General features: G+C 45.5%; 2 protein-coding genes across 5 annotated transcripts in view; both read left to right on the forward strand.

Annotated features, from left to right (window-relative positions):
* The first annotated feature begins 18,108 nt into the window (after window positions 1–18,108).
* Window positions 18,109–46,095, forward strand: LOC140289398 (double-stranded RNA-specific editase 1-like). The gene is made up of 9 exons (XM_072379262.1): window positions 18,109–18,179; window positions 31,358–32,295; window positions 33,865–33,979; window positions 35,701–35,869; window positions 36,034–36,188; window positions 36,269–36,437; window positions 39,318–39,499; window positions 39,671–39,849; window positions 42,717–46,095. Exons 1-9 carry the CDS (start codon window positions 18,176–18,178, stop codon window positions 42,891–42,893), a joined length of 2,088 nt encoding a protein of 695 aa, XP_072235363.1. The 5' UTR covers window positions 18,109–18,175; the 3' UTR covers window positions 42,894–46,095.
* Window positions 46,096–61,148: 15,053 nt separating this feature from the next.
* Window positions 61,149–71,713, forward strand: part of cep70 (centrosomal protein 70) — a 17,420-nt gene continuing 6,855 nt past the window's right edge. For 2 of the 4 annotated variants that reach the window (XR_011912295.1, XM_072379299.1), the window contains exons 1-9: window positions 61,149–61,202; window positions 61,664–62,125; window positions 62,247–62,370; window positions 63,578–63,758; window positions 63,928–64,103; window positions 64,216–64,266; window positions 68,684–68,804; window positions 68,877–68,965; window positions 69,036–69,113. Coding sequence is in view for 3 of the 4 variants with exons in the window: in XM_072379299.1 (XP_072235400.1) it covers window positions 61,876–62,125; window positions 62,247–62,370; window positions 63,578–63,758; window positions 63,928–64,103; window positions 64,216–64,266; window positions 68,684–68,804; window positions 68,877–68,965; window positions 69,036–69,113 (1,070 nt within the window). In the remaining variant the exon portion in view is untranslated. The remainder of the gene's footprint in view (window positions 61,203–61,663; window positions 62,126–62,246; window positions 62,371–63,577; window positions 63,759–63,927; window positions 64,104–64,215; window positions 64,267–68,683; window positions 68,805–68,876; window positions 68,966–69,035; window positions 69,114–71,713) is intronic. The other 2 variants (XM_072379300.1, XM_072379302.1) reach the window with 2 other exon arrangements.

The following is a 71,713-nucleotide window of genomic DNA, read 5'->3' on the forward strand; positions in this document are numbered from 1 at the left end:
GATCTTTAAAATCTATCATTTAAACACTAAAATCTGTTGCTTGTTTTTCAGATGTTGACTAGACCCTGAAATGTTGAGTTATTACAGAACAGCCGGTAGATTCCCGGATGGAGAAAAGGTTCCTCGCTCATCTCATGGCCCGCTGTCTCCCTCCTGCTGCCTCCAGCTTTGTGCTCTTCAGCTCCACATATCTGCTCAGCCTCTGTGGTTTTGGTCTGACGGCACAGTATCTGAGGCTGTTGTTTCACTCTGATTTAAGGCTCTTCTTGCCTCAGACACAAACAGAATGTTTCTGCTGTGGCTTCCTTTTGGTCTGCTGTGAGTGGCTTGTTGAACATGTGCTCAGCTCTTCAGACACAGTTACAGAGCGGCGCCACACTCTGCTTTCTGCTCTTTTTGCTTCATTGGGTCTGAGCGTGAATACAAACACATGCTAATATTTTCACTGGCTGTAATACTCAAGTGCACTTAATCCTTGCATTAATTCAAATATCAGCTCCTGTCACAGAGAGCCAAAGCAGCAGGTAAGCACTAACATTGGGTTTAGCCTGATATTATTCAGGCAGCGCGTGGTAAACAGTAACACTGTGATGTATATACTTTGTATTCAGGCGGAGTAAGAAGCCCATTATTTCCATGTCCCTGCTAAGCGAGGTGTTGTGAGATGAACTGAAGTGTGAGTTTAATCTACTGGGAGCAAAAGTGGATTTCAGACGAGGTATAAGCTGATGTGCTCTGTGAGGCGTGCACGCCTTGCTGCCGCGATGGGATGTGTCTGTCGGCCTAAAACCGTGGCTGCAGATCGCTGTCTGGCAAACAGCCGCCGTTCTGTGATGTGATGGAGTGCATACGGCCGCCCTGCCCTGCCCTGCCCCGCCCTGCCCTGCCCTGCCCTGCAGGTTTGTGAGCTCTGCTGAGGTTTCTGTCCATCAAACAGGTGGAGAGGAGGGCGGACTCATGTATGACTCTTTCAATCAAAGATTTGTATTTAACATCCACCAACCTCGTCAGCTTTAATCAGGCACGATCTGCCCCCCACAGATATAAATGTACCTGTCAGGGGTTTAACCTTCTGCATCAGCAGAAAATAGCTAATCTAAACTGAACAGTGGAATAGTAACGTTAAAAAAAACATAGTTTCTGCTGTTTTTGCTCCTGTGAGCAGCGGGACCTCTTAATGTGTCGTGTGTTATCTGAAAGTCTGCATCTCTGTAGGAATCCATTTCTAAAGGCTCAGAATTGAAGTGATTAAAACTGCAAACACTCTGCTGGCATAAACTTTGACGGCAGTGATTGTGCACAGTAACTGGTGAGTCTGAACAGACATATCCTGCTTGTTAGGCATCAGCAGACTGCACCAACCTTTCTTCCTCCACCTGCCTGTCCATCAGCTCCTGGGCTCGCTAATCCTGAGCCCGTGGAGTGTGAAATGCAACATCAGCTCCGAGCCTCCCGTCCTTCCCACCCTCTCTGGGAGATAGCAGAGGTCTCGGACTGGGGCGAGGAGAGCAGTGATAGCCATCTGTTGTGCATGGCGAGTGCAGCCATGCAGAGAGAAGAGGGTGGAAGAGGGTCAGCGAATGCCAGGTGAAACCTTTGATCTTTCTAAGTAAAGCCGTCTCCTGAGATCACCTGTTAGGCAGCTGTCATCGCTCTTCTGCTCATCAGCCAGCTTGTTCCTACAGTAAGGGATAACAGCTGAATTTATTGACTTGTTTTTATATTTGGAAGTGAATTGCGGACATGCTATCCTGGAGGAACATGCTTGGCCTGCTCCATTTGAAGCAAACACAGCTTTTGTTCCCGTGATAACTGCTTTGAAGTTGAGGCAGACCTACAGATGTGCTGTCAGGTTGGGCTAAATGAACAGTATGATTTGGGCATCCCGGAAATGCTGTTAACCCTCCAGCTAGAAACAGGAATCCTGATCATACAGGAAAATTTTACTCCACACCATTATTGTCCAGCACTATGTTCCTCATCAAATATACACAACATAGTGTGTTTTAAGCTCTGGAAATATTACAAAGCATGAGCTTATTGTTTGAGGAACCACAGCTATTTTCGATTTCCAGTTTTAGCTAATATTTCTTTTGATATTTCTGTTTCTATTACTCCTCAGCTTGCTAAACATTTCTGAGCTGAGTAGAAAAGAAGAGTTCCATTTGTCAAGTTATCAGGACACCTCTGTATGAGGATGTTGGTCCCATAGGAAACATCTGCTCTGGTTCCTGTGCACACTTCTGAGTTTCAGCTGACTGCCAAAAGTGGAGCTTTCAAAAGCATGGAGTCAGCAGTAATTTTCAGGCCTAGGAGCCCTGGGCTGCCTGTGATGGCGTTAAATGAAAATTAGTGTGTGGAGTGCAACAGAATGAAAAAGGAGAATAAACTGGCACAGAAAAGGCAGCCCGGCTGAGATACTGCAGCGTATAACCAGGGAGGCAGGGGGCCAGTAAGCGTCAGAGTGAAAATACAGGACAAAAACATCCAGAGATATATATCAGGATATGAATGCTTCACGAAGGTGAAACCCTGTGACTGAGAGGAGGAACCATCATGATGGGATAAGTCTCTGTACAGCATGTACCGCCGACAGACTGACCAGGTGGCTAAGTCCTGTCCTGTCAGTGGCCAGAAAAAGCTGGTCTGAAAAACAGTTCGGAGGCACTAATCCAGAACATGCTCTGAGCACAAGAACAACAAGCTGGGATCTACCACATCAGACAGGACCCCAGGGGCAAGCTGTGCAAAGACGGTCCAGCACATAGTAGCAGGCTGGAAGATGCAGGCAGGAGTGGCAGACATGGAAAGCCACAACCAAGAAGTGGGAACAGTGTACAGAAACATCTGGATCTGGAGTATGGATACCTCCAAAGAAGGCAGCAGTGATAAATGTAGCAATTCCACATGACAATAACATGAAGAAGGAACATAAAAAGCTTGAAAATACCAAGTGCAGAAGGAGGACGTTGAAAAGATGTGGGGAGTGAAGGCAGCAGTAGCAACAATGGTAATCAGAGCACTCAGAGCAGTGATGGGCACTGGAGCCTATCCCAGCTGTCATTGGATGAGAGGCAGGGTACATCCTGAGGTTTCCCCCTCTGTTGTTCAATCACAGCTACCACTCATTGGAAGGTTTGCCTTAGCTTATAGACTGCTCAATCTTTAGCATGAAGTCTGAAGTGGGACACAGACTGGTGGCATCCATTCCATATCCGATCTGATGTCAGTATCAGAGTCAATGTATACATTGAATTGAATTGATCCCAAGTGTTGGACACAACACCAAGTTTGATTGGACCTTGAATGTCAGCCCCACACAGCAGGACTGAGAGAGCACATCCAGCTCAGATGTGCACAACATAAAGCACATCTGTTCTTGCACTGTGCAACACATGGACATGAATGGGTGCAGAAGCAGGGTGCAGCGCCCACCATGTCTGCTGTGACGGTGGCTTATGCAGGTGTTTAAGTCGCTGCAGTCTTCTACCTGAAGACTGAAACATGAAACATAAATCAGCTGACAAACCTGTAGAAGGTTGAAGTGTAGCAGGGAAGAAGGCGCGGTAGAAACTTTCAGAGGTCTCGATCATTTGGTTGGGATGTTGTTTTTGTAGCTTAGCAACAACTCATCTGATGATGTCACACACAGTGTCAGCAGGTAACTCAGGTGAACTCTCAGCAGACAACATGGACAGAAACTCACAGCCAGCAGTTCAACATCTGGGCTGCAGAGACGTTCCTTCTCAGTGACACGTCCAGGATTCCACCATCTGTTGTTAACCAGCTCTGTAATCCTCCTCCTTTACTGTTAGCGCTCTGTCTGCAGTCTCTGTCTGCCCAGATAGTCTTAAAGCTGAGCAGAGAGCTGTTAGAGTTGTTCCTGCAGCCAGGTCCAGGATTCCACCATCTGTTGTTAACCAGCTCTGTAATCCTCCTCCTTTACTGTTAGCGCTCTGTCTGCAGTCTCTGTCTGCCCGGATAGTCTTAAAGCTGAGCAGAGAGCTGTTAGGGTTGTTCCTGCAGCCAGGTCCAGGATTCCACCATCTGTTGTTAACCAGCTCTGTAATCCTCATCCTTTACTGTTAGCGCTCTGTCTGCAGTCTCTGTCTGCCTGGATAGTCTTAAAGCTGAGCAGAGAGCTGTTAGAGTTGTTCCTGCAGCCAGGTCCAGGATTCCACCATCTGTTGTTAACCAGCTCTGTGATCCTCCTCCTTTACTGTTAGCGCTGTGTCTGCAGTCTCTGTCTGCCCGGATAGTCTTAAAGCTGAGCAGAGAGCTGTTAGAGTTGTTCCTGCAGCCAGGTCCAGGATTACACCATCTGTTGTTAACCAGCTCTGTGATCCTCCTCCTTTACTGTTACCGCTCTGTCTGCAGTCTCTGTCTGCCCGGATAGTCTTAAAGCTGAGCAGAGAGCTGTTAGAGTTGTTCCTGCAGCCAGGTCCAGGATTCCACCATGTGTTGTTAACCAGCGCTGTGATCCTCCTCCTTTACTGTTAGCGCTCTGTCTGCAGTCTCTGTCTGCCCGGATAGTCTTAAAGCTGAGCAGAGAGCTGTTAGAGTTGTTCCTGCAGCCAGGTCCAGGATTCCACCATCTGTTGTTAACTAGCTCTGTAATCCTCCTCCTTTACTGTTAGTGCTCTGTCTGCAGTCTCTGTCTGCCCGGATAGTCTTAAAGCTGACCTGAGAGCTGTTAGAGTTGTTCCTGCAGCCAGGTCCAGGATTCCACCATCTGTTGTTAACCAGCTCTGTGATCCTCCTCCTTTACTGTTAGCGCTCTGTCTGCAGTCTCTGTCTGCCCGGATAGTCTTAAAGCTGAGCAGAGAGCTGTTAGAGTTGTTCCTGCAGCCAGGTCCAGGATTCCACCATCTGTTGTTAACCAGCTCTGTGATCCTCCTCCTTTACTGTTAGCGCTCTGTCTGCAGTCTCTGTCTGCCCGGATAGTCTTAAAGCTGAGCAGAGAGCTGTTAGAGTTGTTCCTGCAGCCAGGTCCAGGATTCCACCATCTGTTGTTAACCAGCTCTGTAATCCTCCTCCTTTACTGTTAGCGCTCTGTCTGCAGTCTCTGTCTGCCCGGATAGTCTTAAAGCTTAGCAGAGAGCTGTTAGAGTTGTTCCTGCAGCCAGGTCCAGGATTCCACCATCTGTTGCTAACCAGCTCTGTGATCCTCCTCCTTTACTGTTAGCGCTCTGTCTGCAGTCTCTGTCTGCCTTGATAGTCTTAAAGCTGAGCAGAGAGCTGTTAGAGTTGTTCCTGCAGCCAGGTCCAGGATTCCACCATCTGTTGTTAACCAGCTCTGTAATCCTCCTCCTTTACTGTTAGCGCTCTGTCTGCAGTCTCTGTCTGCCCGGATAGTCTTAAAGCTGAGCTGAGAGCTGTTAGAGTTGTTCCTGCAGCCAGGTCCAGGATTCCACCATCTGTTGTTAACCTGCTCTGTGATCCTCCTCCTTTACTGTTAGCACTCTGTCTGCAGTCTCTGTCTGCCCGGATAGTCTTAAAGCTGAGCAGAGAGCTGTTAGAGCTGTCCTGCAGCCAGGTCCAGAATTCCACCATCTGTTGTTAGCCAGCTCTGTAATCCTCCTCCTTTACTGTTAGCGCTCTGTCTGCAGTCTCTGTCTGCCCGGATAGTCTTAAAGCTTAGCAGAGAGCTGTTAGAGTTGTTCCTGCAGCCAGGTCCAGGATTCCACCATCTGTTGCTAACCAGCTCTGTGATCCTCCTCCTTTGCTGTTAGCGCTCTGTCTGCAGTCTCTGTCTGCCTTGATAGTCTTAAAGCTGAGCAGAGAGCTGTTAGAGTTGTTCCTGCAGCCAGGTCCAGGATTCCACCATCTGTTGTTAACCAGCTCTGTAATCCTCCTCCTTTACTGTTAGCGCTCTGTCTGCAGTCTCTGTCTGCCCGGATAGTCTTAAAGCTGAGCTGAGAGCTGTTAGAGTTGTTCCTGCAGCCAGGTCCAGGATTCCACCATCTGTTGTTAACCAGCTCTGTGATCCTCCTCCTTTACTGTTAGCGCTCTGTCTGCAGTCTCTGTCTGCCCGGATAGTCTTAAAGCTGAGCAGAGAGCTGTTAGAGTTGTTCCTGCAGCCAGGTCCAGGATTCCACCATCTGTTGTTAACCTGCTCTGTGATCCTCCTCCTTTACTGTTAGCACTCTGTCTGCAGTCTCTGTCTGCCCGGATAGTCTTAAAGCTGAGCAGAGAGCTGTTACAGCTGTCCTGCAGCCAGGTCCAGGATTCCACCATCTGTTGTTAGCCAGCTCTGTAATCCTCCTCCTTTACTGTTAGCGCTCTGTCTGCAGTCTCTGTCTGCCTTGATAGTCTTAAAGCTGAGCAGAGAGCTGTTAGAGTTGTTCCTGCAGCCAGGTCCAGGATTCCACCATCTGTTGCTAACCAGCTCTGTGATCCTCCTCCTTTGCTGTTAGCGCTCTGTCTGCAGTCTCTGTCTGCCTTGATAGTCTTAAAGCTGAGCAGAGAGCTGTTAGAGTTGTTCCTTTAGCCAGGTCCAGGATTCCACCATCTGTTGTTAACTAGCTCTGTAATCCTCCTCCTTTACTGTTACTGCTCTGTCTGCAGTCTCTGTCTGCCCGGATAGTCTTAAAGCTGAGCAGAGAGCTGTTAGAGTTGTTCCTGCAGCCAGGTCCAGGATTCTACCATCTGTTGTTAACCAGCTCTGTAATCCTCCTCTTTTACTGTTAGCGCTCTGTCTGCAGTCTCTGTCTGCCCGGATAGTCTTAAAGCTGAGCAGAGAGCTGTTAGAGTTGTTCCTGCAGCCAGGTCCAGGATTCCACCATCTGTTGTTAACCAGCTCTGTGATCCTCCTCCTTTACTGTTAGCGCTCTGTCTGCAGTCTCTGTCTGCCCGGATAGTCTTAAAGCTGAGCAGAGAGCTGTTAGAGTTGTTCCTGCAGCCAGGTCCAGGATTCCACCATCTGTTGTTAACCAGCTCTGTGATCCTCCTCCTTTACTGTTAGCGCTCTGTCTGCAGTCTCTGTCTGCCCGGATAGTCTTAAAGCTGAGCAGAGAGCTGTTAGAGTTGTTCCTGCAGCCATGTCTCAGTAAAAATGATACTGCCTTCCTGATATTCCTGCTTTGTCCTCATCAGGGCTCCAAGCTCGTCCATTTTATGTGCCAGTAATCTCACATTTCCCCTGATGATAACGGGATGAAATTGTTCCTTCCTTCTGCCTTTTCCCCATTTTGTTCCTGCTCTGCACCCTAGATGCCTCCTCTTCAACTCATTTTGATTTGTGGTCTTAGTCCAGGCATTACTTGGGCTTTGGAAAGCTCAGTTAGCTGCTCCAATAGGTTAACACTTTCCTGTTGCCACGCATCATAACAGATGTAAAAAAAGATTGCCAGTTACCAGCAGAAATCTGTGTTTTCACAGAAAAAAGATCTGTAGAAAATGTAAAGAAGATGCAAAGAAAGACACGGTCTGTCCGGAGCTGCTGCAGCAGGCTGCTGCCTGTAGGGTGGCGCTGTTATGGAATAATTAGCTACATTTTAATTTCATCCTTTGAGTCTTTTTAATTATATATTTTTTTTAAAACTGAAACTGTGGTTATTGGTATTACTTCTCTTCTCTGCATAATAAAGTTTTTTAGCTCGGTGTTTCATTGTGGTTTGGTGGCAGTGAGGCGACCTGTGTGGAAACGCTGTTAGTTAAATAAGAGTTGCATTCATGTCTGAAATAGGTAAAGCATTGGCCCCGACCCTGCAGCCACAGCCAGAGCCACACAGCAAATTAAAGTCGTCATAAAGATTTCAGTGGCTTTAAAAATGTAGAATGGAGGCTCAGGACGCTGTGAGGAAGTTTAGAAATGCTGGTGTTATTACCACAAAGTCAGAGAGCAGCTGTTGAAGAATAAGACTGTCCTCAATGAGTGATTAGAATTATCATTGATGGGAGAAATAAGCGTTTTAGAAGAAATTCAGAAGCAACTTTGATGAACTGTTGGACAGCTGGACCAGCTCCAGCTGGCCTGGAGCTGGTCAGCGCAGTCTCTCTTGGTGTGTTCACACTCACCAACATGTTTTCTACCAGTGCTGTTTGTCGGTATCAGTCATGGCTGTTTGTGCTGCCTTATTCATATATTAACATGTGTGATTGGATCTTACATTGGGGGAAATCTCTTCTGGTTTCTTGTAATCTGCTGTAAATGTCACATTTCCATCCAAACACCAAAGCCTGTAAATATTTAAATGAGTTTGAAAGACAAGCTTCCATAGAGACGAAGGTTAATCAGCTTTCTGTTTGAAAAGGTCATGCACTGAATGAGCAGAATTAAAGTGACTTTACAGAAATATCTGTTCACAGTTGGGTTAGATTTACATTCACATAAAGTTCTATCTAATCTAAACTAAACTAATATCCAAACTGGATATCTTAGTATTTGATTAGGATCATCCTCATTATGAAATACAAGATATATCATTAGATGAAATCTGAAACTTTGCTCCAATATTTCCAGGCTTCTCTTCTGTTCCATCATGTCTTCCCCTCTGTTTGCCTCATTAGTGTCACCGAATCGCATGTGGGAGGGGAGGGGAGGGGGGTACTGAGAGTTAACTCACACAAACTGATCTGAAAGTTGAATTGAATAATACATTAATGTTTCATATGTAGTTCTATCCCCTGGCAGGAAGGAGCCGAAGTGTTCTTTGTTGCAGCAGAGCTGAAGAAGCCTCTGACTGATGCCCCTTTGCTGTTATGTAGAGGCTTCATGATGTTGGGCAGCTTTCTTCGCAGCCACCAGCACAGAGAACCACAGTCTTCTGTATGACAAAAGATTTAAAACCTGAAAATGTCAGGGACTGTGGTGAGTTAGACTGTGACAGAACAATACCTAAACATAAACTGATAGTGCAGACTGTGACAGAACAATACCTAAACATAAACTGATAGTGCAGACTGTGACAGAACAATACCTAAACATAAACTGATAGTGCAGACTGTGACAGAACAATACCTAAACATAAACTGATAGTGCAGACTGTGACAGAACAATACCTAAACATAAACTGATAGTGCAGACTGTGACAGAACAATACCTAAACATAAACTGATAGTGCAGACTGTGACAGAACAATACCTAAACATAAACTGATAGTGCAGACTGTGACAGAACAATACCTAAACATAAACTGATAGTGCAGACTGTGACAGAACAATACCTAAACATAAACTGATAGTGCAGACTGTGACAGAACAATACCTAAACATAAACTGATAGTGCAGACTGTGACAGAACAATACCTAAACATAAACTGATAGTGCAGACTGTGACAGAACAATACCTAAACATAAACTGATAGTGCAGACTGTGACAGAACAATACATAAACATAAACTGATAGTGCAGACTGTGACAGAACAATACATAAACATAAACTGATAGTGCAGACTGTGACAGAACAATACCTAAACATAAACTGATAGTGCAGACTGTGACAGAACAATACCTAAACATAAACTGATAGTGCAGACTGTGACAGAACAATACCTAAACATAAACTGATAGTGCAGACTGTGACAGAACAATACATAAACATAAACTGATAGTGCAGACTGTGACAGAACAATACATAAACATAAACTGATAGTGCAGACTGTGACAGAACAATACCTAAACATAAACTGATAGTGCAGACTGTGACAGAACAAGCGTTTGCTCAGAGATAACATGTTGGATGATTAGGATAAGAGACATGTGGAAAACATTTAGCTGTCTGTGTCCTCATTACTTGGCCAGAGCAACACCTAAACAACCCTGAAAATCACAAGTGTTTACTTCAACAGGAGCTCAGCCCAGAACTGGAGGAAATAGCATCATCACAGTGGTGAGCTGATGACACTGACGCTGTTTCATCTTTTCTAAGTTGAATTCAGACCAGTTTGAATCAACAGAACAGACTATAACATCCACCTGTATGGTCTGTTGACCCTGAAAAGTGTCTGTCCTGAGGCCCGCTGGGGAGTGGGTTTGAGCAGGAGCTGAAGGAATGAACAGATTCTCCGTATCCATCTCTAAGTGGTCATAATTTGATCATCCCAGTGGTTTCCTCTGCGTTTGCTCTGAGGAGTCTGCCTCCTCTGCTCGGCTTGTAAATATTTCAACTGATGAGGGTTAGTGTGAAAGTATTCATTTTGCTCTGCTTGTCCATTTTCCTGGTTTTTCATATGACGTTGATAATAATAACTGAGTTCCTGTAACAATCATGCCTCCTCAGTCTCATTTTCTGTCCTCTTTAGAGACGGTGCTTTGCATTTCTGTATGAAAATGAATTGAACTGACTCAGAATACACTGTGTGCTTCATTAAATCAGGAAGTGGCACGCATATATGATTCTGACAGTAAATAATGAGGTAAACACGCTTTCTGAATAAGCATAATATAATTTAAAGTTCTGTGACAGTCCTTGCACGTTTATTGACACTTTATTTTCACAGAGGTAATTTTCTTTTTCCATTATCTTGGAAAAGTCAACGTAAGCCCTGTTCCCCTTTCATCTGTCTCCCCCAGCAGAGCCAGAGAGCAGATAACACTGTTATTTCTCATGTTGGGAGCCACACAGCTGAGTGGCAGCAGGACAGGAGGACATATCTGCCCACAGAGGAGCGATTACACAAACCGAGTGGCAGGCTTCTCCTGTCACTCCCAGTGGTTTAGTCGGTTCAGCCTCCAGAGGAAAGCTGATGAGCTGTTTCACCGGGCCTGATGGAGGTCCTGTAAACAGTATAAACAGCTCCTGAAAATTAATTACATACTGAGACTAAACTGAACCTTGCATATGAAAAAAAATAGAATAAGATCAACTTTTGTCACAAGTTTTGGGATTAAAAAAGATTAGTTTTCGTCTTTAATATGAAAATAAAATCTGATTGAACAGGGCTCTCAGCCACGCTGCCATGGAAACCTTGGGTTATTCCTGCTTCCCTGTATTAGCAAAGAATAGAAGAAGAATAAGCCCTGTTCAAGGCTTTTGTATGTTTTATGATACCAGGAGAAGGGGGGCGTGGGGGATGCCATCCTCTATCTGCTACACAGGGCTTACTCTCATCTGGACAAGGAGAGCGGTGCTGTGAGAATCACGTTCTTTGATTTCTCATCCAGCCCCTCCTGCTGAGAGACAAGCTGACAGAGATGAGGGTGGACTCACACCTGGTGGGATGGATTACAGACCACCTCACAGAGAGACCACAGTGTGTCAGACTGAAGGACTGCAGGTGGTTAGCAGCACCGGAGCACCACAGGGGACCGTGCTCTCTCCCATCCTCTTCACCTTGTACACATCTGGCTCCCAGTACAACTCTGGGCTCTGCCACATGCAGAAATATTCAGATGACACTGCGATAGTTGGCTGTGTCAGTGGACAGGAGGGGGGGTACAGGAGCCTGGTTGAGGACTTTGTGGGGTGGTGCAGGTCCAACCTCCTACAGCTGAACACCTCCATGACTAAGGAGAAGGTGGTGGACTTCTGAGGAAGAAACCAAAGCTCCAATCTGTGTCCATCGAGAGGGTCGATGTGGAGGTGGTCAGGACATACAAACATCTGGGGCTGCAGCTGGATGACAGATTGGACTGGACAGCAAACATAGACTCTGTTCACAGGGAAGGAAAGAGCCGTCTGGGGTCCTTCAACATCTGCAAAAAACTGCTGCAGATGTTTCACCAGTCGGTGGTGGCCAGCGTCCTCTTCTACGCTGTGGTTAGCTGGGGAGGCAGCAGCAAGAGGGACTCTGTCCGACTGGACTGGGTGTTGATGGCAGAACAGCGACAGGTGGCGGAGGAGCAGCACATAGTTCCATTCCTTGAGAGAGGGAGGCGACACTAGAAGTCAAGGCCCCCAACGCCTCCATAATGTCCCTGAGGTCCTGGGCATGCTGTCCCAATAAAGAGCCCTGAGCTCCAGCGCCTGGTGCATCGACTCTGGAGTCAGGAGAAACAAAACTCTTAGTTCAAAGAAAAGTTTATTGGAGAACAGAAACACTCACACAGAGAAAAACCTGGCCTGGTGGGCAGGGAAGCCGGCCAGTAGGATCGGAACAAAAAACCAAGGTACTCCAAGAACTGAAAATAATCCACAAAACACTGAAGGTCAAGAATGGCAGAGAAGACCAGGTATTAAAACTAACGGGGCAATCTAGGGAAGATGGAACACAGGTGAGTTAAGAACCAGGCGTCACAGCTGTGACATATTTCTCTCTTTGTGTTTTTATTGATAGGGACTGATACAATTTACATCCAATTACAGGATCAGAAAAGTAAAAATCCAGCTAGTTCATTAAAATCCACTTAATGGATCTCATTGTTTGGCCTGGGACCAGACAGCTGAACCCTATAATATATATATAAGTGTGGCAGTATCATTGATTTTTGGTACATAAAGGCACAGTCAAATGTCAGCCAACATCTAATCATCCTAAACAGTTCAGATTAGCTTTGACCACTTTACACATCTTCATAACATGTTTTTAGGGTCTAACAGAGAATCAGCTGAACCCAAGATATCTGTCCTCTGTCACTTGTTGTTCACCTTTGATTCTAACATTCTGTTCTTCTTTGATAGAAGATCAGTCTCAGACAGCAGTTTTCAAGCCAGGTTTTTGGTTAACTTTTCACCCACAGTATCAAAGGTTTTAGCAGATATCAGCATACGTCTGAAGGCCTACATCTGGGCAGGTTTCTGGAAGGCCATTGTGGTCGAAAATGAGGCCAAGAATGAAGTATTCCTGGGACTTTCCTTTTGTTTTCATGCTTGATGAAATAATTGGATTTATTGGATTGTTCTAATCAGCTGTAAGTGCTACTCTGCCTCCTCGGTCAGTACTACAAGCTGTCAGAAAGTTCAAATGAGTTGGGTTTACCTTAGGTTAGGGTCCTTCATCAGATGATCGTCTGTTTCCCTGTATGTGATCACAGGGGCTCGTCTTTTGTGTGTGTTCTCGTACTGTGTGAACTCAGATAGAACTGAGTTGGTTTTGTATGCCATTATATGTGTGCCTCATTTCTGAGCCAACCTGAGCAGAACTAACAGAACTTATAGTTGAGCAAACAAGAATCCATTTTACACTCAACAAAGGTTTTGCGTGTTTGTTTTGATCATTCTGAATCTCTCTCTCAGTTTCCCAAACTCTTCCACCTTCCGCTGTTGGCAGGCTGCTGTAAAGAAGCAGCTGGTGGCTCTTATCGGGCTCCGTACTGCCGGACACTCTCTACCTCACTCTACTTCACCTGCGCTCTGCACATCATTACAGTTGTGCCACAAAGTCAAGCCAGTTAGAGTCATTCCATCCATTTTCAATACCCGCTTAATCCAACTGTTGGGTTGCGGGGGGGAGACAGTTTAGAAACACCAGTTAACCTGACATTTACGTTTTTGGATGGTGGGAGGAAACAGGAGGACGAGGGTGAGGGTGCTAACCACCACAACCAACAGATGCACTGAAACTTGTCTTTGATCCAGTCCCCCGTCCTGTGGCGAATGAGGACATTCCATCTGCCCCCACCCATCCTCAGCACCTTCTACAGGAGCACCATGGAGCATCCTGACCAGCTGCATCTCTGTGTGGTGTGGAGGCTGCAGGCCTCTGACTGGAGGAACATCATCCGGGACGCCCCACACCCCACCACATACCGTTTACCCTGCTGGCCTCTGGGAAAAGGTTTGGGAGCATTCGGTGCAGGACCACCAGGTTCTGGAATAGCCCCCCCTCCCCCATGCCACCAGACTGTTAAAAAGGAAATGACTAAACACTACCTCACTGCGATACTGCCACCGTCACTTTGGCCACCTCTGGTTTTTCTATTCTTCTTCTGTTTTGTACATATTTTTAAAATTCTCTTATTTTTACTCTGTCTATAGCCTAAATTATCCATCAACAACACTTTTCAACATTGCGTTCTGCTGTTATTTTATACTGTCGGAGCCATGCACTGAAATGTCATTCTGTGTACCTGAATGACAATAAAACCTGTCTGTCTTTGTCTTTTTCTCCCGGGTGCTGCTTCTACAGTTACTGCTGTGACTTGGAGACAAATCCACCCAAAAACAAACGTCTAGCAGCAGCATCTATTCAACAGCTGACCAGAGTTCTGTCTGCAAATCTCTGATAATTATCATGTCATTTCTGCAGGCTGCAGTTTGTTTATTTGTGTCCATGGATGGCACTCTGAGTGACAGCTTCCTGATTAGACTGGAGGAAAAAATGTCGGCTCGGTGTCTGTTATCAGCCTGAGCGACAAGTACTCCTGTCTGACAAGAGTACCGCAGGGCATGGTGGAGGGGGCTGGCTGAAGGAGGGAAAGAGCCTGATGATTAGTAGTGATGCAAGAGCAAGAGGAGGTGCTGAGAGAGTGAAGATGGATCAATTCCAACAAGGAAAACTCAGTGTTAGACACAAGAGCTCACAAGGATAATGAACCGATCAGTGCAGTTAACTTCTGTGCATTCAACTGAAGCTAGGCCTCAAAATGTAAGAGATTCTTTTCTTTTTTCCTCCGTTATAGGTTCTCCTCGATCTCACCAAAAGTTTGGATTCAATCATTTTATGAACACATTGATCTTTTACACTGACTTAGATAAATAGATCAGAAGAACCAGCTTTAATGAGCCTGAGCTGGGTGTGTAATGAATACTGTGTGGATGCTCATACTCTCCAACTCTCCAACTACATGATGGTTCTGTTGTTTCTTTAGGGAAAAACCTGCCTATAAACTGAGCCCATGGTGAAAGAAGTACATCACGTTTGCTTTAATCATTTTAGCTATAAATTATATATGTCTAGAAGTGGGGGCTCCAGCCCCCCCACAACCCAGATATAGAAAATGGATGGATAATAAAAAGATATATACAGAAATACTTGATACATTTGATTATGGCTACTTTAATGTATTATGTGTTACAGACTAATGAGGCTTTATTAAGAGATACCATTTCTGTTTAAGTTCTGTAGAGTCCTTTGCTCTGAACTTACCCAGCTGATGCTTTCATTCAGCGTTTTTTGTTACGGTCATCATTAGTTATCTCCAACCACACCCAGTATGTTTGAGTGGACAGAGCTGTGTTTGAGCCCGTGACCATCAGTCCCGGAGCTCTCCTGTGCCGTTCACACTATATACAAACAAATGCAGCAGCCATAATGAGCACCAGGGTGTCATTAACTGTCCAGTACATGCAGCCATGCAGGGCTTCTGCGGTGTAATGCTATCTTTTCTTGTCTAGGTTTCCAATCAAGGACATTGTACAGTGGTGTGACAAACACCATCTTATCCTTAACATATTATAACGGAGGAGATGGCGTTCGTCCCTAACTGTCACCAGTGGACCTTGGGCAACCGCATGGGTAAAATATGTCTGCTTTGTGGCGCAGACATTCTTCACACAGCTCAGAGCTTTGTGTGATCAGCTAGGTGCAGTTTCTTAGCTATCTGTGCTATCATGGTTCTTCAAATGACAATAAAATCAGGAGCTCAGATCCCCCAACTTCTGAGTCGTGCCCCTTCAGACCAGCAGTACAGGGTTGTGCTCTTGTCCATTAAAACTCCAAACAGCACCTGGGTTGAAGTATGTGTGCTTAATTCAAGATTCAAAGATTTATTTATGCATTGTACATGTACAGTACATCGGCAGTGAAATGAAGCTTAGATAACATTTGAAAATCCCATTAAAGGAAATAACGGCTCAAAGAATTAAAAACTATGATTTAAAGAAAGAATAGATAAAAATGTTAGAAGCAAAAACTGTATGATAAGGGAACGAGTTTGTACACATTTGACTGTTTACACAAAACTAGACAGTTTCTCTATGAAGCGCTCAGGTCCAAAGATAACAACATCAGTTTTGTCTGAATGTAGGAGCAGAAAGTTCTGAGTCATCCAGCTCTGTCTTTCTTTTGATCTGCTTTCATAGATAAGTACAGCTGAGTACAGATAGACATAGCAGTGAAAATGATCGGTCCAAGCACAGAACCCTGTGGAACTCCATGACGTTGTGCTAGAATACACTTGCTGCTAACTACGTGAACATGTGGTTATCATGGCTGTCTTGTGTATCCCACATTTGTGTGGTGTATGGTTGTGCACTTCCACAGAAATTAAAATCATGCATACACATGCTGCGATATGTAGGTGACTGGTAGGGGATGTGGAGGCTTAATTTTGATGGTGGAATGTTTTGTATAGTTAATTTCTAGCACCATGCTTGGTTTAGCGGCCTCACATACCATCTATGATACCACCGCTTTTGCAGTCATGATCTTTAGAGGGTTCCATTCCCGCCTAGGGCATTTCTGTGTGGAGTGTTTTCTCCAGGTGTTCTGGCTTCTTCCCACAGTCCAATTGTCCCGAGGAGTGAGTATGACCCTGTGATGGACTCTGCCTCTCTCGCTACATCCCTAAATTGGATAAAGCGGGTATAGAAAATGAATGGATGGATGATTAAGGGAAAAAACCTCCTTAAACAGTCTGGTTGGGTCTAGTCTTGTTGACTGGACAAAGATACTTCTAAAGCTGGTTTACTTGATGATACATTATCCATTATCTGCATGGTAAGATCTACATAATAAAATGGTTATCTACATTGTACCCTCAAACAGTGCTGTTGCAGAAATCAGTGGTTTTGGTTTACTGATGTTCAGTAGGCTGTATGGGCTATAAAAAGCATTTTGACTACAAGAACAGGTCAAATGTGTGAAGCTGCTCAGTTTTCTCTGAATGTTGGTGTTTCCTTTAACAGTTAGTGTGTATTCTCTGCTTAGCTGGATGGTACTGAGCCAGTCTGGCCTCACACTTTATGCTATAAAGGTGCTTTAGGCATCTCTGTGTTGTGTTGTTGGGTTTATTCTCCTCAAACTGTTTCAAGAAAAACTAATTCAGTACTGAAGTAGTATGTGTATACCTTTATAAGGAGAGAGAGAAGAACATCATGAGAAACTGCCTGCATGCTCCTGCAGCTGAGTTTAAGATTAGTATGTTACACTAAAGGGCTGTACTTGACAGAAAACATTCAACAACACTATAAGACAATGTCTATGCGTGTAACAAGTAGGATTTTAAGTGCTGGCGCCGACTCACCTTTCCCCAGCTCAGCCTCCAGCTGAGAAAAAGCAAAACTACAGGAAGTGACATCCATGGGTGTGGTGATTATGACCTTTTGTTGCCATTTAGTTATGTTTGGACCTGGGTGCTGGCTGGTTGTCTCCTGTTGTTTTTTCAGGCTGGGCTGGACGGCTGGGAGGAGAGCTCTCACATTCACACCTGTGCCCCATTACCAATCTGGCACCTGTTAAAGCCTGCTCCCTCCTGGCCTGCGGTGTCGGAGTATTGTCTCACTACGGCCGACTGTGCATGCCAGTTTGATGTCAAGCCAGAGAGCTCTACCCAGCCCAGTCTGCCACCGAGCCAGCCCGCAGCCCAGAACCGAGCCTGCCTTCAGGAACACATACACGGGAACTTCGGAACACGGGAATCACTCGTCCCCCGAGCCTTGCACGGAGTCACCCGGACGCAAGACCTCCTTCCACCTCACCCGGACTCTGGTCCCTCGCCTCCTGAGATCCTTAACTCCCCCCTCCCTTAATAAATCCCTTTTGATCTTCACCTTCTGTCTGCTGTTCGCTTTTGGGTCCAGTCCTCTCCAGAACCTAACAATGGGAAGTCAAAGGTCACACAAATGTAAAATGTAAAAATATGTGCATATGCATGAAAGATGATGAGAAATATAAAGCAATGACAGAGGATGGATTTTCAGTGAAATATGAATAAATCCCAGAATGTAGAGGGACCGGATGTCCCATGAATCTGGACTCAAAAGCAATCAAAGTTGGAAATCAAAGAAAGAATGATACAGAAAAATGATCAGTGAGCTCTTTGAAACAGGTGGATTTGGTGAGCAGTTGTCGGCAGAGGACTGTACTGGACTGCCAAAATACACTAAATATTAGAAAGAGCAGATATGAGGTGATATGAGGCTTGGTCTGACTGGCGGACAACAAAGATGAGTGTAAACTGGGGAAGGTATGCTGCACCGTGACGAACTGATGAATGGCAGCAGGAAACCAGTAGCCACGAGAGTAAGGTCTGACTGAACTTTGTGTGTCCTGCAGGTGGAGGTGGAGGTGGAGCCCGGCCAACTCGAAGCCAACAGAGGCTGATCATCACAGAGGGGGACCAAGCAGAGAGCATGAGTGAGTCCGCCTCTCATATTATATCAAAACAAAATGTTCTGTTTTAGTCAACTTTTTCTATGTTTGAGAGTAATAGCCAATCCAAGATGCGTTCAGGTATTACAGTATTACATTCTTCCCTTCATACTGTATATGAAGGGAAGAGGTGCACCAACATATTGTTTGTTTGGAGCAGGATCATAGGATGATCCCAGTGTCAGGGTGTCTGTAAAGTGAGATTTCAGTCTATTCTGGAGGCAGATTCTGAGTTTGTGCCCTTGCTCACTCCCAGAAGTCCCCATGGGGGCCCTTAACTGGATTGATTACACAGTTGTGTGTCCCAAAACCCACCTGACCCAGTCCTGGAGAAGATGCATTTAGCACTATTCTGAATTAAGACCTGGCAAATCCTACCGCTAACCTGCCTTTTAAAGCTCAGGTGTGCGGTTTGATGAGTTGGCAGGCGTTTGGCAGAAACAGGTGGGATGCAGCATCAGAGTGAGGTCGCACTCCACTGACAGCAGTGATTGTAACTGTAGACTGAGGAGAGTCAGAGTGTCGGAAGAACATTTCCAGTTCTCCATTGTGATTTAGCCCCAACACTAACCAATGAGGCCTCTTTCCACTCATCACTATTTGTGTTGGACAGCAGTAATCCTGTCCCTGCTGGGGGAACATGTGGATTATGCCTGACAGTGTGGGGAGGGCAGGCCTGTGATGGTGGGGCTCAAGGTTGTTGAAGGGCTTTCAGCTGTGATTATTTAGAGTCAGAAAAGATCAGACCCACTGGAGTTTGTGAGACTCATTCACACTTTGTCCTTTTAGTATATTGAAGGGAATCTTTCCTTCTGTTTCAAATCAAATATATCTGGTTTAACTGCACAACTGGCTGTTTGTGTGGAGTAACAACAGCAACGTGTTACATGAAATCTCTGCCCCCCTCTTACTGCTCAGAGCAACATCTACTGCTGTTTATCCTGTTCCAGTTCCCTCTCCTGCTTTCATGCTTGCTGTTTACTCTGCATGCAGTATTCCAGTGTGTGGTAACTGAGCACCAGACTCGGTTCTGTCCGGGCACTTTTTCTGGAAGAACTGATTTACAGTGCGTATTGGAAGGTAAATAGCTGAACTCATAATGACTGTTGGCTAGCTGTTAGCTGCGTTGCACTTTATCAGATCTTAATCATTTCATTGCCTTATCAAATATCTTTAGCAAGTTCAGTTGATTGATCATCAAGACGACACAAAAAAAGCTTGCTGGTGGTAAAGCACTGGAGGTGGATGAGATTCACCCTGAAATGCTAAAGGCTGTGGACATGGTGGGGCTGTCTTGGTTGATGCACCTCTTCAATGCAGCATGGAGGTCTGGGACATTGCCTGTGGAGTAGCAGACCAGGGTGGTGGTTCCCATTTTGAAGAAGGGGGACTGGAGAGTGTGTCCCAACCACTGGGGGATAACACTACTCAGCCTCCCCGGGAAAGTTTACTCCAGGGTGTTAGAGAGGCGGCTCAGAATGATTGTTGAAACTCATATTCAGGGTGGTTTTCTTCCAGGTTGTGGAACAGTGGACCAGATCTGTACCCTCATGGGAGTCTGACCATCCAGTCTGTGTTTTGTGGACTTGGAGAAGGCTTACAGCCGTGTTCCCCGAGGGATTCTGTGGGGGGTGCTGCAGGAGTACGGGGTACTGAAGTTGCTATCCGGTCCCTATAAAACCAAAGCAGGAGCTGTGTCTGCATTCCTGGCACAAAGCCTAGCTTGCTTACGGTGCATGTTGGACTCTGCCTCTGCTCTTGTTTGTGAGGGGGTGTGTGTGTGTGTGTGTGTGTGTGTGTGTGTGTGTGTGTGTGGGGGGGGGGGGGGGGGGGGGTATGTATATATGTGTGCATATATAAACAGGAGGAGAGAATGAAATTTATTAATCCTAATAGCGCTATGAAAGACATGGTTTCCATCTCAAGTAAATGCAGTGACTTTGTATTATGGGTCCATCCATCCATTTTCTATACCGACAGTCCGTTAATCGGGTAGCGGGGGGGCTGGAGCCTATCCCAGCAGTCATCGGGCGAATGCCGGGGTACACCCTGGACAGGTCGCCAGTCCATCACAGGGCCACACAGAGACAAACGAGACAAACAACCATGCACGCTCACACTCACTCCTGAGGACAATTCAAAGTCCCCAGTTAACCTGACATGCATGTTTTCGGACGGTGGGAGGAACCCGGAGAACCTGGAGAGAGTATTATGGGTCTATTTTTATTTATTTTTCTTTCTATTAAAGACAAACCAATAACTATCGTCATCGTCATCATCGTCATATGACATCATCATCTGAAAATAATATTTGAGTAACAGGCTATCATATATATAGCTAATAAATGTACTTAGATAATGACAACCCATTTGCGGATGCTCAGCATTGATTTCCGCAAAAAGTGGCAGCAGCTTAAAGGCTTTGACAGCTCCTCTGGCACCCTGTGGCACCCTGTGGCACCCTGTGGCAGCCTGTGGCACCCTGTGGCAGCCTGTGGCACCCTGTGGCAGCCTGTGGCAGCCTCTGGCAGCCTGTGGCAGCCTGTGGCAGCCTCTGGCACCCTGTGGCAGCCTGTGACAGCCTCTGGCAGCCTGTGACAGCCTGTGGCAGCCTCTGGCACCCTGTGGCAGCCTGTGGCACCCTGTGGCACCCTGTGGCAGCCTGTGACAGCAAGTGACACCCTGTGGCAGCCTGTGACACGCTGTGACACCCTGTGGCAGCCTGTGACAGCCTGTGGCAGCCTGTGGCACCCTGTGACAGCCTGTGGCAGCCTGTGACACGCTGTGACACCCTGTGGCAGCCTGTGACAGCCTGTGGCAGCCTGTGGCACCCTGTGACAGCCTGTGGCAGCCTGTGACAGCCTGTGACAGCCTGTGACGGCCTGTGACACCCCGTGACACCCTGTGGCAGCCTGTGACAGCCTGTGGCAGCCTGTGACACCCTGTGGCAGCCTGTGGCACCCTGTGGCAGCCTGTGACAGCCTGTGGCAGCCTGTGGCAGCCTGTGACAGCCTGTGACAGCCTGTGACGGCCTGTGACACCCCGTGACACCCTGTGGCAGCCTGTGACAGCCTGTGGCAGCCTGTGACACCCTGTGGCAGCCTGTGGCACCCTGTGGCAGCCTGTGGCACCCTGTGGCAGCCTGTGGCAGCTTGTGACAGCCTGTGGCACCCTGTGGCAGCCTGTGACAGCCTCTGGCAGCCTGTGACAGCCTGTGGCAGCCTGTGACACCCTGTGGCAGCCTGTGGCACCCTGTGGCAGCCTGTGGCAGCTTGTGACAGCCTGTGGCACCCTGTGGCAGCCTGTGACAGCCTGTGGCAGCCTGTGACACCCTGTGGCAGCCTGTGGCACCCTGTGGCAGCCTGTGGCACCTTGTGGCACCCTGTGACAGCCTGTGGCAGCCTGTGGCACCCTGTGACAGCCTGTGGCAGCCTGTGGCAGCCTGTGGCAGCCTGTGACACCCCGTGACACCCTGTGGCAGCCTGTGACAGCCTGTGGCAGCCTGTGACACCCTGTGGCAGCCTGTGACAGCCTGTGACGGCCTGTGACACCCCGTGACACCCTGTGGCAGCCTGTGACAGCCTGTGGCAGCCTGTGACACCCTGTGGCAGCCTGTGACACCCTGTGACACCCTGTGGCACCCTGTGGCAGCCTGTGACACCCTGTGGCAGCCTGTGACACGCTGTGACACCCTGTGGCAGCCTGTGACACCCTGTTGCACCCTGTGGCACCCTGTGAAACCCTGTGGCACCCTGTGGCACCCTGTGGCAGCCTGTGACAGCCTCTGGCAGCCTGTGACAGCCTGTGGCAGCCTGTGACACCCTGTGGCAGCCTGTGGCACCCTGTGACAGCCTGTGGCACCCTGTGGCACCCTGTGGCAGCCTGTGACAGCAAGTGACACCCTGTGGCAGCCTGTGACACGCTGTGACAGCCTGTGGCAGCCTGTGACAGCCTGTGACAGCCTGTGACGGCCTGTGACACCCCGTGACACCCTGTGGCAGCCTGTGACAGCCTGTGGCAGCCTGTGACACCCTGTGGCAGCCTGTGGCACCCTGTGGCAGCCTGTGACAGCCTGTGGCAGCCTGTGGCAGCCTGTGACAGCCTGTGACAGCCTGTGACGGCCTGTGACACCCCGTGACACCCTGTGGCAGCCTGTGACAGCCTGTGGCAGCCTGTGACACCCTGTGGCAGCCTGTGACACCCTGTGACACCCTGTGGCACCCTGTGGCAGCCTGTGACACCCTGTGGCAGCCTGTGACACGCTGTGACACCCTGTGGCAGCCTGTGACACCCTGTTGCACCCTGTGACACCCTGTGGCAGCCTGTGACAGCCTGTGACACCCTGTGGCACCTTGTGAGAGCCTATGGCAGCCTGTGACACCCTGTGGCAGCCTGTGGCAGCCTGTGGCAGCCTGTGGCACCCTGTGGCAGCCTGTGGCAGCCTGTGACAGCCAGTGACACCCTGTGGCACCTTGTGGAAGCCTGTGGCAGCCTGTGGCAGCCTGTGACACCCTGTGGCACCCTGTGGCAGCCTGTGACAGCCTGTGACACCCTGTGGCACCCTGTGAGAGCCTGTGGCAGCCTGTGGCAGCCTGTGACAGCCAGTGACACCCTGTGGCAGCCTGTGACACCCTGTGGCACCCTGTGGCAGCCTGTGGCAGCCAGTGACACCCTGTGGCACCCTGTGGCACCTTGTGGAAGCCTGTGGCAGCCTGTGGCACCCTGTGGCACCCTGTGGCAGCCTGTGACAGCCTGTGGCACCCTGTGGCACCCTGTGACAGCCTGTGGCAGCCTGTGGCAGCCTGTGACAGCCAGTGACACCCTGTGGCAGCCTGTGGCACCCTGTGGAAGCCTGTGGCACCCTGTGGCAGCCTGTGGCAGCCTGTGACAGCCAGTGACACCCTGTGGCAGCCTGTGACACCCTGTGGCACCCTGTTGCAGCCTGTGACAGCCAGTGACACCCTGTGGCACCCTGTGGCACCTTGTGGAAGCCTGTGACAGCCTGTGACACCCTGTGGCAGCCTGTGGCACCCTGTGGCAGCCTGTGGCAGCCTGTGACAGCCTGTGACACCCTGTGGCACCCTGTGACAGCCTGTGACACCCTGTGGCAGCCTGTGGCACCTTGTGGCAGCCTGTGGCACCCTGTGGCAGCCTGTGGCACCCTGTGGAAGCCAGTGGCACCCTGTGGCAGCCTGTGGCAGCCTGTGACAGCCAGTGACACCCTGTGGCAGCCTGTGACACCCTGTGGCACCCTGTTGCAGCCTGTGACAGCCAGTGACACCCTGTGGCACCCTGTGGCACCTTGTGGAAGCCTGTGACAGCCTGTGACACCCTGTGGCACCCTGTGGCACCCTGTGGCAGCCTGTGGCAGCCTGTGACAGCCTGTGACACCCTGTGGCACCCTGTGACAGCCTGTGGCAGCCTGTGGCAGCCTGTGGCAGCCTGTGACAGCCAGTGACACCCTGTGGCAGCCTGTGGCACCCTGTGGCAGTCTGTGACAGCCTGTGACACCCTGTGGCAGCCTGTGGCACCCTGTGGCAGCCTGTGGCAGCCTGTGACAGCCTGTGACACCCTGTGGCACCCTGTGACAGCCTGTGGCAGCCTGTGGCAGCCTGTGGCACCCTGTGGAAGCCTGTGACACCCTGTGGCAGCTTATGACACCCTGTGGCAGCCTGTGGCAGCCTGTGGCAGCCTGTGGCACCCTGTGGCAGCCTGTGGCAGCCTGTGACAGCCAGTGACACCCTGTGGCACCTTGTGGAAGCCTGTGGCAGCCTGTGGCAGCCTGTGACACCCTGTGGCACCCTGTGGCAGCCTGTGACAGCCTGTGACACCCTGTGGCACCCTGTGAGAGCCTGTGGCAGCCTGTGACAGCCAGTGACACCCTGTGGCAGCCTGTGACACCCTGTGGCACCCTGTGGCAGCCTGTGGCAGCCAGTGACACCCTGTGGCACCCTGTGGCACCTTGTGGAAGCCTGTGGCAGCCTGTGGCACCCTGTGGCACCCTGTGGCAGCCTGTGACAGCCTGTGGCACCCTGTGGCACCCTGTGACAGCCTGTGGCAGCCTGTGGCAGCCTGTGACAGCCAGTGACACCCTGTGGCAGCCTGTGGCACCCTGTGGAAGCCTGTGGCACCCTGTAGCAGCCTGTGGCAGCCTGTGACAGCCAGTGACACCCTGTGGCAGCCTGTGACACCCTGTGGCACCCTGTTGCAGCCTGTGACAGCCAGTGACACCCTGTGGCACCCTGTGGCACCTTGTGGAAGCCTGTGACAGCCTGTGACACCCTGTGGCAGCCTGTGGCACCCTGTGGCAGCCTGTGGCAGCCTGTGACAGCCTGTGACACCCTGTGGCACCCTGTGACAGCCTGTGGCAGCCTGTGGCAGCCTGTGACAGCCAGTGACACCCTGTGGCAGCCTGTGGCACCTTGTGGCAGCCTGTGGCACCCTGTGGCAGCCTGTGGCACCCTGTGGAAGCCAGTGGCACCCTGTGGCAGCCTGTGGCAGCCTGTGACAGCCAGTGACACCCTGTGGCAGCCTGTGACACCCTGTGGCACCCTGTTGCAGCCTGTGACAGCCAGTGACACCCTGTGGCACCCTGTGGCACCTTGTGGAAGCCTGTGACAGCCTGTGACACCCTGTGGCAGCCTGTGGCACCCTGTGGCAGCCTGTGGCAGCCTGTGACAGCCTGTGACACCCTGTGGCACCCTGTGACAGCCTGTGGCAGCCTGTGGCAGCCTGTGACAGCCAGTGACACCCTGTGGCAGCCTGTGGCACCCTGTGGCAGTCTGTGACAGCCTGTGACACCCTGTGGCAGCCTGTGGCACCCTGTGGCAGCCTGTGGCAGCCTGTGACAGCCTGTGACACCCTGTGGCACCCTGTGACAGCCTGTGGCAGCCTGTGGCAGCCTGTGGCACCCTGTGGAAGCCTGTGACACCCTGTGGCAGCTTATGACACCCTGTGGCACCCTGTGACAGCCTGTGGCAGCCAGTGACACCCTGTGGCACCCTGTGACAGCCTGTGACACCCTGTGACAGCCTGTGACACCCTGTGGCACCCTGTGACAGCCTGTGGCAGCCTGTGACAGCCTGTGGCACCCTGTGGCAGCCTGTGACAGCCTGTGACACCCTGTGACAGCCTGTGGCAGCCTGTGGCACCCTGTGGCACCCTGTGGCAGCCTGTGACAGCCTGTGGCAGCCTGTGACAGCCAGTGACACCCTGTGACAGCCTGTGGCAGCCTGTGGCACCCTGTGGCACCCTGTGAGAGCCAGTGACACCCTGTGGCAGCCTGTGACAGCCTGTGGCAGCCTGTGACAGCCTGTGGCACCCTGTGGCAGCCTGTGACACCCTGTGGCAGCCTGTGACAGCCTGTGGCAGCCTGTGACACCCTGTGACACCCTGTGGCAGCCTGTGGCACCCTGTGGCACCCTGTGACAGCCAGTGACACCCTGTGGCAGCCTGTGACACCCTGTGGCAGCCTGTGACAGCCTGTGGCAGCCTGTGACACCCTGTGACACCCTGTGGCACCCTGTGACACCCTGTGGCACCCTGTGGCAGCCTGTGACAGCCTGTGGCAGCCTGTGACACCCTGTGACACCCTGTGGCAGCCTGTGACACCCTGTGGCAGCCTGTGGCACCCTGTGGCAGCCTGTGGCAGCCTGTGGCACCCTGTGGCAGCCTGTGACAGCAAGTGACACCCTGTGGCAGCCTGTGACACGCTGTGACACCCTGTGGCAGCCTGTGACACCCTGTTGCACCCTGTGACACCCTGTGGCAGCCTGTGACACCCTGTGGCAGCCTGTGGCAGCCTATGGCAGCCTGTGACAGCCTGTGGCACCCTGTGGCAGCCTGTGGCACCCTGTGACAGCCTGTGGCAGCCTGTGGCACCCTGTGGCACCCTGTGGCACCCTGTGACACCCTGTGGCAGCCTGTGGTAGCCTGTGGCACCCTGTGGCAGCCTGTGACAGCCTCTGGCAGCCTGTGGTAGCCTGTGGCACCCTGTGGCAGCCTTTGGCACCCTGTGGCAGCCTGTGGCACCCTGTGACAGCCTGTGGCACCCTGTGACACCCTGTGACACCCTGTGGCACCCTGTGGCAGCCTGTGGCACCCTGTGGCACCCTGTGACACCCTGTGACACCCTGTGGCAGCCTGTGGCAGCCTGTGGCACCCTGTGGCAGCCTGTGACAGCCTGTGACACCCTGTGACAGCCTGTGGCACCCTGTGACACCCTGTGACACCCTGTGGCACCCTGTGGCAGCTTGTGGCAGCCTCTGGTAGCCTTTGGCACCCTGTGGCAGCCTCTGGTAGCCTTTGGCACCCTGTGGCAGCCTCTGGCATCCTGCGGCACCTCAGCCTGCTACTGGAAGTGCACCTACTAGTTGTCGCTGCCTCGATTTGAGCTTGCCCCTGCTGCTCGAGGTGTAGTCAGGGAGAGGACGGTGACTGGTTTGGGAATGCTCCCTGCTCCATCTTTGTTCCAACCCTCACCTATGGTCACAGATCTGGGTTCTGACCCAAAGAATGAGGTCGTGGATACAAGTGGCTGAAATTAGTTTCCTACATAGGGGGGCTGGGCTCAGCCTTAGAGATGGGGGGAGGAGCTCTACCATCCAGGGGGGGGGGAGCTCCACCATCCAGCGGGGGAGCTCCACCATCCGGAGGGAGCTTGCTTGGATGGATGGATGGATGGATGGATGGATGGATGGATGGATGGATTGATTGATTGATTGATTGATTGATTGATTGATTGATTGATTGATTTTTTTCCTCCATTCCCCCAAAAAACACATTCATACATCACTGCCAAAAATGCAATTTCCATTCATATAGAAATACAAAATACAACTATGGGGGTCGTATGAACTGGGCAGCAGGTAGAGGCCCAGGCTGGCTGATTCCTGATGTCTCAGATTGGTTGTTCCATGACCTGGACACAAACCACACATTTATTGGAATCCAAGGTTTGACAATCAGTTAGAGCCTCCAATGCCCTGAAGTAAACTGTCCCATAAAAGCTGAGTAGTGTGATCACCAATAGTTGGAGCACACTGTCTGTGTCCCCTTTCAAAACAGAGAAGACCACATGAATCTGCTACCCCATAGGCATTGTCCCAGACCTCCATGTGACGCAGTCACAACAGCCCCACAGTGTCCTACTGCCTGGAAGCTTTTTAAGATCCACATAAAAACATTTCAGTCTGCTTTCTGGAAGGTGTTTCCTGAAAGTTTGTGTGTATAGGCAGGGCCGGCTCTGGGTAATATGGTGCTCCAGGCGAGAGTTGTCACCATTAATTAATCTTAAATTATAAAATAGCACTAACATCACCAAATACAAAGGCAATAAAAAAACAGTAGAATTCAAACATTTTAAAATATCAGTGCCAAGAAATTTCTGCATTCCTGTTTTGATATATTACTTTGTAGCAAAACTCTTAAAAACAGTGAACATGGCTACAAGCTGATATCTATATTATATTTAGAAATAAAAACAGATCATGCAAAGTAATTGTACTTCCGCCATATTCAAAAATTGAATAAACTTCCATTCGTCTTCATGGAAAGGCTCAGCTGAAGACTGTGAGGCCTCTTGTGAGGCAGACTCCTCAGCTGCCTGTTGTGGTTTCAATTATTTTTTCATTGCACCTGGAAAAATCCAAATAGTAAACATTGATTTATTTGGAGTTCTCCCCGTGTATGCGTGGGTTCTCCGGCTTCCTCCCACCATCCAAAAAACAAAATGTCAGGTTAATTGGTGACTCTAAATTGTCCTTAGGAGTGAGTGTGAGTGTGCATGGTTGTTTGTCTCTATGTGGCCCTGTGATGGACTGGCAACCTGTCCAGGGTGTACCCCACCTTTAGCCCGATGACTGCTGGGATAGGCTCCAGCCCCCCCGCTACCCGATTAACAGATTGACGGTATAGAAGATGGATGGATGGATGGATTTATTTGGATAATATGTTACATTGCAGCCAACGGCCAATTATCTCAGGGTTCCTCTCATACATCGTGGTGTTTAGGCTTTATTCTGAAGCTTTTATCCTCTATTTACTGCACAAGTTCAGACAATGTCAGCTTGGCAGCCGTTTGCAAGACATTTACAATATACTATTGTAAATTGTAATAGTAATAGTACTATATTATAGTATAGTAAATGTATAGTAGAGTATAGTAGCTAAGGAACCTGTCTGTGAGTAGTTACTTTAGTAATAGTGATGACAGTATAGTACTACTATTTAACACAGCTAGCTTAGCTTTGCACTAGCTGTTAGCCCCAATAAAGAAATCAACACCTAATACTTTAAAAGTTAATTAATGTTACATACCTCTGCTTTGGGCCAGTTTTTCCTCCTCCTCCTACTTCCCTCGCTTTCTAAAGGCAGCACCTGACGGCTTGGGTGCCCTTTTCATTGTAAAAGATGAAAAAAAACCTTGCTAAAGCTAAAAGGACAACGTCCTTGTTTATTAATTGAAGAAGCTGGGACATGCTGCCCCTCCCCCACCTCACCTTCTACTAGCATCAGGTTCAGGGCGCATGTCAGCCGGTCAGCTGGATTGTTCATATTGAGCTTTTCTGTTCTTTTTGTTATTTATTTAAAAGAAAAAGTGTCAAGAAATTTGAAGGATATGTTGAAATTTATTATTCGTATCTAAGAGTATAATTTTTTATTTATTTATTTATTTTTCCACTTTGAGAATTCAAGTTTTGCACCCCTCCAGCAGATGGTGCCCCAGGCAACCGCCTGGTTCGCCTATGCCCAGAGCCGGCCCTGTGTATAGTGCCTGAGAGATGTTAGAAGTGAAACACATGCTGTCTGTGGGTCAGTGCATGTGACAGGTCACAACCTGCAGGGTAACACATACCTTTATGAAAAGGGCTTTAATGAAGGAAAACCCACTGAAAATGACTGTTCTCTGCTTTGTGATGAGGAATCAGCCCTCTCCACTGTCAGTCCTGTTAACAACAACAGTTATTGTGGCTCTTTACTTTGTAGACATCACCATTTTGTCTTGCAGATGACTGTCGTATCTGAGCAACAGCAGAAAATGACAAATTAAATAAGGCATTGTTTCTCTGGCTGTGGACCTTATCCAATCTAACACATGAGCTTGGAACCTGGGGAAATGTGACCTGGCTGTGAGAAAGCATAACTGTGAAGTTTCATCTTACAGATTTTATGTGCTGCAGTGCATAATCTGTACATCCTTTTTAAGTACACTTAATGTACTCTAACAGGTTTTGTGCTCCTTGTGACCGTGTTTAATTAGTCATATTCTTAAAGCTATATTTTCTCTGGTGTTGTCCTTCAGACCTGCTTGAAATATGAAACTGTTTTGGGAAAAGTTGACACCTCTTTTTCACCTCCATACTCGCCCTCTAAACCTGCCTTTTTATGAGATTGTTCTGTCCTGAAGGAGTAAACCTATCGGGCTTTTGTTGGAGGATGTTATAAATGGAAATTTCCATTAAGTTTCATCGGCTTTGCTAACAGGACCTGGTGATATGTGTTCTAAAAACTAAAGAACATTGAGAAACTGCTGAATACAGAACAGTGCAAATAGACTGGAATTAAAAGGCATATTTTCATAGGACTCATTGAGATGCATGAGACAGGCTTTGATTGAAAAACCTGTTTGTTTAAGCACAGTGGCCTTTCTCGCAGCTGTATTTTACCACTTCTCTGCTAACAGCATCTTTGGAGGGGTGAGGAGTGAGCAAATGCTCCATCCCACCATTTTGGTGAGGTCAGAAGCTACGAAGGAAATAGGTTAGAAGTGTAGCAGTGTAGTTGTAAATTAGCATCAGATGCTAGTAAACGATGCTTTCTCATCATGAGTAATGAACATAAGAGGAGATGTACACATTGTAATTCAGTGTACACACATGTAACCGTTCAACTAGAAAGCTTCAGCTAACAAAGTAATGTGGGAACAATAATGTTCATCTTTCAGAAAGGAACAGCAACAACTCCTTAGAAGTTGGTGTACGTCATCTTCATTAGCTAAGCTGTTAGCGTTAGCTGCTGCTAAAGGAAGAAATAAATCAATAAATAAACCATGAGGAGTTATTTCTCAGATGCTTCCATTTCCCTGCTCTGAAGTTCAGGCTCTGAGAGTTGGAACTGATCCTCTTTGTGGCTCAGTTCCTTCAGTCCAGCGTTGAACTGGACCAAGTTGTTAAAACAGTGGGATGAAAAGTGTCTGCTGCACATTCACAGTCTTTAGCTAACTCTGCTGGAACATTAGCCTCAGATATAGTTTATCCACTGGGCTCTTATATCCTCTGAGGCTGCTGCTGGATGGAAGATGCATGCTCCTCAGTGCAGCTGACAGCAGAACATTTCCACCAGAAGCTGGCTTCATCCGTCCAGCAGGGTGGAGGTGAGTGGGCGGGGCTTAGCAGAGGAGGCGGAGCCAACTTAAGGAGCGACGTACTTTAGAAATGAAAATCAGAACGGCTCCTTAAATGAGGAACTTTCAAACAAAAGGGAAGTAAATTAATACCAGGGTTGTGTTTTTGGGGAGTTTGAGACCTGCTGGTGACTTCAGACGCCCTGATATATGCTCCCAGGAACTGGAAGAAAGGATTTTTTACACAATATGTCTCCTTTATCATAAAGTTCTCATGCAGGATAAAACATACAAATTGTTTTCTAGTGTTACGTGTTTGAGCAGTAACTATCTGAATTAGTCAGAATTGTGTTACTTCATTTCTATGATTCACAAATTATTACAAAAAATAATTATTTTGAATAAACTTTTATCAATATTTTATACCTGAAAGCCCATTTCACACATGCACTGCTGTCTATTAATCAGGCGGCAACTGAATGTGTAATTTCTGAATGACTCTACTGGTCCTTCATCAATATACATCAATCTGCTGAGGCTGAACTAAGTAACATATGTGTCATTTTAAACACGCTGCATGTTTGAACTAATGGAAAAGTGACCAATGACTAACTGACTGAACACCATCACTTTAACAAATTGATGAAGATCTCATGTTTGAAAAGGGCTTTAATGTATCACTGGATTGCCACCTAACTGCTGGTTAAGGAACACATATCACTCAGTTCAGTTGCAAAGAGAGATGAAATAATCTCTAAATTTTACATTTACAAGACCCTGCAACAAAGGCATTGTAAGGTACTGTTTCTGGGCATCGCAGGTTCATGCAGCACAGATGTTAAGGAAAATCGGAACGTGGACAACCTCCTTTCCAAAGAGAGTACCATTGCAGCTGAGGCTGCTCAGCTCCCCAGTGGAAGTGCTGGGGGTGGGAGGAAACGTCCCTTAGAAGAGGGCAATAACGGCCACACACATTCCAAGTACAGACCCAAGAAGCGTAAAAAAGTCCCCGGGCCCAGTCTGCCGAAGAATGCACTTATGCAGCTGAATGAGATTAAGCCAGGGCTGCAGTACAAACTGCTATCTCAGACTGGACCAGTCCACGCGCCCATCTTTGTCATGACTGTGGAGGTCAATGGGCAGCTCTTTGAGGGCTCAGGTCCCACCAAGAAGAAAGCCAAGCTGAATGCAGCAGAAAAGGCTTTGCACTCATTCGTCCAGTTCCCCAATGCATCTGAAGCCCACATGGTCATGGGTCGGACTCTGTCTGTTCACACAGACTTTACTTCAGACCATGCTGACTTTCCAGATATGCTCTTTAATGCCTTTGAGACATCTACACCTATAAATAACCAATTTTACCTTGGCTCAAACAGTCACAGTTTCTTCACTTCTCTGGGAGTAGAATACCCACTGCTATCCTTCCCTGTCCCAAACCGAGCCCGGTCTGCCTTACCCCCGGCACCATCCAGCTTCATCTCCCCAACAAGTGGAAAGAATCCTGTTATGATCCTCAACGAGATGCGACCTGGCCTCAAATATGACTTTGTGTCAGAGACTGGGGAGAGCCACGCCAAGAACTTTGTCTTGTCAGTGACCATAGATGCTCAGAAGTTCCAGGGTTCTGGGCGGAATAAGAAGCTGGCCAAGGCCCGGGCTGCACAGGCTGCTTTGTCTGCCCTCTTTAACATGAAGCTTGACCAGACCCCATCACGACAGCCGATACCCAGAGAGGGACTGCAGCTTCACCTCCCACAGGTAAGCTTGGAAGAGGGTAAATGACCACTTAAAGCCTCGATTTTGGGGGTGACTTTATTTTCTTTGTCCCGTCCTTTTGAAATAGTTTAACTTCTGCAACATGATCATTATTTTTAGTTGTATTCTTTACTACTTTATTTCATTGTGTGTCAAAACCTATTTAGGCTGTTTTAGCCTAAGGGGTTTCCTGCAGTTAAGTACTGAGGCAAAGTAATGACTATGAATATCCGATCCCTCACATTTAAGAAAAAGGACAGGTCAATCTGCTTCTCAAATTGTTTCTAGAGTCTCGTGGTTTAACTGGTGCTTAGATTTATCTGCAAAGTCTCCAGAATAACTTTACACCTCATGTTATACCTATGCTCATTTACAAGAGATGTGTCTGACAGAGACGCAGCCTCAGGGCGTGTCAGAGTTCACATCACTGAACTGGGATGTTTGTAGAGCCAGATGTTTCCATCCAAGCCACTTTCAAGAAGCCCTGCAGACACAGACAGCTTCTTATGTTGTAACTCTGACAAATCTATGTGTGAAAGATATTTACACATCTGTAATAAAATTTGGTTTACAAGGGTTACATGTCACATTTATATACTTTTATGTAATAAACATATCCCAACTGCATGAAAAAAGAAGACTGACATATCCAAACCATACCGGAAAATTCAGTTCAATTCAGTTTAGCTTTATTCATATCGCACCAAATCACAACAAAATGTCACGTCATGGCACTTTAAAGATATAGTCCAATGAAAATCTATATTAACTCAATACTTAACCATTTCCCGAGTTAGGGAACAAGGACAGGACTGAAAATGAGTGAAAAATCAGCCAATGTCCAAAGAAAAGAAAGCCTTAGGACCGCTTTAAAAGATTACAGGAAAGCCTGGCTGCTTGGAAGGTTTTAGGGTTCAGCGTGACTGTGACTGCAGCGGTGTGACCGTTCATATACTCCCTGATTGGCTGAATGTTCCCTCTCACAGAGGAAAGGGGATTTTTAATCAAACGCCAGGTATAGAGGTAGGTTAAAACATTGTGCTGATAAACTGCTCTGTGCATACACAGACCTGGCTGCAACATTACAGAATAATCCTAAGAAGTTTAGATTTGTTTGTTAATAGGTTTTGATCATCGGCTGCATACGGCCCTACTGTCAGAGGAGGTTTTTCTCTCTACGTGTCACTGCTTGTGACCAGTGTACCAAAGTCTGATGGCTTCTGGAGAGACACGCTCAATACACTGGGAATCTATTTACACATAAACTAATCCTTGCCTGTAATCCCTACACACTGATAACAAAGCTGCTATCTTAATTACCATCACCCCCTGAGTGCTATTCAAACACTGCTATTCATTAAAGCAGCCTGCCCCACTCAGAGCAGCCAAGCAGAGGATTTTAAGCTGCTCAGATCTCTGCCTGTCATTCACACCGCTGCTGAATTCCTAATTGAAATATTCAGTAAGTTTGAGTGCAGACGAGAGGAACTCTCCCAGCTTTTTATTCTTTTGTTCTGTAATTCATATTTCTTTCTCTGGAACGCTTGTCCCTGATTTATTATGGTTCCTCAGGTCCTGGCGGACGCCGTCTCACATCTGGTTGTGGACAAGTTCAGCAAACTGACGGATAACTTCACATCTCCACAGGCCCGGCGGAAAGTCTTGGCTGGTGTCGTCATGACAACCGGTATTTGTCTTTTCTTTTGCAATTGTTTGTTTTATGCATGTTTAATATCATTTTAAAGCTTTTTTAACTAATTCAATACACCTCTACATGGGCACCATTAGTTGCACGAAGCACATCAAGATGGTACCGTCTAATGTCTAGGCTCATCAACGTTGGCAGTGGCATCAGTGATGTCCGTATCTTTGTCCAATACACGATATCTTTAATATAACCCTATAGAAAGAAGTCCAGACGAGTGATACCCGGTGAACGAGGTGATCAGGGAATCGGGCCATGCCTTTGTTGTTGGTTGTCCACTCCTCTCTTTATCCAACACTGTCCCTGTCTCCGTAAATGTCTTTGCTTTTGAGTCATTTTCTTGGGACACACCACACAGATCTATCTGTCATGTTAGATATGTTTTAAGTTCCTGGTTTAGTCTTTAGTTTTGTCATGTTTTCCTTAGTTTCTCCTGCCTGCCATCAGGTTCCCTCCCATCACCTGTACTTTTCCCCTCAGCTGCACTCACTCACCTATCACCTCCCCTCAGTATTTAGTTTCCAGGTTGTTTCATGTTCAGTGCCAGATCCTCGGCACTGAAATCTCAGCTTCATGTCACGGCAGGTTTGGTCTATGTCAAGTTTGTTCCCATGTGTTTTCACAGTCAGGTTTTTGCTTTGACAAGTTTTTCCATAGTTTAGGTTTCAACTTTTTGTTGTTTCTTTTAAATAAATCAAGTTTTTCTTTTGAAATATCTGCATCCGGGTCCTACCTTCATCACGCCACACACCCCCGCCACCACCCAACTTGACAATATCATTCCCACCTATCCAGCTCCCCCGCTGGAAGAAAGGATCGATACGTTATTTCACTCCGTCTTCTCTTTGAGTTTGAACTGTAGTATTTTTTTAAATTATTCTGTTTGTTCATTCAGTTCCTCCTCACCTGCCTCATGAACCATCACCACCCAGTTTCCTGTCATTCCTCTCTGCCTGGTACAAGCTCTGCAGCAGCTTTTACCTGTCGAAGCAGCTCCATTAGAGCTCAGCTCAGTCCCTTGAACTCTAATGGAGTACTTCGTACTTGACTGGCTAAAACACTCTAAGAATATATAAATAAATGAATGAATAATAAAAACTTTAATTATATAACACTTTTCTATAAAAGCACTGCTTAACATAGCAGCAGAATTAAAGAGAAAAGAGGGGACAGATATCCCTCTGGAAAAGGAAAGTTTTATGGAGGGATTTAAGGCAAAGAGTTCCTTAAGGTGGAATACAGTAATATGGATAATAAGAACCCAACAGTTATCATCAGTTTCAGTGGATGCTTTTACTCCAGCAGGATTTCATTGAAATACTTTGAAAGTAATTCATGGATGTAAGTGCTTCTTCTCTCAGTGGACAAAGGATGTCATTTATCCCTCCTCTGTCACTTGGTTATGGTAGCACCAATGCAAAGTAAACACCAAAGAAGACAATATCTTGTATTTAAACTGGCTTTTGTGTTTGAATTGTTTCAGTGTCTGTCCATGTCAACAGCACCACCTCTGACAGGTGGGTGTTGTTGATGAAGGGGCTCTCCTCTGTGAGGGCTAAGTCCAGCTGAGACTAAGCTCAGTCTTTCAGAGCTCCCTGATAAAAGATGGCATGAAGGAGATCTATTTGTGTGTTCCCAGGAGCACAGATGTCACTGATATGAAACAGGTGTGGAGCATCCATGTGCATTTTTCCTACATCCAGGTACAGATGTGAAGGAGGCTCAGGTCATCTGTGTGTCCACGGGGACAAAGTGCATCAACGGAGAATACATGAGTGACAGAGGTTTGGCCCTCAACGACTGCCATGCTGAGATCGTAGCTCGGCGCTCTCTCATCAGGTTCCTGTACTCCCAGCTGGAGCTCTTCCTCAGGTGATGGCTGCTTTGTGCCATTTCAGCTGCCCAACATATATCTATACTACACCTTCAATACACCTGCAAGGCCTATTTGGAAAGCAGGAACAGTTTCAACAATCCTGCTAAAAGCTTTGTTCTTGCTATTATCTGCTAACCTTTCTTTGCGCTTAAATCTTCAGTAACAATGAGGAGGAGCACCAGAAATCCATCTTTAGCAGGTGTGACAACAGACAAGGCTTCAGACTGAAAGAAAATGTGCAGTTCCACCTGTACATCAGCACCTCCCCCTGTGGAGACGCCCGCATCTTCTCACCCCACGAAGCTGGAGCGGAAGGTGAGCGAACACAGAGAGGAACAGAGTGATGTGTACAGTGTGCCGTTCATCCACACTCTGTCTGTCTGTGCTGCTCTCAGATCAGGGAGACAGACACCCGAACAGAAAGGCCCGTGGGCAGCTGCGGACCAAAATAGAGTCGGGTGAAGGAACCATCCCTGTGCGCACCATCAACACCATCCAGACATGGGACGGGGTTCTGCAGGGTGAGAGGCTGCTCACCATGTCCTGCAGTGACAAGATCGCCAGGTCTGGGTTCTGTTCATTACCCATGTTGACCAGAGTTAGCTCTGTCACATGCCGGGTTCTGCTCTGTCCATGAATACACAGTACATGTATAAAATAAAGACTGATAACATGACCAGCAGCCAATCGGTTCCAAAATGAGAAAATGTTTGGTACTTTTGCAACTTTATGTTCATCAGTTCTCCATTTGACCTTAGAATTTACTGAAATACAGTTGAAACCAGACGTTTCCAGGCACGTTGATCACTAAATGAGTGTAAACTTTTTCTGTTTGACGTCAGTTAGGATCACCAACATGTTTTACATTTGTTTAATGTCAGAATAAAGAGATAATTTTATAGTACAACATGTACACCCACTTCCTCAGTATGTGGCAGCGTTGCCTTAAAACAAACATTTTGGGTGTCCTTCCACAAGCTTCTCACAGTTTGCAGGAATGTTGGCCCACCCCTCCGGACAGAACCGGTGGAACTGAGTCAGGCCTGTAGGCCTTCTTGCTCCCACACGCCTCTTCAGTGCGGCCCACATCTTTTCCACAGGATTGAGGCCAGGGCTCTGTGATGGCCACTCCAGTACCTTGACTTTGTTGTCCTTAAGCCCCTGTGAAACTAACCTGGAGGTATGTTTGGGGTCATTGTCCATTTGGAAGACCCATTTGTTTCCCAAGCTGGCTGATGTCTTCAGGTGTTGCTTCAATACATCCACATCACCTTCCTTTCTCATGATGCCATCTGTTCTGTGAAGGGCACCAGTCCCTTCTGCTGCCCCACAGCACGATGCAGCCACCCCCGTGCTTCACAGTTGGGATGGTGTTCTGCAAGCTTGGCCCCTTTCCTCCAAACATACCGTTGATCATTAAGGCCAAACGGTTCAGTTTTGGGTTCGTCAGACCACAGGACATGTCTCCAGAAATGAAGATCTTTGTCCCCATGTGCAGCTGCACACTGTAGTCTGGCTTTTTCTGCACACTGTAGTCATGGCTCAGTGGCCTTTCAGCTCATGTTTTACTCTGGATAATCAGACTATCCGACCAGTTTCAGCAGCATCTTCACGAGGTCTTTTCCCCCAAAACCCGTTCATTTCTAGGACTCAGAATGTGTCTCCTTCCTGAGCGGTATGATGGTGTTTGTACACTGAGATTAATGTTTGAACAGATGAACGTGCGACCTTCAGGCATCTGGAAATTGAACCAGGCTCTTGATTTTCCCATGATGTCACAGAAAGAGAACCCTCGATAGAGGAGTGCCTTAGAATACGTTCACAGGTGTGACACCAATGAACTCAAATGATGTCAATGAACCAATCAGAAGATTTTAAAGCTCAGACTGGAATCATCTTTATTGTTTGAAGACAGAATGAAGTTGGTCTATATAATTTTAAAATTTTAAAACGTTTTCTGTCTTTATTGTGACATTTAACAAAGATAAAACATGTTGGTGATCCCAACTTACTTGAAACTCATTTCGTGAGAAAACAAAGGTTTTGTCTTTTTCGGAAGTGGATAAAAAAGAACTTCTGCTTTCAACTGTAACTGCCAGGGGTGTAACTGCCAGGGGTGTAACTGTCAGGGGTGTAACTGCCAGGGGTGTAACTGTCAGGGGTGTAACTGCCAGGGGTGTAACTGTCAGGGGTGTAACTACCAGGGGTGTAACTACCAATGGTGTAACTGCCAGGGGTGTAACTGTTAGGAGTGTAACTGTCAGGGGTGTAACTGTTAGGAGTGTAACTGTCAGGGGTGTAACTGTCAGGGGTGTAACTGTCAGGGGTGTAACTGTCAGGGGTGTAACTGTTAGGAGTGTAACTGTCAGGGGTGTAACTGTCAGGGGTTTAATTGCCAGGAGTGTAACTACCAATGGTGCAACTGTTAGGAGTGTAACTGTCAGGGGTGTAACTGTCAGGGGTGTAACTGTCAGGGGTGTAACTGTCAGGGGTGTAACTGTCAGGGGTGTAACTGTCAGGGGTGTAACTGTTAGGAGTGTAACTGTCAGGGGTGTAACTGTCAGGGGTTTAATTGCCAGGAGTGTAACTACCAATGGTGCAACTGTTAGGAGTGTAACTGTCAGGGGTGTAACTGTCAGGGGTGTAACTGTCAGGGGTGTAACTGTCAGGGGTGTAACTGTCAGGGGTGTAACTGTTAGGAGTGTAACTGTCAGGGGTGTAACTGTCAGGGGTTTAATTGCCAGGAGTGTAACTACCAATGGTGCAACTGTTAGGAGTGTAACTGTCAGGGTCTCCATCGGGTTGTTTGTTTATTTATGACGGCGGCAACAACAACAGTAATATCGTCTCCTTCGACTTCAGGGTGACAATCCCAGGAAAAAATCTCGAGCATGCGCAGAACGCAAAGTCCAATTCACCACGTGCTTCACCGTCGAGAAGTGCGTTTAGTGCGACTATCAACCGAGTTATCGCGGGGTCTTAATCTGACTGCAAGTAACCTGATGCAGTCCAATTCTTTGTCAGATTAAGGTGTATACATGAACTGGATAACTCAGTCTTATTGTAATTTAGCCATAAATCCGATTCTTTACAGTGCCATGTAACCCCACTGACAGTTGTTGGCCTGCAGATCAATTTGAGCTGTTAAGGGCTGTTTTGGAGCAGACCATTTGTAATCCTTATGATTATGTGAATGTGTAAAGAGGCTGAATTGTTTCAGTAACTCTGAAATCACTCCGCTTGTTTCTCTGCTGTTAGCTGCATAGCTCACATGTCGCTGGGCCACAGGAGCTCTGATCAGTCGCCAGGAGGTTCCGAACAGCTTAAGATTCCTCTTAAGCCAGAATTAGTATATTCAGGGAATTTGTCAGAACAAATATGATGATTTTTGCAAATTTGCATATTTTCTTTTGCTTCTTTTGTGTATTTTTGTCTTTCATAAAGGTGGAATGTGGTTGGATTCCAAGGCTCTTTGATGAGCTACTTCTCTGAGCCCATCTACTTCTCCAGCATCATTCTGGGCAGCCTGTACCATGCCGACCACCTCTCCAGAGCCATGTACCAGAGGATCACTGAGATCGAGTTCCTGCCACAGTCCTTCAGCCTGAACAGGCCACTGCTCAGCGGTGAGAGGCAGATGGCTGACCTCCTCTCGTCTGTCACCTGTTTTCCTAAAACCATGGAAATGGCTGTGTTTTGCTCACCTGATTTCTTTGTACATAAAGTAGAAATCCCATTAGGAGTGTTAGCCTTTTTTTAAAAATCGGTTCAGTAAAATTGACTTTGATGTTGTCCAGGAATAAGTAACGCAGAAGCTCGTCAGCCAGGAAAAGCACCAAACTTCAGTGTGAACTGGACAGTGGGAGATCACGGCTTGGAGGTGATTAACGCCACCACCGGGAAGGATGATCTGGGTCGACCCTCTAGACTCTGCAAACATGTGCTTTACAGCCGCTGGATGCGCCTTCACTGCAAGGTAACACATCACTTTGTTTAGATTAGGTCAGATTCATTGCACATGTCACAGGTACGGGCAAGGAAATGCATCATTAATAATATGTGTAACTCACAATAATACAACTGTTTTAAAGGTTGACCACCATAATTCCACGCAATAAGTCATGTAGGGAGGGATAAATGAGAGAGAAATGACATACAAAGCTTTAGGGTTCAGTATTGCCTTTAATCTATGCAGGATTGTTATAGACTTAGAGATTTTCTGAGCACTTTGAACTCATTCATTTCTCTACGGCGTCCAAAAAACTCCAAAAATTCCAAACCTCTTTTTCCATATTTTTTTCAATAATTTTATTTGACCTATTGTATCAAAAGCTCTCTGTAAATCAATACAAATACCAACAGATAAGTTGTGTGCTGTTTATGCTGAATCCATCACTGACTCCACTTAATAATTCAGATTTGTCAATGCAGAGATCTGAGAGGGGAAGAAGGGAAACTGGCCATGAAATGATTCAGAAGCAAGCAGAGCTTTGCTTTGTTTAGCACTTTAAGAGCAGATTGATCAGTCAAACTTGACTTATTGAGCACTTTTCATACAACTTTGCAGCTCAAAGTTCCTTTCAGAACAACAAAATATACTAAAAAGCTCTCTCTCACTCAAACAGATCACTACTGAGCCCACCATGTCAAACATTGAAAACTAACCTGAGGAGGAACCAGAGCAGCTGAAAACATTTAATAAATGAATAAATGCATCAGGTAATGAAGCAAAATATATCAATAAGAGGGTAAGAAAATGAAAGATTATCAAAACAGTGAGCAGAAATTAAAGGGTCCATGTACGAAAGGTGGTCTTTGGCTGCCTCAGGTGTGTCCACAGATGTGCTCCTTAGCAACAGCAAGCTGTTTCCACATGGAGTTCTGACTTTAGGGACCATTAGACTGTGGTGGGGTGGTAGATTTTGAAGGGAGGCCAGAAAGCAGAGCATCACAGTGATGGATTCTGAAAGAAATAAAACTGTGTAATAGTGTCTCTGCATCGGTTTCAAAGAGAAACTGTGGTGTTCTGGTGATATTCTGAAGGTGATGAAAACCAGACGCTTCCACCTCTGTCATGCTGCTAAGAACTCAGATCCGGGTCAAAGATGGCACCAAGATATCTGACTGTTTTTGGAGGAATATGTTGACACGTGCTGTCAGTTTCTCTCTCTGGGCATCAGTGCCAATTACTAAAACTGGAGATGCCGTCCATGTTTTGATGTCAGAGACACAGTTTAAAAGAGGCCCGGGGGCATCAGGACACAAATCCGCGGACCTCTTGTGCAATGTTGCATGTGCAAAGCCAGTTGTTTCAAAGAAAAAGCAGCAGGTGAGACAGCAGTGGAACATGTAAGCAAAGCCTGAAAGTTTTGTTAGTTTTTGTGGTCAGTTTTCATCCATCTTTGACTAACTCTCCTTCTAAATCAGCCGTTGGATGTAAAAAGCTACCAGTCTGTCACAAAAAGCTTTTTAAAGAATCTGGTTTACCACACATGCTTGTTTTAGGATGTGTGCTTATGCAAATAGGGCAGCTTGTTTAATCACTGCTCACAGCGCTCAGCTGAGTACACGTACATGTGATAGATAAGTGTTTAATACTGCACTCTGCCTCACCTCGTGCACAGATATACAGCTCTGCAGGGTTTGATCATTCAAACCATACTAACAGATTTAGAGGAAGGATTTACAAAACTGTACCAGCTGCTGAGGGACTTGAAAAGGGGCCTCACTCCAGATTACAGTTCAGTGACATGAGAGAAACAAAGTTCAGTGTTTCTCTCACCTCATTTAATTTTATTTCTTCATGGGACGCACTAAGAGGTTTGTTCTCCGAGTTGTGAGTTTAAATTCCTTTATAATAATTCTTTGGTTGCCAGTTTGGGCTGATTAGCTTTTCATAGTTTCAGACACATTTGATAATAGTTCTCAGTCCTATAAAGTTATGGTCCAGTGCCTTAAAAAGAATTAAACCTCTTGGTATTTGTCCTTTCTTGTTGCATTAAAACCTGGAATTCAATGGATGTGTTTTGGGATTTTATATATATGAGACCTGCACGGAATATTCCGAACAGAATAAAAACAGATCAGGACTGAAATCGGAACTGAAATAGTGTGTGCATATACGTTCCCATATGGCTTTGAAGCCCTAAATTAAGATGTAGTGCTCAGAAAGATCATAACTCATTTAAATAAGTGCAATCTCAGTTTCATATGCTCTCAGTAAATATGCACCTGTTGTAAAAATCTGCAACAACACTAAGCAAACAGCGCAATAAAGATCTGCGACAAAGTTCAGGAGAAACACAGATTAAAGTTGGGCTATAGAAAAAAAATCAAGTAGAAACTATGAACAACTGGCACTGAAGACTCCCCAAACATGTGAGTAAAGGTCCATTCAAGGTAAATACAGATAAATTCTGTTTAATTCTGCAGGGACTGACTCTGGGACACAGATCCACTTTCCAGCAGGTCACTGCAGGTATTCAGATGGGTTGGGATGGTCTAACCAAAGCTCTGGCTTCCATCTGACTGACACGCTGCTTCCATTCTTCACAAATTTATATTTTATATTTTCACTGTTCAGAACTGTCTTAATCAGGTGATACAAACTCCCTAAAGAATCCATCAAAATAGGAAAAATACCAAATGTCGGTAGCTTTGAAGAAGCTGAGTGAGCCTCCATGATTTTCTAAATGCAGCGTGTTTATGTGATGATTTTAACATAAAATGAGCAAAGAATTAGCTGTTTTTTATCCATCTTCCCCTCTTTAATTAAGCAGCTCATATAACTGTGAGGTAAACATCTTCTAAAATGTTGTGTATCCTCCTGCCTCTGTCCTGCAGCTCTCCTCCATCCTGCGGATCAGAACCGTGCGGCCCAGCAGCTACCATGAGGCCAAGCAGGCGGCGGTGGAGTACCATTCTGCCAAGCAGGCGCTCTTCAGAGCCTTTCACAAAGCTGGCCTGGGTGCCTGGGTGAAGAAGCCTATAGAGCAGGACCAGTTTCCCCTCACCGCCTGAGGTGGCGCTGGTTCTGGCCGCGGTAGCTCAGATCTGCTTGCAGTGGAGGAACATGAACCCTCTGAACTGTCTGTGTTATAAAAGATGGGGCAACAGATCCTTATGTCTGAAATCCATGGATTTAATAATCCACTTTGATATTTATAGCCTCATGCTGCTCCCTCTCAGCCAGCAGATATGTTAATAAAGCTTATTATTGTCAGTTTTGCAACTTTACAAAATGCACAAATGTAAAAATAGATTGAGAATTTAAAGAAAATCACACTTAGATAAAGCATATAGATAAATGAGCTTAGCATGTATCATTGTAGCAGATGAAAAGCATGTGTTGTTCCTTCTGTACGGCTGAGCTCTTTGTTTTTAGCTCTGACACCAGCCGACAGACACAGAGACATCCTCAGAGGAGGACATGAACACGACCAATAACAGACATTTAAAAAGCAAGTATGAAGAACAAGGCTTTCCTTCCCCGTTCAACTGTGCCCTGTAAATGAGTTAGTCTACTGAGCTGATGAATATCCAGGCAAGCAGGTTTGTCCGTCTTTATGGTAATAATATGTAACACCTTGTATGATATATGGTTTCATAACTCAAAAAATCTTGGTAAATTACTAAACCATTGGGCTACTGCAGACTTTTAGCTAATTCTACTTAAAGCGGAGAAAAGAGAGCATTTGATGGGGACTGTTTGCAGCAGCAGATACATTTTTGTGCTAACAGTGTAATCATTGATGTATTTTTGATAAACATTCCATCTCACAAAGTATTATAGACTGATACTGAAGGCACCCTGATGAACTACCACAAATGCAAAATGTTTTGACACTGTAAAACATTTCTGTGCTGGTTTGGATGGTGTGCAGATGGAACAATTTCCACTGGTAATTCTGGAACTTGCGAGGCTACATAACCATGGCAATGAGAAAATAGTTTGCACATGGGAGCAGATTTCCAAATCCTAAATAATGCCTGTAGCCTCCAAATCCAGATGAGTTGAAAATTATGGATTGTTGATGCAGAGCAGGAATAAAATGGAGAAAAAAGGAGGAAGTTTAAACTATTCCTTCCCTGGATCATCATGGGAAATGTGAGCTCAAAGGTTACAACTACATAATGAAATTATCTGCAAATCTCATAAACCAATTCACAATAGAACTTATAAAACATAGCAGATGCTCAAAGTGAGATATTTTATCATTTAGAAAACAAATGGGAGCCTATCCCAGCTGTCATTGGGCGAGAGGCCGGATACACCTGAACAGGTCACCCGTTCATTACTGGGCCACACAGAGACACACAACTATTCACACTCACACTCATTCATAGGGTCAATTTAGAGTCACCAGTTAACCTAACAGCATGTTTTTGGGTGGTGGGAGGAAGCCGGAGAGAACCCACGCAGACACGGGGAGAACATGCAGACTCCCCACAGAAAGGCCCAAGCTGAGATTAGAACCAGGAACCCTCTGCTGTCCACGCTTGAGGAAGTTGTTTCAGCTAATTAGATCAAATGGCAACAGGCCAGTAATATAATTGGGCATAAAAAGAGCACCTCAGAGAGACAGTCTCTCAGAAGTAAAGATGGACAAAGGTTCAGCCATCTCAAAAAAGCTGCGTCTACAAACTGTGGAGCAATTTCAGAAAAATGTTCCTCAATGCAAGACTGTGAGGAATTAGTGCATCCATTAGTGCCTCTGAACCTGTAAACCTGCACATCTGGAAAGGCTCCATCAATGCTGAAAAGGTATATCCAGCTTTTAGAGTAACATCTGCAGCTTCTTCAGGGAAGGCCTTGTATATTTCAGCAGCACAAAGTGAAACCACATCCTGCATGTGTTCCAGCAGCAGGGCTTCGTAGTAGAAGAGTCCAGCTGCTGCACTGACCTGCCTGCAGTCCAGACCTGAAAACAGTTCAAATACAGCAAAGAAGACACGGGGATCCTCTATCAGACAGGAATGGGACAGCATTCCTCTCCCAAAGGTCCAGCAGCTGCTCTCATCACTTCCAGGTGTTTACAGATGTTGCTCAAAGAAGACGGGATGCCTCACAGTGGGAAACGTGGACCTGTCCCACTTTTTAGAGAACTGCTGCTGCCATCAGATTCAAGAAGAGCTGAATTTTGTCCTGAAATAGTAAATGTCTCACTTTCAGTATTTGATGTGTTTTCCATGTTATATTGTTAACTAAATAATAGTTCATGTGATCTGTAGATCATTGCATTCTGTTTTTATTCCAACTTTTCTGGAATTTGGGTTGAATTTGGAAAAAAAACTGAAAGTAACACCTGGTTCATGGTCTTTCTGATCAGCAGCAATCTTTAATCTTCATTCCCAGGAGAATATCAGACAGTGAGACAGCAGTTGTTGGTGTTTCAGTCATTTCTCTGCCAGTACAAACTCACCAAAGATGAAGTCAACACCTGTCAAACTTTTCAGATTCTCTTTTATGTTTTTTTTCCAAATATCTAAATGTTCTTTTGTTAGTTTTGTTCCTGTTCTACCTCAACAGACCATGTGAAGAGATGTTTCATCTTCTAAAATCCTGCTTCCCACCGATGACTCGCATATATCTGATGTCCAGATGCAACGTGTCTTCACTTTAAATTCTTACTTTCCAATATGTTTTTAACACACATGTTAACTTCTTTATTCATTTAGTACAGTGTTTCCCAATCCTGGTCCTCGAGGCACCCCGCCCTGCATGTTTTCCATGTTTCCCTGCTCCAGCACACCTGATTCAAATGAATGGGTCAGGTCTTTAAGCTCTGCAGAAGGCTGAGGACGACCCATTCATTTGAGGACCCGTGCCTTGAGAACTAGAATTGGGAAACACTGATTTAGAATGTACATTTCAGTGTGAATGAGCCTGTTTCTGCTTGTACCTGCCTCCAGGCTAAGGTTCTCGTGTTTGAACAGGATGTGTTACAGACAGACTACATGTGTGTCTTTTTCCCATCATCTACAGGAGAAAAGGTTGGAATGGATGAATCAGAAATGATAACCATCTGTAAATGAGTCCCTCGTTACCATACAGTATATTACTACCTGATGAGGACCTACTTTTGTTCATTTGTTCAAGCACTTTGTCAGAATCTTTCATCTACTGTATGCTAAGTGAACAGAGTGGGGCCACACTGAACTCTACATGTAAAGCATGAAAAGTGCCCATAGAAAGTATGTAAAGCTAAGTCAAGTCACCGATATCCAGACTTAATAAAAAAACTACTCCAGCTATTTGTCTGACTTTGTGCTTTGAGATGAATGTGCTTTCATTCAAAATTTATAGATACAGGACAGGTAGGGGGAATATAGGGCCAGATTGGATCGGATGTAGAGTCATGGGGTCGGAAATTAACCACATCTTTAATGTGTCTTTGACAGTGTACAGTGGCAAATGTGCAGAGCGGGGAATGGGTCGATGGCACCGTTTTTCTGGTTTGTCATCCAGTAACAGGCTTCGTACACAGGAAATATGTGAGCAATCACTGCCACAACAACACAGGTTGCTCACATGAAAATGTCTTAAATGAGATAAATCAAAATATGAATCAGCTGACAAACATGTAGAAAGCTGAAGTGTAGCAGAGAAGAAGGCGTGGTAGAAACCTTCAGAGCTCTCCATCAGTGGGTTGGGGTGTTGTTTCTGTAGCTTAGCAACAGCTTAGCTGATGATGTCATACACGGCGTCAGCAGGTAACTCAGGTGAACTCTCTCAGGAGACAACTTGGACAGAAACTCACTGTCATGGTTTCCAGCTCCCTTCCTGTGCCGACCTCCTTTCTGGCAATCAACACTAATCGTTCTCACCTGTCCTCTCCCCTTCATATACAGGTCTACAGCTCTTGCCTGTTGCCAGATTGTGCCAATTTCTTGCGAGTTACCTCTCTCAAACGTTAACCTCTGTCTTATTATCTAGTGTTACATTGTACCTGTTTTTGACCCTGATCTCTGCTCCAAGCCCTAATCGGCTCTGTAACTTTTCTGACCTGTCTGCACTGCCTTGACCTTTTTCAGCCTCTCAGATTTCGTCTTTTGGATTATATCTCTTGGATTGCATGTTTGGATTTTTCTGGAAACTTTGGACCTGACCTTGGATTGGACCTGGATATTGATTCTTGCTTGCTCCCTGAACTCATTAATGAATTGAGTTTTCTCTCTTCAGTGTGGAATTGGACTCCTGTACTTTCTAAACCATTCTGTGTCTGGATTAATTAACTTAGACTCCCCAGTACTGGGACCTCCTCACCTGCTGCCTACCCGCACCAATAAACCTTTTTGTTCTCCCCTCCTCTGTTAGTTACGTTTGAGCCCTATTACCACTCAACCATTACACACTCACAACCAGCAGTTCAACATCTGGGGTCCTTCTCAGTGACATGTCCAGGATTCCACCATCTGTTGTTAACCAGCTCTGTGATCCTCCTCCTTTACTGTTAGCGCTCCGTCTGCAGTCTCTGTCTGCCCGGATAGTCTTAAAGCTGAGCAGAGAGCTGTTAGAGTTGTTCCTGCAGCCAGGTCCAGGATTCCACCATCTGTTGTTAACCAGCTCTGTGATCCTCCTCCTTTACTGTTACAGCTCTGTCTGCAGTCTCTGTCTGCCCGGATAGTCTTAAAGCTGAGCAGAGAGCTGTTAGAGTTGTTCCTGCAGCCAGGTCCAGGATTCCACCATCTGTTGTTAACCAGCTCTGTGATCCTCCTCCTTTACTGTTAGCGCTCTGCCTGCAGTCTCTGTCTGCCCGGATAGTCTTAAAGCTGAGCAGAGAGCTGTTAGAGTTGTTCCTGCAGCCAGGTCCAGGATTCCACCATCTGTTGTTAACCAGCTCTGTGATCCTCCTCCTTTACTGTTAGCGCTCTGCCTGCAGTCTCTGTCTGCCCGGATAGTCTTAAAGCTGAGCAGAGAGCTGTTAGAGTTGTTCCTGCAGCCAGGTCCAGGATTCCACCATCTGTTGTTAACCAGCTCTGTGATCCTCCTCCTTTACTGTTAGCGCTCTGCCTGCAGTCTCTGTCTGCCCGGATAGTCTTAAAGCTGAGCAGAGAGCTGTTAGAGTTGTTCCTGCAGCCAGGTCCAGGGTTCCACCATCTGTTGTTAACCAGCTCTGTGATCCTCCTCCTTTACTGTTAGCGCTCCGTCTGCAGTCTCTGTCTGCCCGGATAGTCTTAAAGCTGAGCAGAGAGCTGTTAGAGTTGTTCCTGCAGCCAGGTCCAGGATTCCACCATCTGTTGTTAACCAGCTCTGTGATCCTCCTCCTTTACTGTTACAGCTCTGTCTGCAGTCTCTGTCTGCCCGGATAGTCTTAAAGCTGAGCAGAGAGCTGTTAGAGTTGTTCCTGCAGCCAGGTCCAGGATTCCACCATCTGTTGTTAACCAGCTCTGTGATCCTCCTCCTTTACTGTTAGCGCTCTGCCTGCAGTCTCTGTCTGCCCGGATAGTCTTAAAGCTGAGCAGAGAGCTGTTAGAGTTGTTCCTGCAGCCAGGTCCAGGATTCCACCATCTGTTGTTAACCAGCTCTGTGATCCTCCTCCTTTACTGTTAGCGCTCTGCCTGCAGTCTCTGTCTGCCCGGATAGTCTTAAAGCTGAGCAGAGAGCTGTTAGAGTTGTTCCTGCAGCCAGGTCCAGGATTCCACCATCTGTTGTTAACCAGCTCTGTGATCCTCCTCCTTTACTGTTAGCGCTCTGTCTGCAGTCTCTGTCTGCCCGGATAGTCTTAAAGCTGAGCAGAGAGCTGTTAGAGCTGTTCCTGCAGCCAGGTCCAGGATTCCACCATCTGTTGTTAACCAGCTCTGTGATCCTCCTCCTTTACTGTTAGCGCTCTGTCTGCAGTCTCTGTCTGCCCGGATAGTCTTAAAGCTGAGCAGAGAGCTGTTAGAGTTGTTCCTGCAGCCAGGTCCAGGATTCCACCATCTGTTGTTAACCAGCTCTGTGATCCTCCTCCTTTACTGTTAGCGCTCTGTCTGCAGTCTCTGTCTGCCCGGATAGTCTTAAAGCTGAGCAGAGAGCTGTTAGAGTTGTTCCTGCAGCCAGGTCTCTTACTGATATTCCTGCTGTGTCCTCATCAGGGCTCCAGGTTCATCCATTTTGATGTCACACTCCCCATGATGATCATGGGCTTTGAAAAGCTCAATTAGCTGCTCCAAGCGGTTAACAACTTAACATGGTTATGCATCATAACAGATGTAAATAGTGTAAGAATGACCAGCAGATATCATTCAAGCAGCATGGCATCCAAAACAAAATAAGATGTGAAGTGTTTTCACAGAACAAAGCTCCATAGAAAATCTGAAGAAGATGAAATGAGAGAAACGGTATGTCCAGAGCTGCTGTTGCAGGCTGCTGCCTCAAGGGCGGCGCCATTCTGTCAAGCATGTTTGAATTATGATGTGAAGTTTGGCTGACTGCAAATTATTTCCACAAGATTTCTGAAAAGCTGAGTACAAAATGTTGGGGAGGTTGTGTGATACAGTTTTTGTGTTATGAATAACTCTATTGATACATAAATGTATTAGAATTGGTCCAGACTGACAAAGTACAATAAAAATGTCTAAAATTTACTGTAAATTAATTACTAATTTTGAAGAAATTGGATTGGGGGTCTCTAAAATTTCACATATTGTAAAAAATTTCACCAATTAGACGATCCCTGTAGCATTACGTATAAATGTAACAGAACCAGGTCAGTGTTCATTGGAGCATTTAGCCTGAAACACCACATCTGTGGAAACCCTTGGAGAAAGCGAAGGTATCAAAATGGAGGTGTTGGTTAAAATCTAGTGAATGCAGCAGCACTTTTACTGTTGTTGACACGATACCTGCCAGCTGCTGTTTATCTGACGTTATCTTAAGCTGCCCTGTCCACCACCTCCACAGGAGCGTTTAGAGGCCTATTACTTTGTGTCATATCAGCCACCAACACCTGTGCAACATGACAGAATATCCTGTGGATTACCTGTCCACGCTGCATCACTGGGGAGCAGCCAGACACACCCCTTTTTACACTTTCTCTTCTTTTTCCTCAACCAGCTCCATCCCTTCTTCCCATATACAAGAGGAAAGAGTATAAGATGATTTCCAAGCTGTAGGGTTTGAGCTGATAAAGTTAAAAAGGAGTGAGATGAATGAAAACTGCTCATCAGACCTTCAGAAATCTGTCAACAACCACATGTGTAACAATAGTTGTGTTTATATACAGCTACGAATTCATGTATGTTGTGTAGAATTAATAGATGTTAAAGAATATTGAAATTATCACCACCTTTTCTAAACAAGTTATATCTTAGGACTGAGACATTTTATTTAGTTTGTATCTCATTTCTCTCCATGGTCTCCTCATCAGTACTGTCACTCAGGACAGGGGTATTGGATCGAAGAGAAGTTTCAGTGCAATCCGTTGGTTTCCTTAGCTCGGCTAATGTTTTTCTTTTAATTAACATCATATACTCAGTTCTTATCCTGCTCGACTTATCAGCTGCATTTGACACTGTCAACCACAGTATCCTTTGGTCCATACTCTCTAGCTTGGGCATCACAGGGAGAACACACTCCTGGTTTGAATCATACCTCACTGGTCGGTCATTCAAAGTATCCTGGCTTGGTCACACTTCTGCAGCGCACCACCTCGCCACAGGGGTCCCCCAAGGTTCAGTACTAGGACCTCTTCTCTTTGCCATATACACCAACTCATTAGGACAGATCATCCGATCACATGGCTTCTCATACCAATGTTATGCTGATGATACCCAGCTCTATCTGTCATTCCCACCTGACGACCACACGGTCTCAGCACGAATCTCAGACTGTCTCTGACATATCAACATGGATGAAAGCCCATCACCTCCAACTTAACCTCCCAAAAACTGAACTGCTGGTCTTCCCAGCCAAACCAACCATACACCACAGCATCTGCATCCAAACTGAATCCCTATCTCTTGCTCCATCAAAGGTTGCTAGAAACTTGGGTGTCATGATTGATGACCAACTTACCTTCAAAGATCACGTTACCTCTGTTGCTCGTTCATGCCGCTTCACATTGCTAAACATAAGAAAGATCAGACCATGCCTAACCCAACATGCCCCCCAACTCCTGGTGCAGGCCATGGTCATCTCCCACCTTGACTACTGCAACGCTCTCCTAACTGGTCTCCCGGCCTGTGCTGTGAAACCTCTGCAGATGGTCCAGAACGCGGCGGCGCGTCTGGTCTTCGATCAGCCTAAAAGAACACGTCCCCCCTCTGTTCATTGAACTCCACTGGCTGCCCTTAGCCGCCCGCATCAAACTCAAGTCACTGATGTTAGCTACAAAGTGCTTAATGGAACGGCTCCCATCTACTTGAATGCTCTCGCAAAGGCTTATGTCACAACTAGGTCACTCCGGTCGTCACAGGATTGTCGTCAAGCAGTTTTATGTCAAGCAGTTTTATATGTTTGAAGTGCCTTGAGATGACATTTGTAGTGATTTACAGATAAAACTGAATTATATGGACATGTGGACTGGGTTCACCATTGGCTGCAGTAAGATCCAGTAGTTTGTCTCTCAGTAGTTTACCCTCGCATGCAAGAACACATTTTAAACTAAATGGGCCTCATAGTTAATGTCAGAGTTAGTTTGGTTTGATGTGACTGTTACTAACATCTCAGCCTTGTTGGTAAGCAAGTCTTTGAATATATATCTTTCTACCTAAACTTTACTCCAGTAGAACTTGACTCTCTTGTTGACAGCACTATAGTTTCAATGCGTACAACACTGGACAATGTTGCCCCTCTGAAAAGGAAGGTAATCAGTCAGAAGAGGTTGGCTCCTTGGTATAATTCACAGCTGCTTTAAAGCAGACTGCAAGAAAGCTGGAGAGACAGTGGCGTTCCTCTAATTTAGAAGAGTCTCAATTAGTCTGGAAAGATAGTTTAATAACGTATAAGAAAGCCCTTCGTAAAGCTAGAACTGCTTATTATTCATCATTGATAGAAGAGAATAAGAATAATCCCAGGTTTCTCTTCAACACTGTAGCCAGGCTGACAAAGAGTCCGAGCTCTGTTGAGCCATGTATTCCTTTAACTCTCAGCAGTGATGATTTCATGAGATTCTTCATCAATAAAATTGTTTCTATCAGAGAGAAGATTAATGGAATCCTTCCCACTATTATCACTGATGTATCATCAAGTAGAGCAGCTTTAGAAGTATCTTTAGAACCTGATTTGTATTTAGACGGCTTCTGCCCAGTTGATCTTTCTGAGCTAACAACAGCAATAGTCTCTTCTAAACCATCAACTTGTATTTTAGACCCAGTCCTAATCTTAAAAAACCTACTCTTGATTCAGAAGTGTTGGCTAATTATCGACCTATATCCAATCTCCCTTTTTTCTCTAAAGTTCTTGAAAAAATAGTTGCAGCTCAACTTTGTGATCATTTACATAGAAATAATCTGTTTGAAGAGTTTCAGTCAGGATTCAGAGTGCATAATAGCACAGAAACGGCACTGGTGAAAGTTACCAATGATCTCCTCTTAGCCTCTGATAGCGGACTTGTTTCTGTGCTTGACCTGTTGGATCTCAGTGCTGCATTTGATACGATCGATCACAGCATTCTGTTACAGAGACTTGAACATGTTATTGGGATTAAAGGAACTGCATTAGGATGGTTTAAGTCATATTTATCTGATAGATTCCAGTTTGTTCTTGTAAATGAAGAATCTTCCTCACACACCAGAGTAAGTCATGGAGTTCCTCAGGGTTCTGTGCTTGGACTGATTCTTTTTACTTTGTACATGCTTCCATTAGGTAACATTATCAGACAGCATGGCATAAATTTCCATTGCTATGCTGATGATACTCAGCTGTACCTGTCTATGAAACCAGATGAAACCAATAGGTTGGTCAGACTACAAGCCTGTCTTAAAGACATAAAGACCTGGATGACTCAGAACTGTCTGCTTCTAAATTCAGACAAAACTGAAGTTGTTCTCTTTGGACCTGAGCGCTTCAGGGAGAAATTGTCTAGTTATATAGTTACTCTAGATGGTATTTCCTTGGCTTCTAGTTCTACAGTGAGGAACCTTGGAGTTATTTTTGACCAGAATTTATCATTTGACGCACATATAAAACTGGTTTCTAGGACTGCGTTTCTTTCACCTTCGTAATATTGCTAAAATCAGGAACATCCTGTCTCAGGGTGATGCAGAGAAACTAGTTCATGCATTTGTTACTTCAGGACTGGACTACTGTAATTCCTTATTATTGGGCTGTCCCACATATTCTCTGAAAAGCCTCCAGCTGATCCAAAATGCTGCAGCCAGAGTTCTGATGAGAACTAACAGGAGAGATCATGTTTCTCCAGTTTTAGCTTCTCTTCATTGGCTCCCTGTTAAATTCAGAATAGAATTTAAGATTCTTCTCCTCACATATAAAGCTCTTAATGACCGAGCTCCATCATATCTTAAAGATCTCATTGTAAGATATTTTCCTAACAGAGCACTTCGCTCCCAAACTGCAGGTTTACTTGTTGTTCCCAGAGTTTCTAAAAGTAGAATGGGAGGTAGAGCCTTCAGTTATCAGGCCCCTCTCTTGTGGAATAAGCTGCCAGTAAATGTCCGGGAAGCAGACACCCTTTCCACTTTTATGATTAGGCTTAAAACTTTCCTTTTTGATAAAGCTTATAGTTAGGGATGGCTCAGGTAATCCTGAAACATCCCATAGTTAAACTGCTATCGGCTTAGATTGCTGGGGACTTCATCTGTTACCCCTCTTTTCCCTCTTTTCTGTCCTCTCAAACCCCAGCTGGTCGAGGCGGATGGCCACCTTTCCTGGTTCTGGTTCTGCCAGAGGTTTCTTCCTGTTAAAAGGGAGTCGTTCCTTTCCACAGTCGCCTCAGGCACGCCTTTACTAGTTCTCCCTCAGTGTAGTTGTCCTTTAATACTTGTTTTATCTGTTTGTTAATACAACTGTAGCTAATATCTGAGGCATTGTCCCCAGTTTGTCCACCCTGTATCTTGGGCTGGAGCCTATCCCAGCTGTGAGAGGCAGGGTACACCTGGACAGGTCCATCCAGGGCCACACAGAGACACACAACCATCCACGCTCACACCTTGGGTACCCGGGGAGAGTAGTGGAGAGAACCCACACATACACAGTGCTAACCACCACATCACCGTGCAGCCCTGAATTATGTTTTTTCTTTTACTTTGCGTGAAGTCTAATCGCTAATATTTACTTTTATGGGTTGCGCGCTGGTGTGGTTGTTAGGTGGTCACCTCACAGCAAGAGGGTTCCCAGTTTGAGTCCCGGCTGGCTGTTTCTGTGTGGAGTGTGGATGTTCTCCCCGTTTATGCGGGGGTTCTCTGCAGTTACTCTGGCTTCCCCCCACAAAACATGAGGAAGCCACATAGCTAAAGCTTGTGTATAACTTCAAATGAATGAACAATGAACACACAGCTTTAATGAGCTTTACTGCACACATTTAGGATTGAACCAATGATGTTTTTTGTTTGTGCTTTGTTCAAATTCTGAAACAGCTGCTGTTATTCCAGCCTGCCATCAGGTGTCACTGTTCCTCCTCACAGCGAAGCCTCAGTGCTCCAACTCATTTTCAGTACAAAAGAAAGAAAGCCTCAATGACTTTCAAGGCTTCACTGCCCATCTCTGGGTGTGTCGCAGTGCCTCTACAGAGCAGCAGCACGGACTGCAATGAGTAAGGCATTACATGGGGGTGTTCCTGGTGTTGGAGCAAGATACCGTTTTGGAAAATTTAGAAATGTAGGAAATCTGAATATTTCACCATCATGACAGTTTTATGAGTGATTTTATAGTCGTGTAAATGTTTTGTGTATAAATGTGTCTGTGTTGTATGAATGTATGTAGGAGGGGCTTTGAGTATAAAGCCTGCAGTAGGAGGAGGGGCGTGAACAGCTTGGGCCTGAGACGCAGCAGAGCTAGAGCCCTATAGCTTTGTGGTCATGTAATTGTTCATTTACAGCAGGTTCATTTTGAACAGTTTGTTTCCCTTTTTTTCTATTTTTTTCACTGTTTTGTCCTCAACAGTGCACCTTTGCACTGAGCCTGTCACCTTACTGCTGAGCAAAGTGAAAATCAAGCTCCAGGTGAAGTCTTTAGTCAAGCTTCCTCCTTCCACCTCTCAGTCAAACCCTACAGTCACAATTAGTCAGCATCTTTTTGTTCAGCTGCCGTTTTCGTCTTTAGTTTGTAAGGTTTTCATTTTCCTAATTTCCTCTTGTTCATACTTAGTGAGGGTAGCAGGTACTCATGCGATGTCAGATGAAGCTGAAACAACTGATCTGCTGTGAGGTGGAACCTGCTTCACCACCCGTACCAGTTTCTGTCCTGTGTTGTTCTCCATCGCCACTACAAAACCTGATTTCAATTCAACTCACTTTATTTATCAAGCACCAAATGACAACAAAGGTCATCTCAAGGCACTTCAAAGATACAGTCCGATTCATTGAAATCTAATCTTAATCCAATCAAATCCAATTCATACATACGGAGCCAATTTCCCCTCAAACCTCAGGTGGTTGAGGCAGATGGCTGCCCTTCCTGGTCCTGGTTCTAATGGTGGTTACTTCCTTTTTCTCTCCACAGTCACCTCGTGCACACTCAGGTTTGGGAACTGAATGGAAGTGAAGTTTCGTTTGCTTTGCACCTTTTTATTTGTTTAATTGGCTCTGTATGAATGAATTGGACTTTATTCACATCAGTAAGAGCAGCACCGACTCTGCATTTTGAACATAATGCTTATGAGTTGGAGCACTGAATGAGCTCAGTGGTTCAGGCATCATGAAGGTGAAGCAGTCACCTGCCATAAATCACACAGTACAGGTCAATGAGACCCTTGACTCTTTCAGGGCCTAAATTTCCATTTTAATTTTCTGCTTAGTGGAGTTGATGTGAGCAGGGACACAGTGAGTAGCCAAGCTTTCCGCCCTTATCTACCTGTTAATAAATGATGATGACCTTTTCTATCTGGATGTAAGAAAGCTACACCCATCACACAAGGCGACGCTGTGCGCCACACTCACACCAGTCACTGGAAATGTCAGATTGTCAAGATTTACAGTTCATCTTAATGCAGCAGCTTCAAGTTGGAACCATTTGCTTTGGAGATCACTCATGGTTGTTAACCTCTCTCAAGGGAATGTTTCTTCTGTCAATAGAGTAATTTACCTCAGTTAGGTTGTGTGTATGTTACTGCCCTTTATGTTACCAAAGCATATCATAATATCTTAGATCAATTTCATATCTTCCAGGCAGCTTTGGGCTTCAATTCCTCCTGCTACACTGTTCTATTATGTTGGAGAAATATCTGTTCATGGCTCAGCTGAAATACCAGCTTTTGGGTACAAAATGAAATGTATTTGCTTGTAATACATACATAGTGAAGCATACTAATCAATTTAATTGCTGACCTGTTTCATGCCATTGTTCAATCTGTCAGTTGGCTCTTATTATCTGATTTGTAATTGTTAGGGAAATGTAAAGTCATGACTAACATCAACTCGAATTACCCTTATGAATGAAATATTACCACAACACGAAGCTGAAAGCAAGCACGTTAAAACAGTGCACGTAACGTACAAAGATAGTGTTGTGGTGGTAATGACCTGGACCTGAGCGCTTCAGGGAGAAATTGTCTAGTTATCTAGATACTCTAGATGGTATTTCCTTGGCTTCTATTTCTACAATGAGGAACCTTGGAGTTATTTTTGACCAGAATTTATCATTTGACGCACATATAAAACTGGTTTCTAGGACTGCCTTCTTTCACCTTCGTAATATTGCTAAAATCAGGAACATCCTGTCTCAGGGTGATGCAGAGAAACTAGTTCATGCATTTGTTACTTCAAGATTGGACTACTGTAATTCCTTATTATTGGGCTGTCCCACATATTCTCTGAAAAGCCTCCAGCTGATCCAAAATGCTGCAGCCAGAGTTCTGATGAGAACTAACAGCAGAGATCATGTTTCTCCAGTTTTAGCTTCTCTTCATTGGCTCCCTGTTAAATTCAGAATAGAATTTAAGATTCTTCTCCTCACATATAAAGCTCTTAATGACCGAGCTCCATCATATCTTAAAGGGGAACTCTGGTATTTTTAAACCTTATTTCTGGCATGAAATACGTTCATCTACTCACCGAGAACAGTTTGGTGAAAGTCGGCGTCCTTCGGAAGATATTTAGATAACTGGAGATCCATATAACGGAGTGAACAGGGCTTAGAGGATGCAGCCTCTAAATAAGGCATTATCTGTCTTTATTTCACCAATACTTTAAGAAGAATGAATGAATGAACATGTACTATAGCTCTGTTAGCTCATAGCTCTGTTATGTGGCTACTTGCAGCTATAGGAGAGGTAATGGAGGGATTTCTACACAGGCACTCTACTGGGACCACTTCATTGACATGCATGGCTGTGAGGTGGGCTCACAGGGCCACACAGAGACAAGCAACCACAAACACACTCACACCTAAGGACAATTTCAGAGACACCAGTTAATCTAACATGCATGTTTTTGGACGGTGGGAGGAAGCTGCAATACCAACGCATACACAGGGAGAACATGCAAACTCCACACAGAAAGGCCCCAGCTGGGAGTTGAACCTGGAACCCCTTCACTGTGAGGCCACGGTTAACCACCACACCACCGTGTGTCTAAACACAGGAGAAAACATTTTCATTTTGATTCAATTCTAATTCAGTTCAATTCAAATGAATTGAATGAACTGTTCAAACAGCCTCCCCCGGCTGTTTTGGCCACACTTTGGCGGTGGGCAGCCAGTCTCCACTTCACATCCACGATCTGTACATTATTGGAATGAAAATGTGTCCTGTTGATATACAGATTCATCATGTGATTGTGCTTTTATAGCACTGTGTGTGCAGTCGATAGCTCCGATTACATTAGGAAAACCGGCTCTCGCTTCAAAATGCGCTACCATGTTGGCCTGCATTGTGGGAATGTGATATACCTACTGAGATGCAGATAATTCCGTCCCACTCGGCTGGCATGGCTCGGCTCAGGGTGGACTAGCACAGTCCCAATCGGTTGGCCGGCTCCCTCTGGAATGCCCCGGTTGCTTAAACCAGCCATTCTCAACCTTGGGGTCCCGACCCCAATTGGGGTTGCGAGATGATTTCTGGGGGTCGCCAAATCATTTTGGAAAAACATAAAAGCACGAAATTAATGTAGCTTCCGACTGGACGTTAGAAGGAGGACAAGCGGCTGGTCTTAAACAGGCATTTTATTACTCAAAAGCAGTTACTGTCGGTCGTAACGAGGCTACACCAAAACCACAACTAAGAACCTGTCCACTAGTCTCATGTCTGCCGTTCACACATCAGAGCAAAGACATTTTTTTCTCCTCGGTCTGCTGTCAGCAGGAGCGGCGGCTGCAGAAAGCGTTCATAGACAGTCTGAAATCACAGAACACAAACTTAAACATTATGAAAGTAAGCGTTGTTACATTCATATTAAATTACATCATTTCAAACAGAGAGTTGTTTTCTGCCCCCCATGTGAAATTTCTGCACTGTATGATCCACAGGGAAGCACTTGCTGGCAGGTGTCTCGAGCCAGAGCTTCGTGACGTTCTCCAAACATCAGTTAAAATGGTTCATTTTATTAAATCACAGCCACTGCAAAGCAGACTCTTTTCCACACTCTGTCATGAAATGGGATCAGAACACGAAGCGCTTCTCTTTCACACAGAGGTCAGGTGGCTTTCTCATGGCAAAGTTTCAACAAGGCTCTTTGAACTGCGTGAGGAGGTCCGCATATTTTTATCAGACTGTAATTCTCCCCTTGCTGACTATCTGACTGAGCCAAAGTGGGTCGCGAGCCTCGCATATTTAGCCTGCATTTTTGACAAACTAAACAGCTTAAACTTGTCCCTACAAGGCTCAAACACAAATGTCCTTATTCTCTCTGATAAGGTCACGGCATTTAAGAGAAAGCTGGAGCGGTGGGCTGTGCGAGTGGAAGGGGGAAGTGTTGAAATGTTCCCTGAGCTTGATGACTTCATGGAGAGTTACGACATAACCATTCAAACTTTGAAAGGAATTATTGCCTCTCACCTCAGGAACCTTCGTGAAAGTTTCAACAAGTACTTCCCAAATGATGACACGCCGGAAAAGTATGACTGGTTACGCCAGCCTTTCATTACCTGTCATCAGAGCTGCAGGACGCCCTGCTAGATCTCTCCTCTGATCGCACATTACAGACTGCTTTCTCTGCATGCACACTGGAAGAGTTCTGGTTGTCAGTAGCAACGGAGTACGCAGCACTGTCAAAAGCTGCAACCGATGTCCTGTGTCCATTTGCAGCCACATATCTGTGCGAAAATACATTTTCTGCGCTGACACACATGAAAAACAAATACAGATCACGACTCCTCAGAGTCGAGAGTGATCTTCGCGTGGCCGTGTCTAACATAAAGCCAAGAATGCAGCTGCTCTGTTCAAACAGCAGGCCCAGCCATCACATTAAATAGTTGCAGAAAAACTTTTCTGCTTTGACCAACACGTTGTTATTTTTCATGTTTAAGCTCTCAGAAACATAGGTGTTTAAAATTAAGCATGGGCTGTTTTTCTACTGTGTTTTGTTAGTTTAGCACGCGCGGTTATCGTTTTTATTTCATTAAAAAGAAAATAAAGTTTTCGTTATTTGTTTAGGTACATTTTAACCACAAAATGATGGGATGTTGCGACCACTGTCGGTCTGTTACTCGGAAAGTTAGCCTCTTGATGCTACTTCATGTTTTTCCAAAAATCCCAATGTGTTTCAAAATAAAATGATAAAGAAACTAATAGCTGAAGTGAGTTCATATCAGAAGTGCTTGTCTGATTATGTAAATGCGACGTATAAGGCGTATTGATCGGGCGTTGTTTAGTGTAGTGTGCATGTATGTGTGTGTGTGTGTGTGTGTGTGGGGGGGGGGGGGGGGTTTAAATTGGGGGTTGCAACTCAAAAAGGTTGAGAACCACTGGCTTAAACCCCAGTGTGCACATCACCTGTGGCACAAACAGCGCATGGCTCCTCGCTGTGTTGCGCTCCAACGCCACAGCTCTGCGCACAGTTCCAGGAGGATTGCCCTCAAAACAGCTGATGAGCCAGTTGTCATCATGTGCCAGCAAATCCTCTCAGTCTCTGAACTCACGCTCTCTTCGAATTGCACCATTTACAATGTCTTCCAATACCACTAAAACAGTAATTGTTTTTAATAGTATGCATTGCACCACTTTGGGACACATGGGTGTGTTAATTGTTCATCATTGTTAATTGTTCATGTGTCTCAGATGTGCACATCACTCATTCTGAGGACAAAATGTTCACATTTATTTATTATAACAGTTTCCCAGCATCACCTCTAAGTGTCGCCAAAGAATCAGCAGCTGTAGAAAAGTGCGTACGACAGCCCTGAAGTTGGCGTGAGGCACCGCACATTTCCACGGTCATTTCGCTCTTGATACATCTGATCGTTGATGTGAAAAATTGCGTACACCATTTGTACATGAGGCCCCTGTTATTGCCTCGCGGGCCAGAGTTTAACACCTATGCTCTAATGTTTTGTCAACTTCTTCTTCATTGGTCGTAATACTATCCTTCAGTGTATTAGTAGTAATACAGGTTGTGCATAAAGTATTTTCTACTCTATTCTATTCTATTTATACATGTCGGGGAATATTGTTTCCAATACATCTTGGAATACATACATATGACTTTTTCTTGTGAATGTTTACTGATCATTTTTGACTGCTTATCTTACATAACTTGTATCGGCATCCTTGGCAGTTCAAGCAACGGTGTCTAGGTAACGGGTGAGTACATAGACATGTACAGAATATCTTTATAAGTACATAAAGAATATCTTTATAATGTCTATGGGTGAGTAGTTCTACCGCTATCTTGTGGTGTTATACGTTGAATAAAGGAGCACATATACATTATAAAGAGTAGACGCCGCATCGACCGCTGGGGCGTGAGAAATACGGCCGCCATCTTGGACCGGTTATCCCACCCATAGACAGCACAGTATTTAAGATGCCAGAGCACTGTATTCCTGTGCAAATCGGCGGACGACTGTAGGTGACCGGTCCAAGATGGCGGCCCCACGGCTCGTCTGCGCCAAGAGGCAGTAGCGGTCGATGCGGAGTCTATTCTTTGTGTCTCTGAAGGAGCACGGCCTTCTGTAAGCTGATTGGTCAATGACTAAAATAGTCACTTTCCATTGGTTAACCATGATCACGTCACTGCACAGTTTGAATGACGGAAGAGGCATCTTCGCTGTTTTGTTTCTGGAATCAACAACTGGTAAATTATCATGAAATGAACTGTTTAATGTTTAAAGTCAAGCTCATTAGCTACAGAGGAGCGCGTTAACTCGTGTTTTGTCCTCGGGTATCAGTCGTTTATTCCCCATAAGAAAATAATCCGCCTTTATTTCGACACAACCGGTGACAGATGTTCCAAAGAAAGTCCCTGTTGCTTCATGTTGTCTGCCTTCGTTTGTGATGCTAACGTCAGCTTAGCTCCTGATAGGTGGGAGTGTTAAGCTTAGTCAGATACGTCCATATGAAATGTGTTTTCTGTTAACTTAAAGAGACTTTATCCAGTTAATTAAAAGCTGCTTGTCGTCAGCAGAATTTCCCTGAAAGCCGCCACGTTTATAGTTCTGTCATGTATCAGGTTTTTGTTGCATGCTGTCGCTGAAAACTGTGCTGTGTAGAAGTTCTTTCTGTCATTAACGCTGTGCTCGTTGTTTTCTCCTGCAGAATATGAAGCAGGTAAGTTCCATGAAATGAAGAGTCTGGAGTCCAAAAACAGCTGAGGCTTGTGTGTAAAGGGGGGGGGGGGGGGGGGAGGATCATCTTTCATTCATTGTTGAGCTGTAACAGGCACCTCATCTGATCACCATTCAAGGAAGGCACCCTGCGAATGTTAGCTCAAACGCTGCTTTAGGAGGAAGTTCTTTTTCAGAGTGGCTATGGCTGCCAGGACGGCACATTCTCTACACTCCAGAGAAAAGACTTATGTTTATCTGTGGACTTACAGGCAGTTCCAGGTAGAGCTCCAGCCCCAGGTATGTGCAGCAGATGTGCTTTGTGTGAACACTGATGGTGGTTGTGTGCTGCAGGAGGAGCGGGTGGAGTGGGACGATGTGAACAAACTTCTGCAGCGTCATGGTTTTAAGCCAGTGTTTTTTGCAGACCCAGTTGAGAATAAGAACCTTTCAGGTGAGGACTCGTGGTAGTTATTGTCCTGCTTCTTTAGTTGAACTATTGGAAGTTTGCAGAATTGAAAGAACAACCTCCCTTCATTGTGATACCTCTCTGGTTTGCATGCACATGCAAGTAGATTTGGTCCTGCTCGACAAGAAGTCAGCTGGTGAGGTGCGGAGCACTCTGAGGACGATGCTGACGGACTCTGAGAGAAGGCAGGCTCTCATCCAGGAGCTGGTCAAGTCCAACAACCAACTCAAGTACGTCCAGCCATGAAAGCTGCACAACATCTCCTTACACAATGTACCAGCCTCACTCACTGTTTAATCTGCAGATCATTTGTAGTTCTCCTCAGAAACCGTACTGAAAACAGGAGGCACTTTCACACATTTCTCAGCAGAGGATTGGATCAAGCATCAGTGGGCAATGTAGTCCTTTATGTTCATCAACCCCATCAGCTCCAGAGCAGTCCCCAGCACAGAGCCAGCCTTCTCGATCAGTTTGTTCAGTGTCTCTGGCTGCTGCAAAGCAGATTGAACCACAGGCTGATGGAAGACAGGAAAGATCTTGGTGCAGACACTGAAGGGCCTAAGTGTCCTTCAGAAGTACAGTAAACTCCTTTGTAGTCCTCCACCACCTTAGTTCTTCTCCCAGGGTGGACATAGAGTTCCTAAAGTCCACAGTCATCTGTTTTGTTGCTGTGTTTTCACAGAAAAGTCTCTAGAATATGTAAAGAAAAACACAATATGCCCAGAGCTTCTGCAGCCACCAGTAAATATAGATGTGGTATGGAGATGCTTCTTACTATTAAGAAATGTCTCGGCTCAGTTTCCATAAGCTAAGCCCAGCTTAGTTGACTGTGGTCACACCTAAAACCTGCCAGAATGCAAAATATGGTTATGGTGAAATTATTTTCTTCTTTTTGTCTCAATGTCCTTAAAAAACTGAGCCCTTTATGGCCAGGCAAGTCACTCTCATTTCATGTTAGAATCAGTCGCTGCACACTTCGTTATTTAACCACAAATGACTCTGCAGGCTCGGCTTTGTGTACCTAACCCTGTGGACATTTTGAGGGAATAGCCTCCATGTCATCTCTGTCCTGCTGGAATGTAGAAAACAACCCTCACTGAAGTCAGAGCAGCTTTTGTAGTGTCCATGTGTCTGGTATGAGTGTGGGTGTTTAATAATGTAGATGTGGTTTTGTGTGGACCACCTGTCCTCCTATCTTATCACCAGCATCAGATGGCTGTCTCAGGATTTAGCTCCGTGCAGGTATGAGCTGCAGGCAGGTGACATGGAGCTGGAGTACTGTTCCAGCTGCGCAGCACACATCTCTGATCCATTTTCACTAACTGCAGCTGATAGAACTGTGGACCACACTGAAGATGAAAAGCTGAAGACAGTTTAAGCCAAAGTTTGCACTTTGACATGAGGCAAGTGTTGGTGTGTGTGTGTCTGTGTTGTTAGAGAGGAGGCTCAGACGCACATGAGCCGAGCAGCTCAGCAGTCTCAGAGGGTCACAGAGCTGGAGGGTCTGCTGGACCAGGTGAAGACCAGAGTTCAGGACCTGGAGGACCGCTACCTGGGCAAGGCGGCCCAGCAGCACAGTTCCAGCCAGCAGCTGCAGCAGGAGAAGGCAGAGTCACAGGTGTTTGATGGGTTCGAACTTCTTTTTCTCACATTGAGCTTTATGATAGTTCATATTTAGCAGATAAGCACGTTAACACAAACATAACCAACTTTTTGGTCAGGATAACCCGGCTGCTCACATAAATACCATGTAGTACAATGACTGCCCCTCTGTTTGACCTGTTTAGAAACGGTGTCAGATGCTGGAACATAAACTATTGAAACAGAAGGAGGAAGCAGCTCAGCTGCAGAGGAAACTCTATTTCACTGTCAGAGAAGAAGAACAGCGATTGGCTCGGCAGAGTTGGACTTTCCAGAACATCTGCAAGAAAGTATGCCTGCAGAGCTCTGCAGCAGATCAACAGTAAGGCTGGGAAACCGTCCCCTTTTTGTTTCGGCTCACTGTGTTAACCGTGCACATTCAGAGCGTGACATCACACCCAAGAGTCCTGAGTTCACTGCTGCTGTGTCTGCAGGGTGCTGGATGTGATCGACTTCTATGAAGCCAGGATCACAGATCAGCTCAGGTAAATACTGCTGACTTTATTCTCAATTCTATTACTTTATCAAGCTCCACCTGCAGCACTTTATTATCAGATTTCCACTCACAGAGAGAGAAAACTGTGCTCTGCAGAGAAAATGTAAAAGTTGTTCGTCTTCGATCTTTTGTTAATGTCAGCTTCTGTTGTAAAAGTCCTTTATGAATAAAACTAACAAGAATTTACACCAAAGTGCTATAACTAAATTAAACCAAGGCATTCCATTAAAAACACAGTGAAACGGGGGGTTCCTAGTTCCATATAACTCAGGTGGACATGCTGGGAAGTATTGCCTCTGTGACCCTGCCTCAGATAAGTTGAGGACAATGAATGAAATTATATTTATTTTCAGTATAAAAGGGTTGAACGTAGAAAACTAAAATGCTGTTCTAACTTGGAGTTAGTTTAGTTTAAGGACAACGTTCCAAACGTCAATGTCCAAATCAAAGGCAGCAGAATTAGCCGAGATGATTGAATACTCTGACTGAAATGGAGCTCAAGAAAAGACTGTTCTGGTCTGTTGTTCTGATCGTAGAGCTGATCGTAGAGCTGATCTTACATCTGATCCTACATTTAATCCTAGAACTGATTTTACATCTGATCCTAGAGTTTATCTTACATCTGATCTTAGAGCCGATCTTTACATTTAATCCTAGAGCTGATCTTGCATCTGATCCTAGAGCTGATCATAGATCTGATTATAGATCTGATCCTACATTTAATCCTAGAGCTGATCCTACATTTAATCTAAGAACTGATTTTACATCTGATCCTAGAGTTTATCTTACATCTGATCTTAGAGCCGATCTACATCTGATCCCAGAGCTGATCATAGATCTGATTGTAGATCTGATCCTAGAGCTGATATTACATCTGATCCTAGAGCTGATCCTACATTTAATCCTAGAACTGATTTTACATCTGATCATACATCTGATCCTAGAGCTGATATTACATCTGATCCTAGAGCCAATCTTTACATCTGATCCTACATTTAATCCTAGAGCTGATCTTGCATCTGATCCTAGAGCTGATCCTACATTTAATCCTAGAGCTGATTCTACATCTGATCCTACATATAATGCCAGAGCTGATCCTAAACCTGATCATAGAGCTCATTTTACATCTGATCCTTGATCTGATCCTACATTTAATCCTAGAGCTGATCCTACATTTAATCCAAGAACTGATTTTACATCTGATCCTAGAGTTTATCTTACATCTGATCTTAGAGCCGATCTTACATCTGATCCCAGAGCTGATCATAGATCTGATATTACATCTGATCCCAGATCTGATCATAGATCTGATATTACATCTGAACCTAGAGCCGATCTTTACATCTGATCCTAGAGCTGAACATAGATCTGATCCTACATTTAATCCTAGAGCTGATCTTGCATCTGATCCTAGAGCTGATCCTACATTTAATCCTAGAGCTGATTCTACATCTTATCCTACATATAATGCCAGAGCTGATCCTACACCTGATCATAGAGCTGGTCTTGCATCTGATCCAAAGCTGATCCTACATTTAATCCTAGAGCTGATCTTGCATCTGATCCTAGAGCGGATCCTACATTTAATCCTAGAACTGATTTTACATCTGATCATACATCTGATCCTAGAGCTGATATTACATCTGATCCTAGAGCCGATCTTACATCTGATCCTAGAGCCGATCTTACATCTGATCCTAGAGCCGATCTTACATCTGATCCTAGAGCCGATCTTACATCTGATCCTAGAGCCGATCTTACATCTGATCCTAGAGCCGATCTTACATCTGATCCTAGAGCCGATCTTACATCTGATCCTAGAGCCGATCTTACATCTGATCCTAGAGCCGATCTTACATCTGATCCTAGAGCCGATCTTACATCTGATCCTAGAGCCGATCATAGATCTGATTCTAGATCTGATCATAGAGCTGATCTTGCATCTGATCCTCGATCTGATCCTACATTTAATCCTAGAACTGATTTTACATCTGATCCTAGAGTTTATCTTACATCTGATCTTAGAGCCGATCTTACATCTGATCCTAGAGCTCATCATAGATCTGATTGTAGATCTGATCCTAGAGCTGATATTACATCTGATCCTAGAGCCGATCTTACATCTGATCATAGATCTGATCCTACATTTAATCCTAGAGCTGATCTTGCATCTGATACTAGAGCTGATCATAGATCTGATCCTACATTTAATCCTAGAGCCGATCTTGCATCTGATCCTAGAGCTGATCCTACATTTAATCCTAGAGCTGATTTTACACCTGATCTTAGAGCCGATCTTACATCTGATCTTAGAGCCGATCTTACATCTGATCTTAGAGCCGATCTTACATCTGATCTTACATCTGATCTTAGAGCCGATCTTACATCTGATCCTAGAGCTGATCATAGATCTGATATTACATCTGATCCTAGAGCTGATCATAGATCTGATCCTACATTTGATCTTTACATCTGATCCTAGAGCTGATCATAGATCTGATCCTAGAGCTGATCATAGATCTGATCCTACATTTGATCTTTACATCTGATCCTAGAGCTGATCATAGATCTGATTCTAGAGCTGATCCTAGAGCTGATATTACATCTGATCCTGCATTTAATCCTAGAGCTGATATTACATCTGATCCTAGAGCTGATCATAGATCTGATCCTACATTTAATTCTAGAGCTGATCTTGCATCTGATCCTAGAGCTGATCATAGATCTGATTCTAGAGCTGATCCTAGAGCTGATATTACATCTGATCCTGCATTTAATCCTAGAGCTGATATTACATCTGATCCCAGAGCTGATCTTACATCTGATCCTAGAGCCAATCTTACATCTGATCCTACATTTAATCCTAGAACTGATTTTACATCTGATCCTAGAGTTTATCTTACATCTGATCTTAGAGCCGATCTTACATCTGATCCTAGAGCTGATCATAGATCTGATTCTAGAGCTGATATTACATCTGATCCTAGAGCCGATCTTTACATCTGATCATAGATCTGATCCTACATTTAATCCTAGAGCTGATCTTGCATCTGATCCTAGAGCTGATCCTACATTTAATCCTAGAGCTGATCTTGCATCTGATCCTAGAGCTGATCCTACATTTAATCCTAGAGCTGATTTTACATCTGATCCTAGAGCCGATCTTGCATCTGATCCTAGAGCTGATCCTACATTTAATCCTAGAGCTGATTTTACATCTGATCTTAGAGCCGATCTTACATCTGATCTTAGAGCCGATCTTACATCTGATCTTAGAGCCGATCTTACATCTGATCTTAGAGCCGATCTTACATCTGATCCTAGAGCCGATCCTAGAGCTGATATTACATCTGATCCTAGAGCTGATCATAGATCTGATCCTACATTTGATCTTTACATCTGATCCTAGAGCTGATCATAGATCTGATATTACATCTGATCCTGCATTTAATCCTAGAGCTGATATTACATCTGATCCTAGAGCTGATCCTACATTTAATCCTAGAGCTGATCTTGCATCTGATCCTAGAGCCAATGTTACATCTGATCCTGGAGCTGATTTTACATCTGATCCTACATTTAATCCTAGAACTGATTTTACATCTGATCCTAGAGATAATCATAGATCTGATCCAACATTTAATCCGAGAGCCGATCTTACATCTGATCCTAGAGCTGATCCTATATCTGATCCTAGAGCTGATCCTACATTTAATTCCAGATCTGATCCTACACCTGATCATAGAGCAGATCTTAGTGCTGATCCTACATTTAATTCTAGATCTCATCCTACATCTGATCCTAGAGTTTATCCTAGAGCTGATCCTAGAGCTGATCCTACATTTAATCCTAGAGCTGATTTTACATCTGATCTTAGAGCCGATCTTACATCTGATCTTAGAGCCGATCTTACATCTGATCCTAGAGCCGATCATAGATCTGATCCTACATTTGATCTTTACATCTGATCCTAGAGCTGATCATAGATCTGATATTACATCTGATCCTGCATTTAATCCTAGAGCTGATATTACATCTGATCCTAGAGCTGATCCTACATTTAATCCTAGAGCTGATCTTGCATCTGATCCTAGAGCCAATGTTACATCTGATCCTGGAGCTGATTTTACATCTGATCCTACATTTAATCCTAGAACTGATTTTACATCTGATCCTAGAGATAATCATAGATCTGATCCAACATTTAATCCGAGAGCCGATCTTACATCTGATCCTAGAGCTGATCCTATATCTGATCCTAGAGCTGATCCTACATTTAATTCCAGATCTGATCCTACACCTGATCATAGAGCAGATCTTACATTTAATTCCAGATCTGATCCTACACCTGATCATAGAGCAGATCTTACATCTGATCTTAGTGCTGATCCTACATTTAATTCTAGATCTCATCCTACATCTGATCCTAGAGCTGATCCTAGAGCTGCCAGGGGAGAAGCAGAGGCACCCAAAGAGCGGGAGAAGACGGCCACTGCCATTACTCCATCTTTCAAAACCATTCTCAAGGTAATGTCCCAAACTTTTCATTTTTAGAGTTGATTTTCCATAGAGCAGAGAGTAACTCTTATTTCTTCCAAGACGTACCAGGACCAACTAAAGAAAAGCCGCTGTCAGGAGGAGGAGCTAAAGAGGGAAGTCCATCGACTGAAGCAGGAGTTGGACGCAAGGTGTGTGTTTGTCTAAATATGATTATCCTGCACTGTCATGCTCGTCTTCATGCAGACGGTTTGTGTGCAGGCCGACCCTTAAAGACGTAAAGTTCTACAAACACAAACTGCGCCGCTTGGAGGGGTCAAACAAACACAGTAACATCAGGTCAGTGCATGTCAGTGTGATGATGACCCTGTCCGTCAGTCAGGTAATCCACTCCACTGTTATGATGCCTAAACTTTGAGTCATTTTGTTCTTTTTATGTCACATATTTAATGTGGCATTGTTATGGACAGAATATGTGATGAGAAACATTTCAGTTCATTCAGGGAATTAGAGGAAGCTGACGTAACTCCAAAGAGTTCCAAGAAGATATAATAATGATATTAACACATATATGAGAACACGGAATACATGTTTGGATACTTATTGATTCCACCTTCAAACGTTTTTGCTCTCAGGTCAAATCCATCATCAGTATCCGTCTGTTCCTTATTTAGGGAAAATAATATTCAAATACAATTAATGACTACTTGTGTGCCTTGGTCCCTGGGTTATCACCCTTCTGTAAAGTAAAGGTTGGCCTTTGGCACCGAGACATCACCATGAGGGGATGCTTTACGTCCTCTGACTACACCCGACTCGCTGAACTACGTATCCAGGATTCCAGTTTCCAAGATCATCGTCTTAATTCACATAAACGCAACCTGCCGGGGACGAGTCCTTCATTCACAATTCACAGTGCACTCACATCATCGACTCAATTCAATTCAGTTTATTTATATAGCACCCAGTCACAACAAATGGCCTCTCACATTACAGCACAGCTAGCTTCCTTCAGCCACCTGCTTCACAGACACATCTCACAAGCTGCTGTTGGCCCAGTTATTGTCCACATTCAAACGCCCAGCACCTCAACCAGCTCATGTTTCAATTCAGTTCAATTCAGCTTTATTTATATAGCGCCAAATTACAACAATTGTCATCTCAAGGCACTTAAGTAATATAGTCCAATTCAAGCCAATTGGAATTCAATTCACTGTAATCATAATCCAATTCATTCATACAGAGCCAATTCAAAAAATAATATCCTAGCTAAGGAAACCAACATATTGCACCGAAACTTGTCTTCAGTCCAATCTCCCGTCCTGAGCCTGAGGGACTGTGGAAAGGAACGACTCCCTTTAACAGGAAGAAACCTCTGGCAGAACCAGAACCAGGAAGAAACCTCTGGCAGAACCAGAACCAGGAAGAAACCTCTGGCAGAACCAGAACCAGGAAGAAACCTCTGGCAGAACCAGAACCAGGAAGAAACCTCTGGCAGAACCAGACTCAGGAAGGGTGGCCATCCGCCTTGACCAGCTGGGGTTTGAGAAGACAGAAAAGAGGGAAAAGAGGGGGGAAAACACCATAACACCATTCAAAGGATACCTGTTGGAACAGGGAAACACAAGTTAATAACCACAATAATGTCACATGGACATAAAATCATTTGAGAAATTAAACAGGGGGAAAAGAGAGCAAAGTGAGGAAAGGTGTGACAGATGAGGTCCCCCAGCAGTCTAAGCCTATAGCAGCTTAACTATGGGATGTTTCAGGATTACCTGAGCCATCCCTAACTATAAGCTTTATCAAAAAGGAAAGTTTTAAGCCTAATCTTAAAAGTGGAAAGGGTGTCTGCTTCCCGGACATTTACTGGCAGTTTATTCCACAAGAGAGGGGCCTGATAACTGAAGGCTCTGCCTCCCATTCTACTTTTAGAAACTCTGGGAACAACAAGTAAACCTGCAGTTTGGGAGCGAAGTGCTCTGTTAGGAAAATATCTTACAATGAGATCTTTAAGATATGATGGAGCTCGGTCATTAAGAGCTTTATATGTGAGGAGAAGAATCTTAAATTCTATTCTGAATTTAACAGGGAGCCAATGAAGAGAAGCTAAAACTGGAGAAACATGATCTCTCCTGTTAGTTCTCATCAGAACTCTGGCTGCAGCATTTTGGATCAGCTGGAGGCTTTCCAGAGAATATGTGGGACAGCCCAATAATAAGGAATTACAGTAGTTCAGTCCTGAAGTAACAAATGCATTGACTAGTTTCTCTGCATCACCCTGAGACAGGATGTTCCTGATTTTAGCAATATTACGAAGCTGAAAGAAGGCAGTCCTAGAAACCAGTTTTATATGTGCGTCAAATGATAAATTCTGGTCAAAAATAACTCCAAGGTTCCTCACTGTAGAACTAGAAGCCAAGGAAATACCATCTAGAGTAACTATATAACTAGACAATTTCTCCCTGAAGCGCTCAGGTCCAAAGAGAACAACTTCAGTTTTGTCTGAATTTAAAAGCAGACAGTTCTGAGTCATCCAGGTCTTTATGTCTTTAAGACAGGCTTGTAGTCTGACCAACCTGTAGGTTTCATCTGGTTTCATAGATAAGTACAGCTGAGTATCATCAGCATAACAATGGAAATTTATGCCATGTTGTCTAATAATGTTACCTAATGGAAGCATGTATAAAGTAAAAAGAATCGGTCCAAGCACAGAACCCTGAGGAACTCCATGACTTATTCCGATGTGTGAGGAAGATTCTTCATTTACAAGAACAAACTGGAATCTATCAGATAAATATGACTTAAACCAGTCTAATGCAGTTCCTTTAATCCCAATAACATGTTCAAGTCTCTGTAACAGAATGCTGTGATCGATCGTATCAAATGCAGCACTGAGATCCAACAGGACAAGCACAGAAACAAGTCCGCTATCAGAG

The sequence above is a fragment of the Leuresthes tenuis genome, unplaced genomic scaffold, assembly GCF_036924035.1.
Source record: "Leuresthes tenuis unplaced genomic scaffold, fLeuTen1.0.hap1 SCAF_1, whole genome shotgun sequence".
Lineage (NCBI taxonomy): Eukaryota > Metazoa > Chordata > Actinopteri > Atheriniformes > Atherinopsidae > Leuresthes > Leuresthes tenuis.

What these genes read in the sequence shown, in the direction of transcription:
- LOC140289398 (XM_072379262.1), top strand. An exon ending in CAGCTGGAGCTCTTCCTCAG is followed by an intron (nt 35,870 to 36,033) that starts GTGATGGCTGCT and finishes TTAAATCTTCAG; the next exon opens with TAACAATGAGGAGGAGCACC. An exon ending in GAACAGGCCACTGCTCAGCG is followed by an intron (nt 39,500 to 39,670) that starts GTGAGAGGCAGA and finishes GATGTTGTCCAG; the next exon opens with GAATAAGTAACGCAGAAGCT.